The sequence below is a fragment of the Ambystoma mexicanum genome, chromosome 7q (genome assembly GCF_040938575.1).
Source record: "Ambystoma mexicanum isolate Mex_15411 chromosome 7q, UKY_AmexF1_1, whole genome shotgun sequence".
Classification (NCBI taxonomy): Eukaryota; Metazoa; Chordata; class Amphibia; order Caudata; family Ambystomatidae; genus Ambystoma; species Ambystoma mexicanum.
The window spans coordinates 1068788543-1068860631 of NC_090941.1; positions in this window are offsets into that span (position 1 = coordinate 1068788543).

A 72089-nucleotide genomic window follows, 5' to 3' on the forward strand; every position below is an offset into this window, starting at 1 on the left:
GTTGATTGACTGGTGGGTCAGACACACCTCAATGTGTTTTGGTTCTTGCGCATCGGCTGACGAGCTGTCCTGCACCCCCTGCTTCCTTCCTGGTCCGGTCTTTCATGACAGCGTCTTCCATGAGGGCCTGCTGCTCCCCTCTGGTCCACCTTCAGGCCCTGTTCTTCCATGAGGGCTTGCTACTCCCTCTCAAGTCCACCTCCAGGCCCGGTTCTTCCATGAGGGTAACTGCTCCCCCTCTGGTCCACTTCTCACAGCCCAGTGTCGGTAGCGGTTGCCTGCCTGTTGCACAGCGTAGTTTGTGTCTCATCGCCTGTTGTTGTTGCTGGTTAAGCCTCTCTTTGTGGGGTCTTCTAGGCCCCTCATGTGGTTCACACAGCACACAGAGACAGGGAGATCTCTAACCGCTCTTTATTCCCTCTACAGAGTTCTGCCACTCAGGCTCTACAAGCCCCTCCTCTTCCTCCCTCCTCCTCTGGTCCTTGGCAGCTCTCTTTTTCCTTTAAGGTGGTTCTCCCCTTAAGGTGGGCTGGCCTACTGTCCCAACAGACACTGCGCTTAATAATGAAACCACTGCTGTCTACAGTTGAGTCTGGGAAATGGAAAGGAGAGAGAGCAGAACTAACATTAAACCACAGTTCTCCTTACCTATGCTCATCCATCCATTTGTAATTTTTCGTGAAGAAATCATTTTTTGAAATCGAAGATTTCTGTGGTATAAATCTGGCATGCATCTCTCACTCTCTCCAGGTCATTCTGAGCCAAGGTCTTTCCCCTGTAGGAGTTCCTCTGTCTAAAGTTATTTTCAAGTATTTTAATTATTTTGCATAGCAAAGGCTGCTATTTACACATGTTTCATCTGCTAGAGTGGGCCCAAATCTCCACAGGCTAAAAAATAGGCAACGTTGATGTCTTCCAAAATGTTCCTACACGATAAATTAGAGCAAGAGAGGGTCATCCAAGTAATTGCTTTAAACACTCTCCCAAAATTTATATTTTTATCTACGTTGAAAGTCTAGCCAGAATCTGAGTGTTTTTTCTTTGTTCAGTCTTCCATGTGTGCGACACACGAGGATCCCCTAACTACAGCTGTCAAAATACGGAAGAGATGAAAAAGTTATAACTGATACCTAAATCTTGAATGGTGTGTGAAAGAACTTAATTAAGGATAGAAACTCAAAAGAATTACAGTAAAGTAGAAACACATATTAGAAAGAATCTGGCCGTTAGCCATAGATTTAATTAGCCGATGAGTAAGTTTGGAAGATACGTAAGACCCTATTAGTATTAATGAGGACTGAGATACCAGAATTTTCTGAGCAGAGAAAATTGTATAACCTCTATATGAATATTGGGATGCGTAACTACTTCATTTATTAAAGGAGACTAGGAAGAAAGTTGCACTGCACAGTGATTAGTATAAAAAAAAACTTGGTGTGGTGAACCACCTGTTGCAAGAAGTAGCTATTTATTTGTTATTAGCTTTTAGTTTCAATTGAGACTTTTTAACTATCACATATAGTACATATTTGAAATAAATTTATAATAAATAGCACAAGATAGCAGGAGAGAGAAAAGGAAGTAAACAAGGACATAAGAGCTGAAAAGAGTCTAAACAAAACAAAAAATACAAAATATAAATTAAGCAGAAAAAGAATGAAGCAGTGAATCAAGATAACATTTTAACTTGAATTTTTTCAGTACTAAGTCAATTCCTTAAAAAAAAAAATAGTCTTCCTTTTTCTCTTCCAGTTTTCCAAAAATTATTTGGACCAGTTCCAGCAGAAGTAGCTATTTGAGACAGTAGTACATGTATTGAATGCTTGGCTAGCAGGATTCTTTCTAAGCCTGTGCAAATGTTTTCCGACGTTAGATTGACTGGATACAATAATAAACATTGTATTGAAAACATGGATAACATAAAAATATATGATTATATATAAGATTGATTATTGAAGGAACTGGCCGAGACAATATTCAGAATGTATTTATGTTTTAGTTAGGGCGCGGCATACGTTGATAGTGCCACTATCTGAAAAGCACACGTAACAATTCTATATTAATAATTATCTATTAATATCTGAACAAATGGTCTAGAAGTAGTGTGGAATTGCTTTGAACCGATTCTCCACTGCATCAGAATCTATGCTAGTGCCATCTGAAGGATAAAGAAATCATCCAGAGATATTATAACCCATCCACGTCAAAAATTGAACATTGGGTTTGGGGACTCCTCAACCTATGCTGACATCAAGACACAGAGATCCAGATTTACCTAAAGAACAGCTTTGTCAGTAATATTCATTAACTAAAGCACTGTCTCTCCCTTGTCCGTGACTAGATGTCCGGGATCTACCTGAAGTTCAACCTAACGAAGACCAAATTCATTCTTTTGGGAAATCCCACCAAGCATGCCCAAGTCCAGAATTGTCTGACGGAAATGAAGATTGTCGTATGCATGCCTCAACTCCCAACCTGTGCAAAATCTCTTGGCTTCATCATTGTATGCAACCTCTCATTCAAAACACAGATCACCAAGAAGAACAAAATTACTTGGCACATGTTTGCGCTCCTGTGCAAAATCCAGCCGTTCATCCTCACCCTGAGTTTCAGATGTGTCAAAGCCCTGGCCTTGGACATCTCCCACGTGGACAATAGTAACAGTCTACTTGCAGGAATAAATATGAGCCAGCATGCAACACGTCTCATCACAGCACTAAGAACATGTGACAGCATCACCCCAATCCGTGAAGAGCTGCACTGGCTACCCTTTCAATAATGTATTACGTTGAAGGCAGCCCAGCTCACCCTTAGAGCTGTCACGGACAACAAATAAACTCTACCTGCCAAGACAGCCCCCATCTTCAGAGGTCATTGCTCCAGCAGCAGTTACAGCTGGAAACAAAGAACTGTAGGAGGGACAAAAGAAACTAGGAGGCAGGACATCTTTTGCTATGCACCCTGTCTCTGGAATAAGATATTAATGCAAGGTCAAGCTATCACCTGCACTTCTTATTTTTTTTCTTTTTTTTTTATTTCATTTAGTTTATACAAAATTTTGAACTATAAACAACTCATCACATTTACTTATTCTACTTCTGTCCTTAAAGAGTTTTCTCTTTTTTCACTTGTTTATCACTACATCAAAAAACACTTTACTCGATGAGGACGCGATTTGTATCGCTTAAGTCTTGTAAACTGTACATCAGATCTCCGTCCCTACATCCGGAGAATCCTCTCTATTAATGTAGGCTGAAGTCGACTCGAGTTGAATTTGCAGTTGATCCAGAAATCTCATCATTGCAATCATCAGCATTTTGTTTTCACCGATGTGCATTTGTTTCCACCATTCTTCAGAATTGTAAGTCTGGAATTGTTTCATCACCCTCCCTAGGCAGTTCTCGCGTTGATATCTTAATTCGGTGCAGCACAGAACGATATGTTTTATATTTTCTTCTCCCTTTGCACAGAATCTACACATTACATTTCCTGATGGAATCAGCCGTCGATTTCTCAAAATTTCCTTTGTTTCAAAGATGTTCAAGCGGAACTTTAGGTAAAGTCTTATTAAGAGTTTACAGGGTGAAATAATCAAATATTTCGAAAGCGTATTGCGTTTGTTTGCTTCTGTGGGGAAGTTTTGCATGGATTTTTGGGATGATCTTCTCTCTCCAATTTCGATGCAGTCAAGATCTAGTAGTTTTCTTTTCACTAACTCTGGGTTGTACCATAATGGTTAGTTAGATTTAAGATCTCCTTGCATTGTTGTTTCCATTCACCTAAAGCAGATTTTCTTTGCAGCTTCCTTTCCATCAGGATTTTAAGGGGTGGCAGATTTGCCTCTTCATATGTCTTTCTGAACAGCGCTAATTTGTTCCATGTGATTCTCGCGTTCAGAGTGGAAATCCCCACTTCGTATAGAACACAAGCAGTCAGCGTGCTTTGGGGAATCTGAAGAATTCTCTTCCAAAACAAACCTTCACAACGTGACCATATCTTGTGGTCACAACCAAACATATTCTCTGCTCTCTGCTCCATAGGTTAGAATTGGAGTGACTTTGCTGTGGTAAGATTTTCTTCTGGAGTTGATGATTGTACCTAAGTATCTTGTATATGGCACTTTATTTAGTTTCTTCCTCCCCAGCGACCAACTTGATCTGAACTTGTTTGACTTCCTTCCTCTATTGCTTTCCAGAACTAGGATTTCCAATTTAGCCACATTAATCTCCAATCCGACGTCTTCTGTGTAGTTCCTTAAGACTGTCAGTTTTCGTTGTAGGCTGATAGGTGTGCGATCTAAGATAACCATATCATCTGCATACAAGATATGATGTAACTGAACTCCATTCACAAGCGGTGGAAATGATGTCACGTTTGCAAGAGCTGTTCCTACTTCCGATATATAGAAGTTGAACAGGGTGGCTCCCAATGGTCACCCCTGTTTCACACCTCTTTCAGTTGGTGTTGGATTTGATACATTTCCGTCACTGTCTAGACGTACTTGGATGTAGGTATCAGAGTAAAGTTCTTTAATGGCGTGGATTAGACTTTCGTTGCACCCCTTTTCCTTGAGTTTATACCAAAGCGTTTCTCTGTCAACTCCATCAAATGCATTTGCCATATCAATAAATGCTAAATAGATTTTTTGACCTGCTCTGATAGCTTCAATTTTCAACAAATTCAAGATGAGGAGATTTACGCTGTAACCTACTCCTACTCCGGACTGGCGTTCATCGTAGATCTCCTCCTTTCGGATCCATGCTGCGAGTTGTGCCAGTAGCTGGGTTGCAAACTCTTTCCCCACTACGTCGAGTAAGGCTATTGGGCGGTAATTTGCAGGATCAGTACGGATTCCCTTCTTGAATATTGGCACAATAATCCCTGATTTCCAGGTCGAGGGGATCCGTCCTTTTTTTATTATTGATTGGAACAGGATGTTGCAGAATTCCGACCACTCTTCAATGTTCTCTTTTAGGTCAGAGTTGGAAGAGCCATCAGACCCTGCTGCTCTGGAGGCACTACTTTTTAAGATTGATGATCGAATATCCTCTTGATCTATTTTAATTTCCCATGGATGTCTTGGCTGAAGATTTGTGATACATGGGTTTTTTCTTTTTTTAAATAGTTTTGTGTAGTGACTTTCCCAGTCATTTTCTGTTACCATATTTGATAATATAGCCTTTTCAGAGTTCATAGATTCATTTATTATGGCCCAGAATCCTCTAGTGTTTCTTTGATTTAAGGCCTTCAGCATTATCTCAGCATCTCTTTGTTCCATCATCGCTCTGTGCTTTTTTTGACAAACATTTGCCATCCAACGCTTGGGACGCACAAATTCCTCTTAGAGTCTTCCTTAACTCTCTCTTTCTTCTTACCACCTCAGGGTCGTACTGGTGTTTTTGGTAACTATGTCTCTTTAGATAATTCCTCTTTTTGTTTTTGTAAATTTCTAGGAATTGCTGATATTCAATTGGATCCGTCCTACCCTTCTCCTGATTCAATTTCAATAGTTCTGATACTGCCATAATGTCGGCGTTCCTTAGTCGTAATCTATTCCAACCAGGTACCACCGAAATTTCTTGTCTCCACTGGTTACGCTGCGCAGGTTTGTCCTTGTTCCATTCTATAGACACAATGTTATGATCGCTTTGGTTGGACTTGGTTACTCTGAATGATTCTATTTTTGCGATAATCCATCCGAGACGAAGATATAATCTAGTATGGATTTTTGGCAACCTCTTTCCCATGTAGGCTTCGCAGGGATGTCTCCTCTTGTTGCTCCATTCAGCATTGTTAAGTTTCTGCGTGCCATTTTTTCGAACCAACATTCGCTTTTGTATCTCTCTTGATGGTTTGTCGATGCTTTAGATTGTTCAAGTTCAATTCGTTTCATATTGAAATCTCCACACAGTATAATCAACGCCTTCGGGTCATCTGTTAGTATATTGTCGATAGCCTCTAGGAGGTCATCCTCAAAGTTTTGATGAGTTTTTGGTGTTGTGTTCCAGTACACGTTTAGTAAGTGGAGAATTTGAGCGTTCATCGCCGTTTGATTCACTGGTTCGATACAAGCCTCCTGGAGAAAGGGGGATAAGTTCTGTACTGACTTGATTCTCAGGCCGCAATTTCTTTTAATGAGAATCAATTGGCCCGACATCGGGCGCCCTTTTATTTTGCTTATAGCTGGATTTATTGCAACTTCAAAACCCTCAACACATGGCATTCCTGTGAGCCATGTTTCTTGCATACATATCAGATCCACCTTTGCTAATATTTCTGGCGTTGCTCTCAAAATATGGGAGAAGCCTCTCGTATTCCAAGAGGCTATCACCAATTTTATCGTTTTATCATGGCGTTAGCGCTTCATTGGTGCATTTAGCGACTTCGCTAACCATGCCCAATTTTTACTCTCATCCATGCAGGATTTCGGTCCCACGTTCTTTGTACCCTTTGGATTCACATACAGGAGGTTCTCCACTGTTATTTTAATTTTCTTTTGTCTTATCTTGTTTGAGCAAGATCTTTCCACATCACAGTCCTCTAGGTTTAGTTTGTCATTTTTCAGAGACTCTGATCTTGGTCTCATTTTTGGTGACTCATTCAACAGGACTTTTCATGTTTGTTTACCACCAAGGCATTGTCGACCTCATACACTTGATATCCAGCGTCCAGCAGCTGTGTCTCACACGTCATGACCAGTTCTACATCTTTCTTGTCATTGATGTGTAACAGCACAAATTTCTGATTCATGTCGGCTATAATTTCGACCCGATCAATTTGAGGGCTCTTTATCGGTTTTATCACCAGGATTTTTTGAAATAGCTGTAGTATGGTGTATCTGTTTAGAGGGGCATAGCTTTTTTTGTGTTCAATTTTTTCCACCAATACTCTATAAGATTGTGGCCTTGCCAGTGTGTTGATGTTAGTATTCGGGGGGATAGGCTGCTGGTGGTCGGGCACTTTTAACTTTTCGCTGAGTGCCCCTTCTGGTTTTTTTTAAGTGCACGGTTTCTCTTTCTGAGTTTCAACACCAGAATTACTTTTCGGCAATTCATCCCTTGGTGTATTCTGCAGTTCAGCACTGTTATTGAACTTAATTTTAGATTTCTGCATGCTAATCACACGTTTCTCTTCTAGAGTGTAGAAGGTTTGAGGTTCTTCCGCCTTTTCGTTTATGTTCTTATTTGAGACTGGTCTTTTTTTGGTGTTTCAGGCCATAAAAACACTCTTTTACCTGTCGATTTCTCCTCTCTCCCTTTCTCGCGTTCTTGCGTAGGTAATCGAGGGAGATTTGTGACTACTTCGGGTTCGCCCTGTTCAGTGTTCCCATCAATTTTCTGATTTGCATCTGCCACATTTCCTTCCCCAAGTTCGTCATTGATGGGTGTACTGTAAGTTGACATATTCAGTAACTCCTCTGACTCATCGCCCTCGACTTCAATCACCAAGGGAGCAATATTATCCCTTGGCATTTTGTTGGCCTCGTATTGAATTTCAGGTTGATCCTTTCTAACCCAGTCCGTAGGATCCTCGCTACTTTTTTCTTTATTGTTGCTGATTGCTCTGTATTGTTTACTGTGATGTTCAGCGCTTTAATGTTCCTAAAGAAATTCGCTGAACTTCGAGGATTCTTATTCTTTTGAACTTGTTGGTTTTCGATTTTTTTTTACATTTACTCTGTTTCAGTTCGTCAGTCATCGTTTTGTTGGTTTTGCTAGCTCTTGCTTGTGATTTCGGGTTTTCAAATATATCAAACCACTCCCCATCATCTTTCATTGTCGCAGGAGATACAGATTTGTTTTCCGGTGTTGTTATTTGAGCATCATTGATTTCCTGTGCAGGAATAGGGTCAGTTGTCAGATGTGCACTTCCTTCTTCTTTTTCTTCTTCGATTTGAGGATTATCTGGTAAATCCACTTTTGCTGGGACCGTCTTCGTTGTGATAGATTTGGGCGTCCATGATTTCTTGGATATATCCACATCAGATGTCTCTTTCACTGAACTATCAATGTCCTCTGGGGTAATTACAAGATCCTTTTCGTAGCAGCAATTCTGATGTAAGTTCGATTTATGAGCCTCTGCCCTTTTCGCAGGCTGTTGTTTGTTTCTTCTGGATCTTTCTGGGTTTTCAGCTGGATCTAAGTCAATCACGGTATCCATAGGAGGTCGGATTTTGCGAGAAGTACATTTATGGTCCAAATCACTCTTGCCCTCACATTCTTTTTGTAACAACATAAGAGCTTGTCTCGTGACTTCTGCTAGGAGTCTCTTATCTTCAGAACTATTTTTTAGGGACTCCTTCAAAGCTGTTAGCAAAATGTTGTTACCTCTTCTTGTCATCGAGACCTGTGATGTCACTTCCTTCAGGTCAACCTCTAATTTCACCATTTTAGACTTGAGTAGGGCAATCAGAGTAGTTTGGTCTCGGAAGTTCTCGTTTAAGTTCTCGTATAACTTCATCAGAGGAGCCACAGCTATCGTAGTCGCTGACATCAAGATAGGACTTAACTTTGTGATTATCGACTCTAAGAGAGCCGAGATGTCTTCAGTGTTGCTTAGCTCTCTCGGAATTGCAGATTAGGCCGTCTGTCGGCTCTCTTTTTTTGTAGTTGGTGTGCGGTCATCGTCCTCTGACTCAGGGGATGACGATCGAAGTATACACTTAGGCTTTAGTGTATCATCTGCTTTTTTTCTTCCCTTTTTGCTTCTTTTCACCCAGCCCTTAAAGCGTTTGTTCGAACTTTCAGTTTCAGACTCAGAACTTGCTGCTCGTCTAATCCTCTTTTGTGACACCACAATCTCCTCATTTCTAGTCTCAAAGGATGGGGTGTTAGATTCCAGATTCATCACTTCGCAAATACTTCTATTCTTAGGGTATAACCACTCAGCTTGGGGCATTGTTCTTCCGCAAGCGCTTGATTGAGAGGCTCTTTGTGGTTGCATTAATTTAGAGTTCATCTCTGCCAGGTCTTTTAGTACTTGATCGGCGATCTCTAGTAAGTCTCTTCGACATGCTGGTTTGGTGGCATTTTGAGTGGCAATTCTTTCTTTCCATCCTTTCCATCCTTCAGAACGCGCCCAGACCTCCACTATTTCTTCCATTGTGCAGGTAGAACTGGATCTCTCATTCACTGTCGGCTGGGAGGGGCTTACCTCCAGAGCCTGTGTCGCATTGAGGGTTTGGACAACTGATTTTATGTTCGTATTCACCGTTTTCTTTTATTGTGGCTCTGGCTTGTGCATCACCGCAACTCTTAGCCATGCCAGTAATTTTAATGAAGGGCCAGACTGTATTCGTTTTTCCATATTCGATGCTTGGGGTAAGGGTTCACTGTTTGGATTCACGCTCCTTGGGAGTGGAACCTGCACCATTTGCAGATCTCTGGGTGGGTCCTCATCCTCTATGTTCTTTGTTGCCAATTGATGGTTACTCTCCCTTGCATCTCTAGTTGCATCATCCATATCTACATTCGGCACCCCTTTCCTGCGTTTTGACATTTTTTCCTTCTGCTTCTCATTGTCTATTTGCCTCCTTTGGATTTTTGGAAGTGCATGGAGTTGTTCTGGTTCCAGCTTGTTATTCTCATGCTCCTTCGATGATTCTGTGGGGATTTTGGACATTTGTTCGTACCAGGTGGGGGGCGTTAGAGAGGTCGGGGAGGTCAGCGCGCTTTCAGCCTGGGCGCGATGAATCAGCGCTGAACACACTTCTTCAGCTAAATCGCTAGTCAGATCCCTAGCCCCACTAGCCCCGCCAGAGTTGTTCCTCACCACTGCCTCAGCTTCCATTTCAGGTGTGGGTGTATATTCTGCTGAGGCCAGCTTTTTTCCACCTCCTACCCTCACATCCTCCCCTTCCTCTTCCTCCTCCTCCTCCTCCATTTCCTTGTCCTCTTCCTCTCGTTCACTCTCACTCATAATGTCTCGGGCCTCGCCTGCCTCACTGTCCACTTTTGCTGTTCGCGCTGGTAGAACACACTCCCCCTGCGAGTTCCGAGTCCCGAAGGAAGCCAAGCGCTCAGAAAGAAGGCGTGGTAAGATAGGAGGGGCGGCATGTAACGCTTATGTTCTCAGTTCATCTTGTGGCTTTTGTTTGGTAGCATTTGAAATGTGCTTATTGTGCGCTGCATTTACTGCGTTTGTAGCGTACAGCCCTCATTTCGCTTGCGCGCGGGTGTTAGCTGTGCTACCAGTCCTCATGTTCTAGCCGCGCTCAATGTTCAGAACTTAGTGCAAACTTAACGCGCGCAGGTGACTCTTATCGTGCTCTCACGGGAGGAACCCAGGTTGTAGAGTGTAAGACAAGGCATGACTTGCAAAACTCCCCGGACAGGTCTCCAACAGGTCTCCGAGGGCCACGGACCGCCCAGGGCCCCACAGGGAACACAGGAAACACACTCCTGCACACTCCGCTATGCTACGCGTAGCAAGGGGGTTTTTGAAGATAGGCTCCACCTCCTAGTAACAGCAATGGCAAACAGACTTGCCAGTAACAGGAAACACACTCCTGCACTTCAGGAAGGACCCAAAGACCCTCCTCTTCAAAGAACATCTCACCAATCACTATATGATTGACTCAACAATACTTCTGCCCTCCTTAGCTCTTCACCCTCTCTCGTGCTCATCAAGAAAACCTCTGTTACCCCCACTCTACCTGCAACACATGTTCACTATTTACACCATCCACTCTGTTTCTTTCAAACTAGGTTTTTATTCATAAATCTTATAAATGCATAGATACAAGAAAAAACGTTATGTAGAGCATAATACAGATGATTCAGTGAGTAAACACACCCTAGTCCACCATTTCATCAGGATTCACAGCACCTTAGGCAGTCACTCCAGGCTGACCTGAAATAAGCACATCCTCTTTCAAAACTACAGAGTGACACTTTTCATAGTGGTACGTTTACTCTTCTCATCTAGCTAGTCCTGCACCCTTAAGACCTTTTCCAATGGTACACTACTAGATTCTCACCCACGGACACTTGATGTTGATGGAGTTGTTGATATTAACAGATTGAATCAATCTTACTCCAGGCGGAATTGAGGGATGTTCCCTCTCAAATACCATACCCCCTACCCCATCCTCTCAGAGGGAAGAGCTTTGGGTGGTTACAAAAATAAAACATGTTTAGGAGGCAAATATACCTGTGTTGAGCAAAACATCTCTCAGAAATGAGGGCTGGAATAAGGAAGAGTAGGATTCACAATTTTTTAAAACATTTCTTGTATATAATAGATTTTTACAAGTTCTTTTGCGGGTAGATGTAGAAGGGACGGTATGAAGGACGCCTTTGTGTGACGTCTTTAGTATGTAGTGGTTAGCCTGGGGAGGGTCAACTGTAGATGGTTGAGTCGTTGTTCACTGGCCTGGATTTTTGTCTGCAAGTGTCACGTTAGTGAACCTGTTGTCATTTTCAGTCCAGCTTCTAGGATCTTGACAATCACTATGCTCCGTCTCGTTTTCTCCCCGGCTATTAGGCGATACCACCATATGTCTTCTTCCCTTTCACTTGTTTTTGGGCAGTTCATTAGTAGATGTATTGTAGATTCTTGCTCTGACTCCTCTTCACACAACCTGCATTTGTCCGAGGGTGCGATTGCCCTGATGGAGCGGATTTATTGCGTCGGTACTAGGTTTAGGAATATTCTCATGAACATTTCCTGAAATGCATAATCTGGAAATTTTGAGCAATATGCCAGGGTTGTTTTTAGTTTGTTCGTGGTCGGTGGTAAGTGTGTTAATAGTCTGTTTGCTGTTGCCTTCTCGCATGTTGTGATCCAATCTTGGTACTCCATTTTTGTTTGACTCTTTGTGGATTGCGGATCAGGTCTTCTCGTGTGCAGGCTAAGTCTTTTAGTCTGTTGTGCAAATTGCGTTCTCAAAGGTTCAGTGCTTTACAGCGACCTTTTTTGATTCCATCTCCGATGATCTGGTATATTGGTAGACTGTCTGGTGTTAGAATTTTTCTGAGGAGTTGCATTTGGCTTTGCTCAACTGACGCTGCTAGAGAGAGAAGGCCCAGTTCACGCCTGATGGCTGCCATCGAGGTTGACTTGGGAAGTCCCAGGACTGATTTCCATACATGGCCTTCCAACTTTAGCCAAAGTGTAGCTGGGATGTTCAGAGTTGCGTCCATTCCATAAACCAGTGAAGGTACTACTTTCGATCTGTAGAATTGTATTGCCAGTGCTAAAGAACATTTTCCAAATTTTTTGTCTATTTGTCTATCAGTCGGGTTTGGGTTGTTAAAGTTTTTGCTTTGTCCCACAGGGCCTGCTGCATCGTTCTTTTGTTTCCTGAAGTGTCCACCATTATTCCCAGGTATTTGAAGTGTGGAAATACTTCTATTTTTGTGCTTTCGAGAGTCCAGTGCCATTTTTCCATTTTCTTTTTTGTGTTATTTTCCAGGATCAGTATTTTCGTCTTGGCTATGTTGATTTCCAAGTTGTTCTCTTCAATGTATTTGGCCAGGTTGGTTAGCTGGTGCTGGAGGCCAATTTGGGTTTGGTCCAATAGGATCAGGTCATCTGCGTAAAGAATTCGGGATATTGGACAATGGCTGATTTTTTAAGGAAATGATCTCACGGTCTCTTCAGTGTCTTTGAAGTCCCCAAAGAAGGCGATGAATAGTGCCGGGGCCCCGCGGACAGCATTGTTTCACTCCTCGTTCCGATTTGATCTCCTCTGATATTAGTCTCAGTTGTTTCAGATCAATGTTTGTGAGGCCATCGGAGCCAGATGCTCTCGATGATTTGAGTTTAAGGATTGCTGTTCTAATGTCTTCTGTGTCCGTTAAGTTGGCCCACCTGGTTTCGGCCAGGTGTTCGGGCGTCGATGGTTTTGGTGACAGAAGAGCGAATAGGTAGGTAAAATAGATTATCCAGTCAGTTTCAGGTACTGAATTGATGAGGTGGTTGTTTATTTGCAGATCATTGGTCTTTATCACGGCCCAGAAGTCTCAGGAGTTTTTGGAGGTTAGCACCTTTAGCATTTTCTCTGCGTCGTTTTGTTATAAGTTTTTACCCATGCCTTGTAGTTCCTTGTAGCTTCCCTGAGTGTGGTTTTGGCTTTGTTCGAGTATGTACGTCTGGTTATTCGCTTTAATTTTCATAGTTTTCTTCTTTTAGATACCAGCGTTTTGTCGTACTCGTGTGTGTCCTTCTTATCGTTGTTTTTCTTTCTCGTTTTTCTTGTTTTGTAGCGAAGCAGCAAAGACAGGTAATTTGGTCTAGCCACAGCTGTTCTGGTTGTGCTGATTGGAGATGGTACGATATATTTGTTTGTTATGTGTCTTATATCTGCCGCTGTTATTTTAACGCATGACTGCTGTGTGGTTGACTTGATGTTTGGTTCATACACTTGTTTTTGCTAGCAGGTGGTAGTCCACGACATGCCTAGTAAGTTATGGTCACTTTCTTTTGCTCTTATGACTTCAAAGAGATCAATGTATGGGAGCAGGGCATGAGCCACGAAGATGTAATCAAGAGAGGCTGCTGAGTTGGGCCGTTCCCATGTTGGAAGGGATGGCTGATGACCTCGAAGTAGTGCAACGTTGTGGAAGTTTTTTGATTTCATGAGGTTCATTCAGGCCTCGCCTCCTTCAGGAGCTGCTGAGTTCGAATGTTGGTTACAGGCATTGTCGGCAGTGGTTTCACAGTTTGCGTTTAGGTCCCTGCAGATGACGATGTATGTAGTCTCTATCTCAGTTTTGAATTTTTCTATTGTATCGGCAATGGCTTCACAAAAGACAACGTTTTTGGTTCTTTGAGGGTTCCAGTAGGGATTTATGATCGCTAGGTACGTTGTGGTCCAGTTTGCCATGCCTAATTTTTTATGGTTCCATGTGGTTAAAACTGCCAAAATTCCGTAGGCCTCTAGTACTTTTTGTTCGATGGTAATTCCTTACCCGGAGCATATGGCTGTTAAGAGGCCAGAGGATGGACGTCCAAAAAGGTCTTTGACTGCTGGTGATATTTGAATTTCGTAGCCGTCCAAGGCCGACTTCTCCAACAACCAGGTCTCCTGGACACAGATTATGTTGAAGGCTCCGAGGTCCTGTGCTTCTGGGTTTGTTAAGTGGTCGTGGCCCCGCGTGTTCCAGAAGCCCATGCTTACTGTTTTTTCTGGTGGTGCGCTGGGTCGAGAGCAAAGGTAGTTTCTATCTTGGGAGCCCTCTGTTCTTCGTTGCTATTTGGTTGGGTTTTAGAGCATCTCTCAGCCACTTCCATGGCCCCACTGGGCAACCGTCTTTGTTGTGAGCGTTTTCCGCTTGGTCACGCCGTTTCGCAGGTTTCTGGTGTGTTTGGTTGCTGGTTTCTTCCCGCTTGGACCCAGTTGTTGCGGAAATCCGTACAATTTTTGTTCTTGAATGATCATGGTTCGTGTCTGACCTCAGTCTTACTCTTCTGTTGTGTTCAAGATTGTCATTTCGGTTGTAGTTTGGTCTCTCGTGGTGGCGTCAGTCTGTGCCATGTTAACTTGTTCATGTTGCTTCCCATTTGTTCAGCCGACTGTCCCATCTTTTATTTTTGTATAGACCTTCCGTTCTAGACTTGTATCGATTTTTTGATGTTTCTGTATGCCTTGGCGAGGGGGTTTCTGGGTAGCTGGAGCTGGTTTAGGTAGTTCTGATAGGCGGAAGCCCAATTGTTCAAGGTCAGTGTACACTTCTTGCTTGATTTTGCTCAGCGCTGATGTTTTTATGTGGAAGTACGCTTTGGCCTTCTTATCTCTGTGATATGGTTCGATCAGAGTGAAGTCTTCTGTTTTCAGCGCGCAAAGTTTCTGCACTTTACCTAATATTTTAAGTTCTGATTTTCTATTCAGTATCAGGTAGTTCCGCCCAGCGTCTAGTTGCTCAATCTTGAAAGTACGGGTTTGGGTCGGCTGCGATGGATGTGTGGGGGTCACGGATTGTGATTGTTGTTCATCTGGTTAGTTTTTTGTGTGTCTCTCTGACGTCCCGTGTGCTAAGCCACATTGTTTGGGTGTGTCAGTTTTCTCAGTATCTTTGGTGGTGGGTGTCGACTTGGCTCTTTCTCTTTGTACGTCCCAGTTATGATCAGAATTTATTGGCATGGTGTTTGGTGGTCTGGTCGGCGTGCTACATGAGGGAACGTTCTTATTTTGATCAGGCTTAATGGTAGGAATGTCTACATTTGATACCGATCCTGGGTTGCCTGTTGAATCGAACGATGATTCTGGGTCTTCGTCTTGGTCGAGGTGGAGCTTTAAGTTCATCAGTGAGGAGCTGGCCATGAAGTCTTTTGGAGTTGTTGGTGATTTGGCAAGGTCAATCACATCTGGGTCTACCTGTAAGGAGTCCTTTGGAGTGCTGAATGGGAGCGGAGTCTTTGTTGTTTGCTGTTTGCTTTGTGCTTGTGTCGACGATTTAGCAAATTTGAAAATAGCTGGTGTTTTAGAGACTAGTTTCTTTTGGAGTCCTTGTTTGGTGCTTACAGCATCATGTTCCACGATAGCTCCTACTCTCGCTATGGACAGTGGGGCTGCGGTCTCCGTCTCTTTTGGAGGCACCTGAATGATGTTTGTCTTCAGCACTGTGTATGGAGACAGGTTTACTTCTGGCGAGGTTTGCGTCCCTTTGGTTGACTTTGTTTGTTGCGGTGATGTTGCGATGGACACAGTTTGTGGATTGGTTTTGTCTTTGAGAGCCGCAAGTCTTGCCTCCCAACAGCGTTCTTGGTCAGTGTTTTTTTGGTTCAAGTGCTGTTATGAATCCTTCGACAAAAATAAGCTAAGAGTGCATCATGGCTGTTACCGTTATGGAGTCCATCATGGAGTCATTTATCGCCTCATAAAACTTGCCAAAGGGAGCTAGGGTGATGGTGACAGCTGACATGATAGTCAGTAAGTCTGTTTTTTTGATGGGGAGTCTTTATGTGCCATTGTGAAGATTTCGCTAGATCTTCTGTTTTTGACCGGAGTGGTATCCTCTTTCCGATTTTCGCTGTGGGATGGCAGTTGGTCGCAGATGATTTCTGGGCCCTTTGTTTTTTCTGCGAGCAATGAGGGCTGAGGCTGTCAAGCTGGTGGTGGTGTGTTGTCTTGTGGGATGGTTGCACTTTGTTTGTGTCTCTGGTGTCGAGGTTGATTGGTCAGTCGGCTGGTCACGTGATACTGCTGTCTGTTCTGGTCTCAGACCGTCGTCAGCTTGTGAAGGAGCCAATTTGGTCAATTTTTGTTGAGGGTTTTCTTCTGCAGGAATGGTTGGTCTGGACGGTAGTTCAATCAGGTTGCAGATAGCCTGTTCTTTGGGAAAGTGGTAGTCTCCAGTTTGAGATTCTGGTAAAGGAGGTTCCGGTACCACTGAAACAAGGTGTTGCACGTTATTGGCACTGCTTTCCTTCATTTTATGTTGTTTTGATGCTTGAGGAATTTTTAGTACGGCGTATAAGATTTCGGCATCTGATAGTTCTGCATCAGCTTCAAGTTTTCTTTTGAATTGCTTCATGAAGAAGTCTTTTAGGGCAGTTGACATTAGAGGGTTGGGGAATGGCCTTTTCCCTGGGTCTGCTTTTTGGGTTGAGCCCGCTGTTTTCTTTGTGGTGCCTTTGTGTTTGTATTCTCCGTTATTTCTTTCCCCCTTTTTTTGTAGAGTACTCTCTTCTTGTATATGGCCATTGCCTTTTCTCTTTTTTGGGAGTATGGGTCCACATATGGTGAGTTAATTTGCGGTGTTGGGGATGTGGGCTCCCTGTTGTCTCTTACCGGTGCCGCCTCTTTGTTTTGAAGCACAAGCGGAGATGTCATTTCTGGTGCAGAGTTTCTGAGTGGGGTGCCCACTTGAGGTGTAAGTTCTGTTTGTGGAATTTCGTTGTTGAGGCACAGATCAGAAGGGAATGGTTCGTCGTGTAACTGGGCATGTATGAGAACCGGTACTGCGCGTGCTTCCATGTCTATGGTAGAGGAGGCGGGCGCTATTTTCTCTTTGGTTTGAGTTTTAAGGAGTGCGTTTGTTTCACTTTTCCTTGCCGGTGTTTGTAATGCATGTGCCTCGAATTGGCTGTTGTTAGGTTTGCAGGAATGGTCGTAGTGATCCGTTGCGTCTATAATCAGGTTTGAAGATGTTTCGGCGAGGTTTCTGGTGCTGGTCCTTGGATCGGGCGGCAAACTGCCGACCGGGCGCGTGCATCCTCCGATGCCCACTGCCATAGCGCCACTCGCCGCAGCGGCGGTTTGCCGGCGGGGGGGAACCAACTTTCTGGCTTCATGATCTGACAAATGTGGAGCTGTTGTTAGGACCGGCCGAGACTGGCCTAGGTTCGTGGGTCCTGCGGGTTTGTTTTGCCCTTTGGGCTCCTTATACGGGGATGCAGGTGCCTGAGTGACTTGTGGCACCCCTCGTGAGGGGGAGAACACAGAACTTGTGTCCTGGGCGGGTTCAGAATCGGAATCAGGGTTTGGCTCACTGTTTGTCGAGTGAGAGAAGAAGTCTTCAGTATGCTGAGTGGGTGATGCAGGCGAGGGAAGAGCGGGCACGTTTTCCTTTCTGGGGGCCAGTCCTCCTCGCAGCTTGCTGGTCCTGTCGGAACGGGAGAGCTGGCTTCTTAGCACGCGTCCAGAAGGGCTTTTGGGCGCGTCTGCAGGCAAGGTGTTTTCGGCAGGCTTGTCTCTCTTCCGAGACTGCATAGGCTCACCGGCGTGTTCCAATGTTTCCATGGCTTCCATGGATTCACTATTACATTATTAGCAGTAAGTAATCGGGGCATTCAACTAATTGCAGCACTCGACTTTAGAGTGGGCAGGATCTCCCAAATCTAAGAGTCTTAAAGATCACAACAATAAAGCAACAACAACAATGGGATAGACAATTTGGGAGGGGGGGCAGAGTAGTATGAAGGACATATTTCAGAATTTGAGTGGGGAATTGCCAGCTCACCCCTGTAAAGTGTCACTTTCAAGACATCCTCAGCTCTCTCCTCAGTCATCAATCCCAGTCCCCAGTCATCATTCCTTCACTTCAGAGCTCATTCGATCTCCCCAGTCATCAGTCACAGTCCATAGTCATCAGTCCTATGCCTAGTCACTGCTCCTATTCCTTGCCATCAGTCATACCCTTAGTAATTAGAACTACTCTACAGTCATATTTCCTTGCCCTCGATCAGAATTCTTAATGTCCAATCATTAGCCCTAGTCCTCAGTCATCAGTCTCAGTCCACAAACTACATACCTAGTTCACAGTCATCAGTCCTAGTCCCAAGTCACCAGCTCTACATCCCAGTCATCATTACAAGCCCTCAGGCATCAGTCTAATCTCCAGTCATCTGTCCCAGTCCTCTGTTATCAGTCCTAATCGCCAGTCATCAATCCCAGTCTTCACTCATCAGCCCTACCCCTCAGTCATCAGACCTATTCTGAAATTATAATTCCTAGCCCTCAGCAGTCCTAGTCCTCAGACATCAGTCCTAAGTCTAATTCACAATTCCTTTTCTCTAGACCTAGATCCTTCTCCTCAGCACTCAAGCTTTTTCCTAAGTCACCATCTTAGAATGTATTAATCCATCCTACTCTTCAGGTAGCATTCCTAGCCTCAGTTATCAGTCACAAGTCCTGGTCCTCAGAACGTATTCCTTCTCCTCAGTGCTCATTCCTACTCCTTAATCCTCCTCCCCATTCATATACCATATGCTCCAGTCCTTCCTAGTCCTCTGCAGATCTCATTCCTACACCTCGGAGATCATTCGGTATCAGGTAATATTATCCCCACCAATATTATCGCCATATATGTGGTCATGGGGTAAGGCCATAGGCAATATTATTAGTGGGGATACCTTATGGGGTTATTAGGACTGGGGGTTACTAGGATGCCTGCCGCTCCATTAAAAACATCACAGGGTTTGTGGGTATCCGGTTACTAGGATGCCTGCCGCTCCATTAAAAACATCACAGGGTTTGTGGGTATCCTCCGCAGGTTTCATTGCTTAATATCGCTGCAAAAATATGGCGATATTTTTGTATGCCGATATTTTTGCCGGGATATTAAAACATGGAAACGATCATTCCTAGTCAAAATTCATCATTCAAGAGACCTCAGTCCCAGTCCTCAATCATCAATCGCATCTCTACATTGCCAGTCCCAGTCCCTAGTCATCTATCCTAGTACTCAGCCATCAGTCCTACTCCTCAGGCATCAGTCCTAACCTCCTATCATCATTCCTTGTTGTCAGTCATTGTCCTCAGTTAAGATTCCTTCTCCTCAGACCATATTCCGTCCCCCTTAGGCCTCATTCCTAGTCTTCAGTCATGAGTACCAGTCCTCAATTATCAGCCTAATACACAGTAATCAGTCCTCCTCCTCATCCTTTATTACCCCTTCCTCCTGTACCTCCTACTTCTTCTCATCCTTTTCTGATTCTACACCCCCTTCACTCTGATTAGTTCAAGTTGACTTATGAACACATATTTTATATGCATTGTTAGAAAACATATGTGAGGAGAGAAGAGCTTGAGGCACACAACTATGAACGTGATTATCTGGCAACAACCTTGGCTGGAGCACAGCAAATAACAAGGGGGGTCCTGGGAGACTCTCTGCCAGACATGAGTCCTGGTTACAAGAGCCTTACCCAGAGTCTTTAGCTCACTATCTTTCACAGAGAAGAAATATCCCAAACATATCAGTCTTTGTCCTGCCCTGGGGCAGTCCAGCACCGAAATGATAGGCAATTCTCCTCTGAACAAGAGTACCAGAGCAGAGGGAGGGTGGTTAACAGCAGGCCTACCAGCTACACAGCAGACACCAATAGATTGCAATTACTAGTCTCCAACTCACAGGCTTTCAAGTTTTGCATTGGCTATACCAGACTGGAGGGTCAGTTGTTCACACCTAACAGGGGAATACCTCGCTCACCTGCTATCTGTTTTCACTTGGTCTTTTCTGTTCCTGCCTTCACTTTCGATTTCAAATAAGTTATACATTAGCTCTGCATGCAACAGTATGCAGAAGTATAGGTCCCTTGTCATTTCATCGCGGGATGTTTTTCCGCTGGGTTTTTTACCGCTGATTTTATTATGAAAAATCTCATTGAATTTTTATTTTTTTTATTTTTGGGGGTTCCCCCCGAACCCCATCACCTTTAATTTGTTATATATTCCCCAAAACCCACACCCAATTTATATATTTTTCTAACCGCCCAAACAAATTCCACGAGTTTCTTTCAGCAAAAAAATTCATGGTAAAAAACCCTGCGAAAAAACATCCCGCGATGAAAAGACGTCGTACCATTGACGACTAGGACAGATGATTGAGGACTAGGAATGATGATTGGAGACTTGTAATTGGGAATGAATGTGAGGACTGAGGAGAAGGAATGAGGTCTAAGGAGAAGGAACAATGACTGATGACTAGGATTGACAGATAAATGAGCAGAAATTATGACTGGAGCGTAGGACAATTAATTGACTGAGAGCTAGGGCTGGTGATGTGAGTACTTGAAATTATAACTGGGGAGTGGGATTGATGACTGAGGAAGAGGAATGATGACCGGGATTTAGGACTGATGACTATGGACTAGGACTGATGACTATGACCTATGATTGAGGACCATAAATGATGCCTTTGGATTGGGACCGATGACTGAGGAGTAGGAATCATGACTGGGAAGTAGGCATGATGACTGAGGACCATAAATGGTGATTGAGGACTAGGCATGAGGAATAAGGAGAAGGAGTGAGATCTGAGGAGATAGAATGATGGTGAGCACTAGACCTGCGCACTGAGGAGTAGGAATGATGACTGGAGAGCATGACTGATCATTGAGGGCTATGATTCATGATTGAGAGCTAGGACCGATGACTGAGGACTGAGAATGATAACCGAGGATTAATGAGTAGGACTGATGGCAGAGGATGTGGAATGATGACTGGTGAGTTGGCATGATGCCTGCAAATCTTGACTGATGACTCTGGATTAGTAATGAAGAGGTCTGGGATTGGTGCCTGAGCACTAGGACCAAGTACAGAGCTCTAGCGATGATGATTGATGAGTATAATTTCTGAAAGATTATTAGGGTATTTATTGAGTGCAAACCTAACTTCAGGAAGCATCAGAGCACTTTACAACCATAGGGGGAAAAGACCATTCAAGAAAGCAGAGACACAGGGAGCTCAGAGCTAACATCAGGGAGGGGGAGCGTGGGCAATTTGGAACCAAGGGATCTACAAACAACCTGGTGAGGAAACAGTGGGGAGCAGGTCATCCACTCTCATGTAGGGTGGGGAGTTGAGTGTGTGTTAAGCTAGGTGTTTGGGTGGAGCCATTCCTTGATGAGGAGGCACTTGAGCTCCTTACTGAAATGTAAAAGTAAGGGGGTGAGTCTGATGTCTTGAATCTTGGGTCTCAGACTGAGCTTTGGGGCATAGAAAGAGAATCTTTCTGTTTCTTTCCGTCTTGCACCGGCGGAGTTCAAGTCTGCACATGTCCTTACTTCTGGTGCATCGTATGCCTCTGGAGATGCTGAGTGTCTCAATGAGGTAGCTTGTGGATTTCAAGGTGGCAGCCTTGTAGATAAGTAAGTATACAATGGGACTATAGGTGGGTAGATAACCTGTACCAACACCCTAATATTTTCATACAAAAGGTATACAGGTATATTAAATTGATAGTTAAGTCAATTATGTAATTAAGTACAACCTAACTTGCCCTCCAACTGTACTAACTGTACCCTAGTGTGTTGTAACCTGCCCCTAGATGCCGGTGTGGCTTACCCTACCACTACTATAGATGACAAACCAAATTAGAGTCCAAAAAACAATGTGAGGCTAAAAGCACATATCGGGACACTTTGCGCTGTGCCCACAGTTAGTAAGGTGGGAGGGCAATTTAGGTTGTACCTAATTACATAATTGACTACACTATCAATTTACTATACCTGTAAGCCTTGTAGATAATGCAGCAGGGTTTGAAAATAATACAGGCTTGCAGCCGGAGCCAGTGCAGTTCAATGAGTCCTTTGAAGAGTCGTGCTGCAGCATGCAGGATACATCTCAGGGATGCCAGGGTGCTCGCCGGATGACTGAGGACTAACAATGAGTACTGATTAATAGATTGGATGTCTGAGGACAAGATGAGCACTGTGATTGATGTCTGAGGACTAGAATTGATGGCTGTGGTCTATAACAGATGACTGCGGACTAGGGAGGATAATAGAGGACAAGGAAAGTTGACTGGAGAGTAGGAGTGATGTATGTGAAGTATGAATAATGGCAGACCAAGAATGAAGATTGAGAACTGATGATTAAGATAAGAACAGGGACTAGGACTGGTGACTGAAGACATGGAATGCTGGCTGAGAACTTCAAAGGATTGCTAAGAGCTAAGACTGGTGACTGAGGACTAGGAATGATGACTGAGGACTGAGTGGAAGGGCTGACAAGGAAGAAATATGTATTATTATTGATAAATGAAATGACTGTGGGCTTGGAAGGATGACTGATATGTAGGAATGATGACTGGGGACCACCAATAAAGACTGGGGACTAGGAATGATGGACTGGGGAGTAGGACCGATGGCTGTGACTAAGACTGTGGACAAGAACTGATGATAGATGACTAGGACTCATGATTGAGGACTAGTAATGATAACTGAGGCCTGAGTAGTAGGACTGATGACCAAGAGTTAGGAATGATAACTGATGATTAGGACTGCTGACTGAGGACTATGATATGATGATATATTTTATTTTATTTATAGCATGCCTATACACATGTGTTTCAAGGCGTAACGAGGCAGGGAGGGGAACAAGGGAGGACAAGACAATGATCTTACTAGGCCCATTGCCATTGAGTTTCCGCAAGTGCATGGGAGAGGAAAGGGGGAAAGTGCTGGGGGAAGGGGAGAGAGAGCAAGTGCAGGACATAGGATCTATACATCGAACAACAAGAAGTGTTGCCAGCACTTGGCAGTGCAAGGTTAATTGCAGAACTGCAAGTAACTGATAATGCAGGTTTGGGATAGGGGGACTGTATGGTTACAGATACAGTCCCAAGTGCATGGTTGCCAGGAGGCAGTGCAGTTGTGCAAATGGGAAGTCAATGACCTGGGCCCGTGGCTCAGAGGGTATCCAGGTAACCAGTGCAGTTACACACAGGAGATAAGCAGGGAAGAGGGAGAGGGAAGGCAGAAGAAAAGAGGAAAGCCTTGAGCTGCTTCCCAAACCAGAGGTGGTTGTGTTCAAGATTCAGAGAGGTAGGGATGCTGTTCCAGAGGGATGCACCAGCCGACGAGAAAGATCTGCCCCGGCTTGATTCTTGGAAAAGACGCTGACCCTCTAAGAGTTGGAGATGGAGGAGTGAAGAGCTTGAGTAGGAAGTGTTAGGCAGAATCCTGTGCAGTGCCCTTAGGGCTCACTACACACAATTAAGACTACAGGTGGCAATACAAGTTTTACCTTTGGTACAAGCCTGTACTACTATGTTAAAGTGGTAGCAGTAGCGGAGCAGCCAGGCTTATCTCAAGAGTATATGAGCAGTAGCAGAGATTACAGAAAGGGACCACAATTACTGTGACTCAAGCAAACACTGACTTATGGTTTCAGGTAGAAAAATATAAGTACATTTATTATTAAACCATTTGTTATAAACACAACACTTCTATTAAATGTAAAACCACACGTAAATTATACTATCACTAACCATTTCACTTTGTACAGTATGACTCAAGGTAAGTACCCTGTGTTTGAATGGGCCGGTGTTACGAAACTAGACTGTTACCATGAATACGATTGCGATCACTTTTTGACAGTTCGGTCTACTAAATAAATGCATATCCGTGACAAGAAATGCTACCGGGGCAAAAACACACTTAGCACCTGAGATACCCAGAGGGAGGTGGAGGCAAAAATCATAGGCAGTATTATAGTTAGGCAGACAGAATCGAAGAACACTCATAGACAGAAATTGAAGAGTCAAAGGGCCGGAGCCAGGGTCAATTGACAACGGGTGCCTGTTGTTGAGGATCACACACTCGGACAGTTCACGATTCAACGTAGCCAAGAGTACTTTGGTATTGTCAATGTTCGGAAGCAAAAGTTATAAGAAGGAGGGAAGACAAGGGCAAGCCTTGGATATGAAGAAAAGGGATTCACCCTAATTCCTCAAGCAGAACACAGTACCTTATTCAATGGAGAAGCTGGTGCCCTGGCAGTTGTTCCTGTTGGTTTCCCGCAGACCCACGTTCCTGGAGCTTAGATGTGAAGGAGGACGTCTGAAGGGGTCTGCACTACACAGGGATGAAGCCAGCAGCAGCGACGATGAATAAAAGGTGCGCTCCTTAAAAACAAGAGAAGCGCTTCAGGTGGCTATCCGGACCACTACAGCAGTGTGCAGCGATTTGGACCAAGGAAGAGGATCCTTTGGCTGTAGAAGATGAGCTGGTTATCCCCACCAAGCTCAAGGGAAGAAGAATGCATACTGGATCTTCTTTGGTCGTCGACGGGTAGACAGCTCAGGACTACAGCAGGGCTTCACCAGGACGGGGTAGTTGCAGCAGCCGACTTCTTCTCCGCTTCTCTTCGGTTCCTTGTAGTTCCAGTGGCGACTCTCTGACTTCTAGCCCAAGAGACCTGCCTTTTATGCGAAAAACCCCCATTCACACAGCCTGGCTGTCAATCACGCAGCAGGGGGGTTGTCAAGCCCGGACAATCACCTCAGCCAATCATGGCAAAGTGTTACTTGGGTTTCCTAGGATACCCTGTGCAGGGGGTGATTACACCACTCCCTCACATTCAGCCCACCTAGACACCCAGGCGCCTGCAGGAGGACTTCTGAGCAGAATCTGAGCAGAAGCCTGCCAAAAGACGGTGAACAAAGGAGGCAAACCTGGTTTGCCACGCAAAGTAAGACACAAGAAGGACTTTAACAAAAAGAAATGGCGACTAAACCCGACCGGAGCCAAAAGACAAAGTATTTGGTCAAACAGGTTTAAGTTCGAGGCTAATATAATAGCCTAAAACAATATCACGTTTATCTAATATAATTGCGGTAGAAAAGTTAGGGTAGATACCACTACCACCAGCCAAGTCTCAATGTTAAAAGAGTGAAACAATGCTCTAGGAGGTACAGATACAAAGGGATATGAAGTAACCCTTTCCAGCACTCCATGGAAGATGGGGTGTACTGGATCTGTGGTAATTTGACTAAGTAAAGTCAATGGCAACTTTACCCTTTTCTGGGGGACTGTAGTCAGCCCCAGAAATGGAGTCGGTGGGAAGTCTAAAAGACAACCCTGTGTCACTGCACTGAGGGTGCTGTGTAACACACAAAAGAAGGGGGCTACTGAAGTGGTGTACTCCAGAATCCACAATCATAAAACAGGTAAAATACACATGGTAAAACATGGGTAAGAGTGGGGGAAAAGCTCACACTCTTACCAAGTGAAAGAAATTAAACTCCAGAAGTCCAGCAAAGCTGCTGGGGCACTCACTAGGTGAGGGAAATTAGCCTTAAAGGAGAATTCTCCCTAACAGGAAGATGCTTCAGAAGAGAATGCTGGAGATATTTTGGCCCAGGCCCCAGACGGCCTTGTGGACAATGCAAAGGGTTTTGAACTTGATCCTTGCAGCCACTGGGAGCCAGTGCAGAGATTCCAGTGCTGTAGAGATACGATCTCTGGGCTTGAAGCCAAGGACAAGACTTGCAGGACGGAGAGTAGAGGTGGGCAGATTTAAAAGGAGGCTGTTACAGTAGTCAAGCCTACAAAAAACTAACACTTTGGAAAAAAGTGAGCTTCTGGGGTAAGCAGAGGAAACGGAAGAATGCATCATAGGAGGTGCAATTGGTAGTTTGACTTCTTAGAGACTTCAGAGATGTGAGGAGAGAAGGAGATAGTGAAGTCGAAGATAATCCCAGAGGTTCTTAGCCTCCGAGGCGAGAGCAGGAGGAGGGCCAAGGGAGGCTGGCCAGAGAGTGAGGGGAGAAAGGGGAGCAGGTGTGCCGATGAGGAGGATATCCTTCTTGCTGGCATTCAGGCAGAGATCATTGGCGGTGCACCACTCTTGGATTGCAGACAGACAATCGGGGATCAGAGAAGGAGAGGAGGTGGCAGTGGGGAGTCTAAAAGCGAGCTTCATGTCATCAGCATAGCACTGGAAATTGGAGCAGAGAACAGCAATGCGATGTGCGAGAGATGCCAGGTATTGCTTGAACAACCAGGGAGAAAGATTAGACCCCTGGGGAACACTACAGGTAGAGAGAGATAGAGGAGAGGAAGGGCCCAAGAGGAAAGAAGTAAGCCAAGCCAGAGCCTGATCAGTGATGCCCAGCTTATCATGGAGACGTTTGAGCAGGATGGCATGGTTGACCATGTCAAAGCAGAGGAGAGATCAAGTAGGATAAGGACAGATGGAAGATTAGAGTCAAGGTTGGAGAGCAGGTCCTCACAGATGTTCAGGAGAGCAGTTTCTATGCTTCTGGCTGCTCTGAAGCCAGACTGTAGGTTATGGAGACAACCAACAGCTCAGTGTGAAGATTAAGCTGGGAGAAGACCAGCTTTTCCAGGAGTTTGCCCAGGAAAGCGGTGATAGAGAACGGGCGATAATTAGCCGGAAGGGAGGGGTCCGATGAGGGCTTTTTGAGAAGAGGTTGCACTAGAGAGTGCTTCAGGGGGAGGAGAAGGTTCTAGGGGTGAAAGAGTGGCTGCAGATGTCAGTCAAGGCTGGAGTGAGGCTGTCAGTGTGGTCCTTGATGGTTTGGGAAGCACAGGGAAGAACCTGTTTAGATGAGGTTTTCATATATTATGCTTGTCTAGAAACCTTGTCAGGGGAAAAGAGAGGAAAGGAAGAGAAGGGAGGTGGGGTGGCCGCTTGGGGGACAGAGGAAGAGGAGAAACTGGCAGGAGGAGTAGGAGAAGCGGAGAGGATGGACAGGATGTCGTGGGTTTTAGAGATGAAGTGAGAAGCCAGGGTCGTACAGAACGCCTGAGAAGGAACAGGAGAGGCAGTGACAGCAGCAGGATTGGCCAGCTCCTTGCAGGTTTTAAAGATTTCAGCCGAGTTGTTAGATGCTGCAGGAACCCAGGCTTGTATGTGTGCTCTCTTCTTAGTGAGGACAGAGAGTTGATGTGTATTAGACAATTGATGGGGATTAGAAATGATAACTGGCCAGCAGGACTGATGACTGAGGACTAGGAGAGATTACTGGGGTGTGGGACTGATGACTGGGGACTAAGACAGATAACTGAGGATTAGGAATGATGACTGACGAGTAGGGCTGATGAATGAGGGGTGGGAATGATGGCTGCAGACTAAAGATGATGCATGAAAACTGAGGACTGAGGACGGGACAAGGACTGATGACTGAAGACTGGTAATGACATCTGAGGACCAGGAATGATGGCTGGTGAATAAATACCATGCATGACGACTGAAGACTGAGTAGAAGGACTGATAAAGGAGGAATAGGAATGATGATTGATGAGCGCGAAATATTATATCCGGGGTCAGGTTACAGAAACGTTGCACCGGTGCAAGTGCCAAGTTTGCACGGTATTAGCACTAGGGCAAAGTTTGACCTATTTTTAAAAACACGTGGACATATTAGAATACTATTTTACCATGACAAATGCAGTTTGACATGGTATAAGCACCAGGCAAAAAAATTGCCATAGTGCAAAAAAGATGCATTTACGATGTGTTTTTTCACCAGGGCAAAGTTTGCCCTAATGCTAATGCCATTCCGAATTAGCACTAGGGCAAACTTTGCCCTGGTGCAATAATGGAGTGAAAATGTATCTTTTTTGTCCAAGGGCAATTTTTGCCCTGGTGCTTATACCATGACAAACTGCACTTGTCATGGTGCAATAGTTTTCTAATATGTACACGTGTTTTTAAAAGAAGGGCAAACTTTGCCCTAGTGCTAATATTGTGCAATTTTACACGTGCACCGGTGCACAGTTTCTATAATCTGGCCCCTGTGTTGTTACCCTTAGCACTCTACTCGTACTCTACTACGTGGGATACCAATCACACTCATTGTAGGTTTTGACGCATTTATCTCATGCTGCCATGTTAAAATACTGCATGAAGGAAATAAAGCATCATTATTGGCTTAAATACCTCCTTAAAGTTGAGGGGTATTTCCCCATAATTTGCCCTCCACAAGAAGTAGCTAGATCATCCCTTTCACTTTTAGGATAGAAAGATGCAGGAGTGCAGGCGATTCACAATGCACAGGAGGGTCTTTACTGAGCCTTTTGTGCATTTGGTCTCCCTATGTGACTGTGCTATGAACTATGAAAGTATTTTTAAAAATGTATGCGTTGCTGCAGAAATAATGCTTTCTTGGCATGTCTTATTCATAATCAATGCAAAATACTCAGGATACCACATGCAGTAACGTTAAGAATTGCATGCGCTGCTATAGACGGGAATATCGCAATAACCCTAATTACCGCATTGACCATACCACAACAAATATTCCCACACTTGCAACTTGAATCTGGCAGTAGGGTCATTATCTGTGACGAGTTGCACAATCCCATTAGCAGCTGTTCGATTTTGGGCACCAGATCTCACCTCCTTCTGATGGCGATTCATTATTGGCACCTGGTCATCATTTGGACATTGGTGCAGCTCACATAAGGGGCAGCACAGACACCTTAAAATGGGGAGCATTGTGGCAGAACGTGAGCTGGACACCGAACAGGACTCAAGGTGCAAGTATGACCCCTCCTAGATGTCAAGAGGGAGGCTCTGGCGGTTCTTTGATGTCAAGAGCCTCTCCACGGCAGAGACGAGAGGTTGTGCCAGGGCCCTGAGCAGATGGGCTTCAAAGCCAGCGTGCTTCTCCCCCTCCCCCAGCAACACCATTAGACAAGGCGCAGTGACATCACCCGGTAAAGGACAGCTGAGTGAGCGCATGCGTCATCAGCCACGCGAACAGTCATACGATGTTTTAAATCAAGGTGTTAGCCGCAGCTTTTCAATACCATGGGCCAGATTACAGGAACTGTGTACCAGTGCAAGTGCAACATGTGCACGGTATTAGCACTAGGGCAAAGTTTGCCCTATTTTTTTAAAATACTGGGATACATTAAAACACCATTGCACCTCGACAAGTGCAGTTTTGCATATTAAAAGCACCAGAGAAAAAATGTCCCTAGTGGGAAAAAATATACATTTTTGATGGATTTTTGCATCAGGGAAAAGTTTGCCCTAGTGCTATACCATTCCGTATTAGCACTCGGGCAACTTTGCCCTGGTGCAAAAATATAGTGAAAATGTATCTTTTTATCAATAGGGCCAGTTTTGCTCTGGTGCTTTTAATATGCCAAAGTGCACTTGACGAAGTGCAATGGTTGTTTTAATGTGGCACAGTGTTATTAAAAATAGGGCAAACTTTTCCCTAGTGCACTACTTTGCACTTGCACCAGTGCAACGTTTCTGTAATCTGGCCCCTGGAGTCAGCGCAGTGTAGTAATTATATTTCTGCAATTAGCGCGTGGTCGTCAAACGTGCATTTCTACGCAAATCACCTTATCTTTATGTTCCAAAAATTGTAAGTATGTTTTAGTATTTTTTTTTTTTTTAAAGCAACAGCTAGGCAGTGCACCATTCAATTACAGGCTCGTATCCTGTTTTTTTGTTTTCAATCTTATGATAAACAGTTCGGTGGCCAACATGTTATGCTGGAGATATGCTTGCTACATGCTTGCTTGTGTGCTGTTTGTATGTGCTGGTTTTTAGGCAGCTCAAACCGACAGGATACAGAAAGAGGATGAAGTAATATGGCTGCACTGAAAAGGATACACTATGAAGGGCTCCTTGGATAGTCCATGGAGAGGAGCGATACCAAGGATTATAAGCAGAGGATGGAGATTCATGAGACAAAGATTAGGCACACCTTTAGTTGTCATACCTGTACACAGTTCCTGGAGACAATTTTATGCAATTAAATTAAGAAGGATCTCTCCCAGAGCATAAACATGTCGAGCAAAATGATCTGGAAAACGGGTTCACACAAGGCACACAGAGGTAATCATAAGGAATATGCAGTTATACAAACATTACATGCAACTAATAAAGGAGCATGTTTTGGGTATTTCTCATCTGAAAGATATCTATTTGTGGCATTGTTATAAGCTTTTTTGCGTGGCTTGCATGATAGGCGTGGTCTGGTACTTGATGGAGTGGCCTATAGAAGAGCATGTAAACATGCACAAGGGTGGTCTGGCCATATTGCAACACAGTCTGCTTGGTACATTCCTTGAAGTATAACAAATCAAAGCTCAGTGTCATTATTTATCGGTCCCTTAACTGAGGCCATTGACAAAAGGTTAGGTGTTGATGTAGTTTAGCAGGTTCATTACCATCCAAGTACATGGGTCGGGCAAGACAACCCTTCAAATCCATACGCTGCAGAGCCATGCATAAAGTGGGAGATTACTTTCATAGTGAATAACGCCAAGATGTCCAATAGTTAAACTCACATTTTTTAACAATTAATTGACGATTTCCCAGAACCCCACGTAATATTCATTTAGGCGGTCTTTCTTTGCCCGAGGCTGCTCACAGTGCCTTTCATCAGCTGTTCGCCTTCCTTTTGCTAGCCAACTTTTTACAAAGGACAATTGCTTAAAAGCTTTCGCTGGAGGGCCATTAAGCTTCAGCCATAAACACAAAGAAGTAGTGGCCACATGGAGGGATGCTCGGCTTGTAGAAGCTATTAAAATCCAGGCACAGAAGACCCTTTCACAATCTGCATTACTTTCAGGCAACGTTTCCATGCAAGCAACTAAAGTTCTAAATGTTCTAAGGCACCTTTGCCACCAAATTCCTTAAAATACCAGAGGCGTGAATGGTGTCACTGATGGGGAGCTGAAACTTGGAACACAGTTTTTTTTTTTTCACTGTACAGAACAATATCTTCACCATCAGGTACATTCTTTGCATCTAGCATGCTAAAACTGTCTACAAGTTCTGTATCAGAGTCTGGCACACACCTTTTGGCAATGTTAACTGAAAGACTTTTATAAAATGTCCTTTCATTCAGTGTGTGACAAATCATCTTCTGGGGTACCAGTGGTCCATGGTTAAAACATCAATCAGCCCCATACCTATAACACACCAGAAGGGATCCAAACATACTGGCAAAACAAGCAAATTATAAACCTCCTTGTCCAATTTTGGTAACGTGGATGGAATGGCAGGCTTATCTCCTAAAGGTTGTGGATCGTTGGTTAGTTGCAACACAGCGAAAATAAAAATGTTATCAAATGATAAAGGAGTGTCCAGTCAAGGTTGTATTAAAAATATGTATTTTATTAATCACAACCGACAGTCTAACAACACTACGAAATACAGCCCACCCTGTATAGAAATGCGGAGGACAGACAGTTTCAAAGAAGGAAAATGGATGCACTCTGCATATAGACAGGAGGGTAGCTAGTATGGTTAATAACCACAAATAAGTTTTCTTTGCTTCAGCACAAAGGGGGCAATGAGTCTTAAAATGTCTCTATGGGCCATCTGGGGAGTTTCAAAGGGGGCAGAACCACAATGTACCTTGTGCTGTAGATGTTCTTGGTGTTCAACAGGGTCAAGTCAGCTTGAGGGTTCTTGTAGGCTTCTGTGACAGAGTTTGAGATTGGAGTCAGCTGCGGGTATCATGCAGCAAGATGGTTCAGAGAGCAAAGCTAGTTGAATGGCTGCGCGCTGGCCTACACAGCGGCTCAGGGTCTTGAATTGTTTTCTCAGTGCTGATCAGTGGTTCTGAAGCACTGGTTGAGACCGCTCGTGTGTCTTTAAGCAACAGCGGCTTGACAACAGTCAGTGTTGCCGTCAGTTGCGGATCAAGGACCTCAACTGTCACGACAATGTCCTTTGAGGCAGACATTGGTAGATGCTCATTGAGGCACTTCTCCCGTCTTCCTCAATGGGCTTGTGTCGTCCTTTAAGGTCAGACGGCCCAAAGCTTGGGAGTGTGTTGCAGGCAGCTGCCTTTTCCTTGGTTTTGGGTTCAGAGACCTTCTGGCACTCCGTACCCAGGGAGCTTGCTGCAGAGTCTAGCAGGGCACACTGTGTGCTGGCTGGGTACCCGTTCTGCAGCAGCTGGAGGGTCCTCTGATTTCTGTATCTCCCTCTGTTCCCTGGGAGATGTTTAGGGGAGGGAGCTTGCTTCCCTCTTTGGATATCCTGGCCTTCCTTCACTGGTGGAAGATGTAAGGCAGATTGTACCTTCAGACAGGGTACAAAGATGAGTTTTTCGTTCTGCTCCTTGTGAATCCTTCTGATGATCTGCCAAAAGAGGGGCTCGACCCTCTTTTCAAAGCCAATTGGGCCACAGTGACTGATGTGGGCTAAGCCTTCCTGAATGAATCAATCCTGTGGTCCCACCAACAATCTCCTGTATGTGTGAGGTCATAACTAGAGTGTTTTGCAACAGGAAAGGTAAAGTGGTGAAAACAGGAACAAGGTGTGTCCCATAACTAAAATGGCTGTATCTTTCTTTCAACAGAAAAAGGTCTCCTTTGAAGCTCTGGCAAGACCAGAGTCTCTGGCTCCTGCAAACCAGATTCTCGTATTGTATGGATGGGTTCCCCTAGCGGGGTAGCCTACTGTAAACAACAGATCCAAACATGACAGTTCACTGTCCTTGATATTGGGAGGTGGGAGCTGGCTTCAGGTTGACACAGTTGCATATTAAAAGGTTGTTGGGTTTCCTGCTTCCTTTGTTATGTCATTTTGCACTCCTCGGCTGTCGCATTCCAACTAAATATGTCATGGGCGGACAGTGCCTGTAGGCAGTGTTCTACACACAAACCATTCTTCCAGATCCCATTAAAGCTGCCCTGAGTGCAGGCTGACCTTAAGAGCCATGCCCAGACAGAACAGGATACCTCTGGCTGGCCACTGCTCTGTAGATCAGCAGGGTCGAGTGAACATTGTATAGCCGAATCTGTGCCAAAGAGAAAGATAACGCCAAACATTTAAAGAGAGAGAGTACGTGGGGTGGGATATGGCAAGAGAAAAATAGAGGCAAAGGGAGAGAGGAAGGTGCGTAGGAACAGATTCACAAGTCTGTTTAAAAAGGGCAGAACAACATGTATCTGTTGCAATTTCAGCTGGTCAAGGTGAACGCTTAAGATAGAATTTTGCCTCTACCAGTTAAAACTGCAACAGCAAAGACAGTGGCAGGCTGGAAGTCACTTACCTTGCTGCGGTTGTGTGTTCTCGTAGTCATTGTGTCGTCATGATATTCGTTTCAGAGGCTCAGACACCAGTGCAGGCAGCAGGTGAGTGAGGCAGACTAAAATGGCATGCTCTCTTATCAGGGCTGGCCTGACTGCCTGGGACTGCAACTTCCTCTTGTGACCCCTTGCAAGGTTTGCAGTTTGGGAACGCAGTTTGGGGACGCTTTGGCGGGCAGTTCCTGAAGTACCAGCACCACCATGTTCAAAGACAGCTGTGGCAGCTATAACTGACAGGAGGTCCAGCCACATCGTGCTGCAAACTGCAACTTCCTGTCAGTCACAGCTGTCTTTGAACATGACGGCACCAGCAGCTAATGTCCGGTCGTGGCTGCGGCACTGTGGGATAATGTCCTGCCATGGTGTGGTGGCCCTGGCAGAACCCCGTCTCAACCCCACTTTTTGGAGACTGCCAGAGCTCGGTCTCAGCTGGCTCTGGCCCACTTGGATACAATTTTAATCACAACGATCAACATATTTTATTTCTGTAAATGTATGTTCACTTTCAACTCGAATTGAACAGCCTTAATCGAGAAATATTTGTGCAAATAAGATGGTGCAGAATTGTTACACTAAATGCAACAAGACATTGGAAAAAAAATCTTAGGATTGACAAATTATATAAATGTTATTGGAAGGCAGAGGAAGCTGTTGCAGCTTTCCTGCAAATGCCTGGTAAATGTAACTACCCCAAACCGCCTTTTACACAGGCATGCCTACTGCAGCTAAAATAGAAAACCGACAAACAATGGGTATAGAAACTTGAATTATCTGTGAGCTGTGTCTTATTAAAATGCACTGAGTAATGTACCTTACTTTTTTATGAATTTTCTTAATCCTACCGGTTGAAATTAGATGTGAAGCTTGATTACATAATGACTGTGAATTTTATGATTATATGTAAGACATGTCATGATGATTCATGCACTTTAAGTGACAACTCAAATAAAAAATCCTATGTGACAAAATGTGTTTTCATTGCCAAAGGATATATGAGATAATTGCATAACTGGATCAAATATTAGATTTTAATTTCCTGTAACAACAGTATGTTGAGCAACAAGTCACAAGCAGAGACCACAGAGGTAGCCTGCATTCCTGAAGAAACACCAGCACAGAGAAAACTGCAGCGCCCCCCACCACCACAGAGAGAATTGCAGTGCCCCCTCCCCCACCACCACAGAGAGAATTGCAGCGCCCCCCACCTCCTCTACGCCACACATCGCCTGCCACCTGCCTAGGCCCTGTGCCTTTCAGCGTGGGTGGTAGTTGCATTTCACCCCAGGCAGTAGTTCACTTTATCGCATGTGGTAAAATACAAAACAAAACTGGTCACTGTGAATTGGGTCCTTCTCAGGGGCTGTTTATATGAATGACAATATTCAGTTTACATGATAAGAGTGTTCTGAGATACCACCAAAGGGGCAAAGCATGGTACTGTAAATAAAATACCACAGGAGCATGACATTATGAGTTAGAGCTTAAAAAGTCTGGTCTTTTACCATTTACGATCCCAGTATACAGTAAATAAGGCAATTCTGCATTAAGGGCTCACCACTATACCAGGAATTACCCCAATAAGCTCACCAAAAATACTTGAAAATGCCTCCTACAGATTAATGTTGCGGGAGCCGGTAAAACTGGGCTTGGCCTTGTATAAAATAGCATAACCATGTTGTGCGCTTATTGTCCCTATCTAGAGCTGTGAGGAAAGTGGTAGCAACTGTGCTGAGTGCTCATTGGATTTTGATAGTGTTATTGGCACTAGTCACACTATGCCTGAGATAGAATCTGGGTTTTCTGAACGGTCAGCTTATCTCAAAACAAAAGCCTTTGCTTTTGCAACCTGGTGGTCTTAAAATCTAATAACATGGAAAGACAGGATTAGTACTGAAGTTGAAACAAAGACCACTTAAAATATTTTTGGTGGAGGAATCATTGTGCAAATGTGTCCGCTTAGACTGTTTTAAGCTCCATAGCATATGGAAAGGAAATAATATATCATTAGGTTGTGTGCTAAGTTGTGGTTTTCACTACACAAGTTTATAAAGCTGTGAGGAAATGACTTTGAGGTCATTAACAAGTTGCAGTGTAATTTAGAGTGTGAACGCGTTGAACAGATGAAGGAAGAGTTAAACCATAGAGAGCTAGACACAAAACATCATGCCAAATGTAGCGACCTTGATGCACTGTTGGCTCAGAGAGATAAACAGTTTGCTGAAAGTGAGCAAGCCTTCGTTCATTTAAAAACTGTGTTAGATAATGTACGGCAGGATAGAGATGTCACAATTTCAGAAATGCAAACACTTAGGAAGGATAAAAGTGAAAAATATAAGGAATTTCCGTGGCCCAGAAAAAAATATTATTTAAAGTATTAGATGAGAATGAAGAAAAACACAAAGCATTTGACCATTACCAGGCAACAATCAATGAGTTGCAAGGAATAATCATTAAGGTAAGGAACAAGAACTGTGCCCTTTGCCATGAAGCACAACAGCTCCACGTGCAGTGCAAAGAAATGAAACAGCAAATTTCTCATTTTAAATCTGAAGGAAAGCAGCAGTGCACCACGTTCACTGAAGCTGAATTCAAACACAGCCCTAGCCAGTGAAATTCGCCAGCATCTGTCCATGTGACAAGGCTTGACTAAAGTCGAATATTTGATGCTGAATTACCCACAATTGCTCACACACATCCTCATCCACAAGAGAGCAAGAGCAAGGGACAAAATGATACATCCCAAAATGCACCATGTAGCCTCTTAAAAATTATGAAATGCATCAAAGCCTTGATTAAACCATTAAAAAAAGGTCATAGCTGGATTGAAGAACATCTTGAGGTGGTATATGATATATTTAAAACACTTCAAATTCCTAAGGAACAATATGGGGGGTACTTTCACCTAATTTTAGATGTAGTTTCTGCCAGTGTTATCCGTGGCCTAAATGAACAGGAAAACATGTCATGGGTAGATTTTGAGAAAGAAATTAGATGCCTATTCTCACCCTATCAGTCTATACAGCAAGCTAAGAAAGCTGCATATAGCATGTCTGCACAACCAAATGAATCCCCTCACCAATTCTTTCAAAACTTAAAAAGGGAATTATCACGTTTTGATATGACCTTTAACCCTAATTCAGTAGAATTCAAAACTGCACATTTCTATGGGCGTAAAAATGGTCTCTCAACTGATCCGTGAATTTGATAGGGGGAAAACCATTAGAATCGTTCATTGAACAGCCAACTAAACTATATGAGGTAATACTTAATGAGAAAGGAGAGGGAACTAAATGTAAAGAAACCAAATCAAAGACTAAAGAGTCCACACCAGGAATTCTAGAAGTAAATTCAGTAAAGATGCCACTAGAATCAGTCCAAACTCAGGCAAGGAATGGCATGCAACACAGTCAAAGGGGTGTGGCTCCACAGAGAACACCACCCCAGGCTCCTATGTTCCTATACATAGATCCCAGTGACAGAAGTTCTAACATTAGTCCTAGGTCTCTTCGTTATGCTGCTAGGGTGGGATTTTGCCACGATATGCTAGGACAAAACCCCAACCAGAATCAGGTATACAACACTCCATACCAGACAGTGGGGGCCCAGAGTAGATTTGTCCCTAACACAATGCTGCATGGCCATCAGGAAAGACCGATTCCCACCACATGAAAGACAAAATGTGAATTATACACCTCACCAATATAGTCGGTCCCCACCACAGGTTGACCATGTCAGAGGATGGTCACACCCCGTTCCCCACCTCCTATGTCAAGAGAATTCAGGGGAAACACAAACCGAAGTTAATCTCCTGATAGGTACCGGAACATGCCTAATCGGGGTGAATTCAACCATTACTGGCCCAGACCACAAAGGGATACATTCAGAGACATAGACACTTTTCAGTGCTTAGAGGCCCAGGTTAAAATGTTGTCTTAGCAAATAGGGAAACTAGGTGCAGTTCAAAAACAACAACCAGACGGTCATAGGAGTGACCTTGATCGTAGTGACAACAAGTGACTAGTTAATGATTTTTGTCATGATGTGATTGCAGATGCCCATGAATCATCTATGATTGAGAACAGTGGGTTGTCTAACGAGCTGAAACCAAGAAAACAAATGAATGAAAGTGAGACAGGGAACCGTAAAATACACAAACAGAGTGCGGTTTAACTTAGATTTGAACCAGACCATTCAGGTGTGTGAAAATGATGAGCAGCAAATAAGAATTAAACAGGAAACACCAAAAGTGCAGCGACCTAGATGATAATTCAAAGAGAATATGCAATATGAAAATGAAACACAAAATGAAGAGACAGGATCAACAGATAGTTTATCCTTACTTGATAACGAAAATACAGTTTATTCCCACACGGAAATGCGAATTTACCAGAAGGCAGATGCAGGTCAGTCACCTAAGGAGTATTTCGAACCACATGTTTTACAACAGACAGAAATTACAGGTAATGTGCAAAATGCAGGTAAGTGTCAAACACCAAAAACCTATGTTCTGCCACCTGACACTTGTAAAAATGCAGTCAGTAGGTTCCAGAGTGAAGGTAAATGGAAGGAACCCGGACAATGAGGAAAGAACAATTAAGAAATGGGGAGTGAACACTAGTAGTCCCAAGCCAGAGGGGCAGTTAGTGGCTGCACTTCAAATGGGTTCAGAAACCAGGAGAATAGACAAAGAAATTCAGAAAGAAATGGACAAAGAGGGGGTAAAATGCCATTTCATATGCCCCTTTGCCTAGCAAAAAGCCAGACTGGCCTGAGGAAAGTAAATCCTCTAGAAATTCACACTTTACATGCATACTAGAATATTTTAGGTTACATATTATGCTCCTATCACTGTTGAAAAGAAATATAATACATTTGCAATGATTGACACATGTGCCCAAGCAACAATAATGTCAAGGGAATTGATGCAAATCATCAATGAGGGCAGATCCCCACAAAACTGTTAAGGTGAGGCAGAGTGAAGGCCCTGTGCACAAGTTCAATGGGGAGGACATACCTATTGAAGGTGTTACTGAGGTTGACATAAAATAGGGAACCATAGGATGAGACAGGAAGTGTTGGCCACACCCATTAATTAAATACCCTTCCTTATAGGGACAAATTGCCTGAGGAGGCTGTCACCCCTCATTGATGGGGTAAATGGGGTGTTGTGGTCCTTGGCCAAATAAACACTGAAACCTAACAAAATAATGACCCTGTGCAACTGTGTAAAAGAAAGCCACACTATTGCTAAATCAGAAAGTGCTGTGGAAGTATATCTTCAGAATGTCTGTGTGCCTAGCGTCACTGTCAGGTTGAAATGCAAGGAGAAAAAGAGAAACACTATTTAGAGATTGATTTGGATCCTAAGAAAAATGGCAAACAGTGATGAAAACACATTGCACTTTTATCTAGATGAGGACAACTGCAAACCAAATATTACTCCAGAGTCAGATCAGGAAAAATACATTTCAGAAATAAACATGGAAGAAGGGCAGCCATTGATTCCTATCCATGTAAATGGGAATCCTGAAATGATTGCAGCCAACTTGGTGCAAGAGCAGGAAAGAAGATTTATTAATGTAAAGGACAGAACAGGGCAACAGATGAAAGGGCCTGATGCATGTGTGTGCCTACATGAACCAACAAAACAGCATCGGATAGAATTAGAATAAATGCCTTTGGTAGAGTTTGGGGATGGCTTAATTCGAATAATGGTGGACAACAATGGGTGTCAGGACATTAATTTAGAAGAAAATACAGCATTAGGGATGGCAGTGCAATAATCCTACTATACTATTTTTTATTGTATACAGTTTGTAACAAACTTTTAAAATACAGCTACAATCCTCACAAAATTCATTATCACAACACATATTCTCTTATCATAAAGGATATCATATCGCCTTATTCATCTAATTTTACATTTTACAAATCAACCAATGAGATCATTTTGCAAATCCATCTAATTCAAGATTTTGACTCTATATCATTTTGTGTCAGCAGATCATTAATCTGTGCTAAAATCGTACTATACTGCTGATCTAGGTAACCCAGTGATTGGGAATATTACAGAAAGATATGGGACTTAACATGGTGAATTACCTGAATCATTGGATTCTTACCCAACTGGAATTTTCAGAATTCAGTCTGTGTACCTTTATGCACCAAATTAAGTTTATGCTGTCATCAGGATAATTGTGTTGTATTTGAATTTGGTGAACCCAACAGATAAAAGCAACGTATTGAAGTGGAGGTCAATACTCCAAACAAAATTTTTGAGGGTCGCGGCTCTCCAAAGAGACACTGATACTCAATTAGAGGAACGTACAGAGTTTCCTCATTTGGAGGATTTCCCAGAATGTTCTAAAATGGTATAAGAGCAGATTTAAGCAGCAGATGCTTGCACAAGTGAAGAAGAGAAGGATCAATTGAGGACAATATTTATGGAATTCAAACAGGTTTTTGCCAAAGACACCTATGACTGTGGGCTGACTGACTAACATGTTGCCACGCTACCAGAAGGACATGGTAGGGAGCCAGTATGTATGTGACAAGTCTGGAGTAACTGGCTGAAATAATTAAACAATTTGAATCTAATTTGAATGCGAGGAATCTGCGTCAATGCGACACTATGAATGCCTTGCCCAAGACTCGTAGGGAAGGGGCGTTCCGTCTTCCGCAGAAACCTAAAAAGTGAGAGTAACATGTGGAATGGGGAACAACAAGCGAAAATGTGGGCATTACGAGGGAAGTACCAGAGTAAAATCCTGCGCAAATCCGTAAACACGTACGCCATGCGAAAGCCAGAGTAAGCGTCACCCCGCACTACAAAATATGCATAAAATGTCAGTACGAACAACAAATGCACGTATACAGCTACCATAAATGTTCCAATTCTCGCAGCAGTGATGGGGACACTGCAGGAGGAGTAGGATGGCCAGGGCTTGCATTTTTCTACCCAGAACCAGCCTTTTGGGATGCCTGATGACCAGGTCAATGCCAGGTATGGTTTCCACCTCATATCATATTAGACCTGCTCACTGAGTGGTAAGATGACCTTACATCACCCACCCTGTGCTCCCAAGCACTGATCTCCATGTAAAAGGTGCTCAATGTATTGCATTTCAGCAGACCTCTGCCATAGTTGGGGGCATTTCGCAGCCCGCACAGTCACGCAGCCTACACCCAGTGTTGGCAATAATGACTGCATGCCCCACAGTGTGCAGGCACATATATATGCCCAGAACATCTGCAGAAAGGCAGGCCCTGGTCCAGGACTTTTATGGGGTGGCACACTTCCCTAAAGTTCTTGGTGCCATTGATTGAACTCATGTGGTTCTACGTCCACATAGGACCACAAAACACATATATCTCAATCGCAAGCACTGGCATTCCATCAATGTGCAGGTTGTATGTGATGTCAAGGGTATCATTACTTCTGTATATGCAAACTATCCAGGGTCCACACATGATAGTTTCATATTTAGAATGTCACGCCTACACTGAGCCCTGGAAGCTGGGAGGCATGGCGACACATGGCTCATTGGTGAATATACATGCCTGTGCACATGCATGAATGTCACACACAGGCAAATACACACCAATGACAAACATTTTCACCTCTACAGGGGACTGTACCTACCCTCTGGGCACCTACATAATGACACCAATACGAAACCCTGCAACACCACCCCAAGTAAGATACAACACAGTCCATATTGCTACTCGGGCCATAGTTGAGCGCACATTTGCAGGGCTCAAGTCACGGTTCCGCATCCTTGCCCACTCTCGTGGTGTGCTGCTATATGCACCACCACTAGTGTGCAGGATCATTGTGGCAGCATGTGTCCTGCACAATGTTGAAACACAGTGTTGCGTACCAGTGGACATAGTGGTGCCCCCACGATCCCCAACCACAAGCTTGTCACTTGTGCATGGTAGGGGAAAGGGCACGTGGCAAGGCTTTCCGTACCCAGCTTGTGGCTACATTTGTCACCTAAAATCCAACCCCTGTGGAATGCACACAGCCCTGGCACATTCCAGGTGTCATTCATTGTCATTCAATGATGACAAAGGGCCAATCATTTGGGCCCACCAAATCACCCTGAGAATGTGTCCTTGGAAGTGCTACATTGTGCGCATCCCTTAGAACCTAAACTAATTCAATATGGTTTGTACAAAAGAAACACATAGAAGAGGAAGTATGGCACTAAAACCATGCCAAAGTACACATCTAATACTGTTGTGTCACATAAACACTCCCATACGTCATGTAAAATTATCACCACACCGTGCCATGGTATGTAATGCCAAACGAGATAGATAAGTGGCCAATACTTAACACTACTCTCTCAAAGCACTCAACGATGTATGGAACAAGTAGAAAAATAACACCCACCCATACATATCCATAATAATGTTGACAGAAACAGTAATTGCCCAGAATACTTTACTATAAACACCGGACCTAACAGTGAATCTGTCGGACAGTGATTCATAATTTTTTCACGAGTGCCTCAATGTGCCATCATGCAGGGAGCAAAGACAGGGTGGAACAGACAGACACCATACCTGCATGGTGCAATAAGAAGGAGCAAGTGCACAGATGTTTAGAGGGGTGTTGCATTCTGATGGTCACACCAAGTTCAGGGGTGGGTCAAGTGCAACCAGTTCAGTGGATGCCCGGGAAAGGGCAGAGAGATGCAACTATCTCGGGTCATTCCCCAAGTGCACTGATGATGACACTACTGAAGGTCACGGTGGCAAGAGACGCCCAAAAATATGTGAGGGTGAGAGGGGCGTGTGAGACATTGAGGTAGATCAAACAGACAGACTTCAAGCACAAAAGGAATGGAGAGAGTGAGAGAGCAGAGGGAATGCTTAGCAGGGAAGAGGGAGAGAGAAGGAAGAGTAGACGATAAAACACATGGGTAGTAAATGGAGATCAAGGAAATGAGTGCCCAAACAGAGGGCAGCCGGATGTGTATCCTAGAGCTTGGCCCCTGCTGATGATAAAGATCCCCTTCAAAACATATACATCAATAGCTGGCTCAGTGGTTTACCTGTTCAGTGGTTTTTAACCACTTTGAGAGTTCACAGCCATCTGCGTTTTGCTCACTGTACCTTTTACAGATGGGAAATAACAATTTGCATATCAGTCTTTTTCCCCACATGGGGAGTCCAGCACCGAAATGTTGTGTCAATTCCCGTCTGAGCAAGAGTACCAACAGCAACCCCATACACGTGTTTCAGCCTTGTTGGGCCTCATCTGTGAGGTGGAGCTGTACTTCTCTGAGCACAGTGAGCAGGGAGTCCAGTCTGGTTGCCAGAAGGTAACTTATGGTGATCAACCCCAAGTTCCTTCCAAAAATACAAAAAAGGTAGCAGGAGCCGCTCTCTCGAAAGAACACGGCATTATAACCTGGTCAGTGGTTTTTAACCACTTTAAGAGTTTGCAGCCACCTGCATTTTGTTCACTTTACCTTTCACAGATGGGAAATATCCATTTGCATATCAGTCTTTTTCCCGCCCACATGGGGAGTCCAGCACCGAAATGCTATGGCAATTCCCTTCTGAACAAGAGTACCAACAGAAACCCCACACACGTGTTTCAGCCTTGTTGGGTCTCATCAGGGGGGTGGAGCTGTGCCCATGTGGGCGGGACAAAGACTGATAGGCAAATGATTATTTCCCATTGTGAAAGGTACAGTGAGCAAAAAGCGATGACTGTGAACTCTCCAAATGGGACAAAAACGCTGAACAGGTTATCATGCCATGTTCTTTCAGGAGAGGGGCACTTGCTACCTTTTTTGAATGCCATGATGAAATGGCTGTGGCGGGACAGCAATGAGAAGGGACACTAGGAGATAGGGAGTAAGAAGGCCTCACAAATCCCAGTGCACAATGCATACTTCCTATGACTCCCCATTGTCTCATATGGCTAGACAGTGGAGGACAATCAGTGGCAGGCAGAGTGGTGCCAGGCAGATCACGAGTTCGGCGGTAATGTAATTCCCCATTCCCCATTGAGCCCATTCGGGAATGCCCCATTCCCCATTCAGCTCAATGGGGAAAATTTGCGCTCTTACCACCGGCGGATTTCCCGCCAGCGGTAATAGCGCAAATTTTCGGCGGATTTCCGCCGAAGTCCTGATTTGGCAGACCCTTAAATCCGGCGGTAATAGCGCGACCGCCGGATTTAAGGGTTACCACCAAAGTCATGATGAGACCCCCAGTGTGGATTAGAAGCATGGAGTTTGTGCAATAGTCAGTCCCAGTACTGTACCCTGGAGAGTACCACAGCACGTGTAAGATTGCACCCCTTGCTGATGAATGCCACCCTCCAACATTGTGGATTGAATCAAAGGCAAGTAAATGCAGAGTGAACACACACAGTGCCCTGTACCCATGTAAACACTACCAAAGTGCCAGAAAATGACATGCACAAACCTATACGTGGAACTCACCTGCCTTGCATACGATGCACACCTTCAGGAGAGGCATTACCTGAATGGGGGGCTATGCAGAGTAACAGCACAAAGTACATGTGCATACATGCTCAAAATCGGCAACAGTAAAAAAATATGCACAAAACACAAAGTGCAGGAGCAACACAGGGTGACACAGGGTGAATGGCCATTGATCATGATTTGCACAGGAGTACAGTGTACCACACCAGAGAGAGGGAGAGAGAGAGTGACACCAAGAGTGAATAACAAGGAAAAGACAGATGAAGGAGTCCATGGCCTGGTTTACCAATGTACAATGACATGCTGCACAGCGCAGTGGGTGCGCCCATTGATGAAACCATAACGGTTGCTTACACAGTGACATTGACAGTGACATGTGCTATAATCGAATTAGCACAACACTATGTGAGCATGCAAAGGACATGTAAGACAACCAACACATGCAGAAAAGATGCCCGACTATGAAGCATGCACCACTTGCAAGACAGTGCAAATGCTTACCATAAAACTCTGTATGTTGTAAATCCCACATGACCTTCACCAGTAATTGTGTATCCTAATTTGTCAAAGGAAGGACAGTGTTTGGTGGAGGGCATGAGGGGTGTGGACTTCAAATGGTGCAGGATGTCTCATTCGGGATAGCAGTCACTGCCACATCATGGATAACTGGGTGAAAATGGGAGAACATATTAAAACACCCATTGTGCACTTTCATTGACACAACACACACGTGCCATGGAACAACAAACCTATAATCACCTGCACATGCCACCCTGGGCTCCCCAACACAACCATGCTAGTTAACCTCACTAGGCATGCATGCACATACACTACTGCATAAGTATAGTCCCTGCGGAGTTAATTGCACACCTCAAGGGCAATCAATACAAACACCAACAAGACCATGACAAGGAAATGGGAAAACAAAATATGACCTGCCAAAATTTGGGCAGGGGTGTGGGAAATAAAAAAGAATAAAAAATGTCCATCCAGGAGGGTGGAGGGGCAGGGTACACATCAACACCCAATTGGGTGGATGTTGAAAACAAAAAAAATCCCTCCATGTGTTCATGGGCCGCATGGCTATCATGGATTGGGAGGGTAGTCGCTCCTGTTGCCACCTTCCTGTGTAGCATCCAAAGGTGGTAGTGTTAAGGGAGGTTGACCATGTATAGCCCTGGCCTGGTCCTTCATGGCAGCGGGTAGGCAAGACTGAGATGACTGCATCTGCAACATGAAGCCTTTGAGGTCAGCATGCAACACCCCACGGGATACACAGAGTTCCTCCTAGATGGTATGAATCAACAGTTGCATCTGCTGTTCATACTGTGTACTGTGGGCTGCCGGTAGCACTTCCAGTGTAGCTCTGAGGGCCAGAAACTCTTGCCTCAGGGCTTCCCTGTGGGCCCGACCCTCTGCAAGCACAGATGCCTGCAGAGACCTCAGTTTGGCACGTCAGCTCCTGTTGTTGGCCTCCATGTGCAGCCTGTGTGATTGGCATGTGGACCGCAATGCCTGCAGCTGGTGCTCTACCTGTGTTGCTTGCAGGATCATGGAATTGGCCATCCTATCCATGCCCTGAGACAACTTCTCATAGGAAGCACCCTGTTGTTGTGCAACAGTATACACAGACTGTTCCCACACTGTATCGCCAGGCATCACACGTCCACTGTGTGTGCGGGACCCACGTCCGCCTGACCCAAGGGAGCTTGGCCCTTGATGTCATGCCACTGTCTGTGGCTGCAGGACTGCATCCCTCCCTTGCTCAGCTGTCCCAGGACCAGGATCCAACACTGTGGAGCATGACCCTTCAGCCATAACTACCACAGATGGACGTGACAACACTGACTGGCCTTGTGAGGGGACGTGACCCCCTGCAGACGCATTGGACTACAACAGCTCCAACACTTGATGCACTCACCTGCAACAGCATAGAGGAATTGACACCCGGTTCACCACCGGAGCTACTGTTTTCATTGGAGTCCGACTCATACTGAGCAATCGCCAGGATGATCTGTAGCACCAGGGGATTTTCATGGGCTGCCACAACACGTCCTCCATTGGTGCTTTGTGGCGGCTCAGGATCCCCTTCGTCCTGAACCTCCTCCCCTCCTTCCAGTGGCTCATCACCTTCACATGGACATGAAAAGACATGAATAATCATGTAAATAGCAGCACTTACATACAAAGTTGTCACAATGTTACCATGGCATAATTGGTATTCACAAACAATGTAACAAAAGCATGTACATCATTTTGTATGCAGATTAGCCACTACATCCCATGTCCTTGCCCATGTAAGCACTGCACACGTTGCAAACACACATGTATCAGTGTATGGAAATCATGTCATATGGATTACCAACCAGTCCACTGATACATGGTAACTCAGACTCAAAAAGGGGACGTGCAACATGACATCAGGGGACATGACAACATGTCCACACATGATCACAGGCAAGTCTACTACAATTACATCCAAGACCAATTTACCACAGACACAGGTAGGGCTCACAATATGGAAATTCCCTGAAATGGAAATGTGATGTCAAGGTGTGTGATCTGGATAGAGTGATGACATGTGCTGGGAAATAGGTGGTGACACACAAGATGGACAGGGCCATTTACTCATGTTGGGATGTTGAGTGTGGCAGGTCAACATGGATGGCTCCTGCCAAATATCCGACAATGGTGTCAGTGCCATCGCTGCGGCTTAGCACAGTGTAGTGAAATGCTATGTCACTCATGTCTCAATGTTCCGCCCACTGCCAGTGTGCTTGGAAGGTATGGGTAGCATGAACACACTGATGGACATGTGTGGATGGACTTTACACAACATGCACTGTATGATGTCTAGCATGTGCTTCACACACAAGCACTTTACTGGCCTAGTTGAGTCACTAACAACACTGATGTGAATACCCAGATGACACGTTGTGTTGGCATGCCAGAAATGTCTTTTAGCAAGTGATGGTTCATGATGACTACTGTCCCAAAGCCATGTACAACCGATATGCAGCACATTGGTTGTATGCACTCTGCAGGACACTAAGCATGTGGCAGTACACCATGACATGTTTCACCCATGGCTATCAAACAAATGCAGGCAGAAGTGCTACACAATCATACCAATTCATTCAATCTACATACACATATTCAGGATGCACATGCTTCATCACTCACCGGACGTTTCCTCGTAATCTGGCAGGCCACCAAAGCCTTGCACCTGCTCCACATGAATCAACTCACTCATGGCCTCTTCATGTGCTATGAGGTCCTCCTCTTGTGGTGACCCACCTCTAGTCACCAGAGTAGAGGCGAAGTTGGCACCCAGCGTGTGTTTTGTCCGACGGTGGCGGTCATTCCACCGCTTCACAACCTCATGAGCTGTGCACCTCTCATTGCCCAAGGTGTTTATGCTATATGTGACTCACTGCCAGTGGACCATACGCTGAGCAGGCGTATGTGTGCTCCCTGCCTGCATGGGCATGTCACGGTGGTGTACGCGCACGTAGCCCACCAGGATCTGGATTTCTTCATCATTGAAGCTCATCTTCCTCAATGTGGCGGTCTCCGTTGCTGCGCATTGGGATTAATCCGGTTCCGCAACTGTAGGCTTTGCCTTCTTGGAAGGTCGTGCAAACCCTGTGTGGCTGGGACCACTCAGGACAGTAGGGGCTGGACCACTAGTGGCCTGGGACATGGCATAACCCACTGATGCTGGGACAGTAGTTGCCCCTGCAGCTTCATGACCGTGGCTGGTGGTAAGATCAGATGACCCTGAAAGTCCTGGACCCTGGCCGTTGGGGACATGGGTTTTGTGTGAACGTCCCTTTCCCTTGGATGCACAGACATCTGACTCTGCATCTCTCTGTACCTAGGCTGTGACCACTATAGCCATGGCTGCTGGTCCCTGAGCCTGGGTATTGGGGACTGCAGCTGCCCCTGCAGCTTCAGGACCCTGGCTGGTGGGGAGAGCAGATGACCCTGCAGCTCCTGGACCCTGGGTGTTGGGGACATGTGTTTTGTGTGAACGTCCCTTTCCCTTGGATGGACAGATATCTGCTCCTGCATCTCTCTGTACCTAGGCTGTGACCATTACAGCCATGGCTGTAGGTCCCTGAGCCTGGGTGTTGGGGACTGCATCTGCCCTTGCAGCTTCATGACCCTGGCTGGTGGGGAGAACAGATGACCCTGCAGCTCCCTGACCCTGGGTGCTGGGGACAGCAACATCACCAGTGTTAGGGAGAATTCTACAGAATGGCTATATTTCCCGTATCTACGAAGCCCCTCAGCAGCTTTGCTGGATTTCTAGGATTTCTTTTTTTTTTACCTGGTAAGAGTGTGAGCCTTTTTCCCACTCTTACATGTGCTTTGCTGTGTGTTCAACATGTTTGTGTTCATAGACTGTGGAGCTTCACCTACTCCGTAGGCATCATCTTTTTATTGTGTGTTACACAGCACCTTTAGTGCAGTGACACAGGGTTGTCTTTTTCAGACTTCCCACTTTAAACTCCATATTCTGGGACTGACTAGTGTATCTCAGAACATGTAAAGTTGCCATTGACTTTATTAGTCTTTTTAAATTCACAGACCCAGTACAAACTATCTTACATAGAGTACTGGAAAGGGTTAATCGTTATCCCTTTTTTTCTGTCTCTCATGGAACATTATTTCGCTCACCTTTCTTTCAGATTTGGCTGGTGGCAGCGGTATCTACCATATATTTCCTACCGCAGTTTATTTAAATAACCTTGTTACTGTTTTAGGCTATCTTGGTAGCCTCAAACTTAAATTTGATGGACCCCATTTACTTTTTTTTGGTTCCGGCTGGGTTTATTCGCCATTTCTTTTTGTAAAGGTCTTTCTCGTGTTTTACTCTGCGTGCCAAACCAGGTTTGGTTCCTTTGTTCGCTGTCATTTGGGAGGCTTCTGCACAGAAGCCCTCCTTAGGCACCTGAGAGTCTGGGGGGACAGGATGTGAGGGGTTTTAGGCCCCCTGCACAGGGTTCCATTGGAAAGCCAAGACACACTCTGGTTTGATTGGCTAGGTGGCTGTCCTGCTAGGACAGCCACCCTGCTGTGTGATAGACAGCCAGGCTTTGTGAATGGGGGAAAACTGCATAAAAAGCAGGTCTCTGGAACTAGGAAGGCAGAGTCACCACTGGATCGAGAGAACCGAAGATAAGCTGAATGAAGAGGACCACGACTATGACTGAACCTCCTGGTGAAGCCCTGCTGCGGGTCCAAATCACCAAACTTCGACGACAGAGAAGGTCTACATGGAATCTTCTTCCCTTTGTGAAAACAAAATCAAAATATCGAGGCTGAGTACCCCAAAAGGAAATACACCGAACACGGGTTACAAAGGAACATACAAAGTACTTTATTTTATACTGAATTCAGTTACTAAGAACAGAACAAATATCAGATAGCTATCGGCCCTCAGTGCAACACAACGAAATCCAGCGTGGTTTAGTGTGTTCAGTGAGAGACGCTGTACATTAGAATGCATTGGTTTTTATACTCTTTGTGAGCACAATGTCCAGCCCCACTTTGGGTTAATATTCCACTAATACATCACCGGTCTAGGGTTCAAGCCAAGTCTTGCACATCCGCATATAACTGGTTTGCTTTTAATACATATATCAACAAGACTATACGACAACTGTGTATTCTGGGATTTTCCATGTAGGTCTTCTCAAACATTAATACAATGGGCCTCATTACACGGAAGGCGGTGAGCCATGGCGCTATTAGCGCCATGGCTCATGCCGGTAAAATACCGGCACCGCCTTGGCGGAAAGGGGATTTACCGCCCCATTCCAAGGTTGGTGGGGCGGTAAATCCCCCTTCCGCCATTGCCCTTCCCCATTCCCATTTCTGCCCCATAGGGCTCTATGGGAATGGGGAAGGCGCTAATTACGGCACCGCAATTTTGCGGTGCCGTAATTAGCTCTGAGGTCCCTTAGCGGGTTGGTTTTTAACGCCTGCAAAAAGCAGGCGTTAAAGCACCAACCCGCTAAGGGACCTCGTAGTAAGGCGGTAATGGTTAACGGTCACCGTTACCATTAACGGTGGCCGTTAACCATTACCGCCTTCCGTGTAATGAGGCCCATTGCTTTCCGCCGTGCTCCATGGTGCATATTGCGCCACGATTTCCGCCAGGGTCGTAATGAGGGCCAATGTAGTTAAACAAGTGTTCTACGTTCAGCATTTGAATTCATTGTTCTTAACGTATGCTCGTGGATTAGTTTCATTGCACAAGTAATACTTTACACACAGGTCAACGAAGGGCATGGTCTCAGTTCACGACCTCAACAAGTGGCCTGGAGGCAAGTTACATATTAGCTACATACAGAGGTCAAGACGGCCATGTTGTATTTTGGAATGACATCGTCCACCATTTTAACTCACAGGGTGACTTTACAAAGCGAACCTAAAATGGCAGATTGACCTAAAATGGCGGCTTACATTGATTCTAAGGTCAGGACCTTGCACCATGGATTTCTTCGCAAGCGATTAATAAGCAGCTTGGAGTAGGCCAATATCCATATATTTACTGCGATAGGAGGCATGATATAATTTCTCTTTCGACAAACCCTCCTTTTGGCCTATGCCAAGTGCTAAAACTACTTTGGATCTTCTTGCAAATAACTCCATGCACCCTGAATCACTGTCGGAAATATCGATTGCCATTAGGTCATTCGCTAGCATTTCTTTCAACACATAGGGCCTCATTACAACCTTGGTGCTAAGTGCATCAACTTTACCACCATGGTGTAAACTCCGTTTACACCATGGTGGATGGCGGATTTACCGCCCCATTCCAAGGTGAGTGGGGCGGTAAATCCCCATTTCCCATTTTCCCTTCCCCATTCCCATTTTTGCCCCATAGGGCATAATGGGAGTGGGGAAGGCGCTAATTACGCCGCCGTAAATTACGGCGGCGTAAATAGCACCATGGCAGGTTAGCGCCATGGATTTTAACACCTGCTAAAAGCAGGCGTTAAAATCAGAATCAGGCGTTAAGGGTTAACGGTGGCGTTAACCCTTAACGCCTGAGTTGTAATGAGGCCCATATTCTTTGGAAGTTTTATCTGGGGCATACACTTTATGTCCTATCATACCTACCGCTTGTGCGCAACATCCCCCTAGCATCGAACATATACTAGGTAGACACTGAATACAGCAACAAAGAAACAACAGGATTCCCAAAATAATCAGCAAGACCGAAAGTACCTTCCAACCCCATGATCGCAAGAAGTCCCAGAACCAAGCACTAAGATCCCAGTTTCCCTCGGGAACATGCACTTCTGAACTAAGGACGTGCAGATTCTGTATTGTCTTGAAGATGGTTCGGGAGGAATCTGGAACGAAAACATAGCAAGCGGACCCCACTAATTTACACACTCCACCACGTTCAGCCAGAATGACATCTAATGCCATCCGGTTTTGAAGTGCTACTAGTCTTATCGCCTTTTGTTCTAATGTCATATTATAGAGTATGTCTGTGGTCCGGTTGATCTTTCTCTTCAGTACTCTCGCTAGTCTTCTGATATCTTCTGAATTCGCTATCTGTCCCCAAAATGGCACAACTGATTTTGCTGTATTCCCCAAGATTTGTGCTGGGGTGCCACCATTCTTCTTTTGTACTAGCTATAAACACCCCAGGTAAGAGGATCCCTAAATAACAGGTTCCCTGCCAATCCCTGGGCAACCATGGGAATACTACATTACCGCAGATAAAGTAGACAGGTTCGCCAACATACAAAGGTCTGTTTTCCCCAGTCAAATTTGCAACGTTGGCACAACCTAAAAAATCTCCCATTGACTGCGTACCATTCCTCTGTATGAAAAAAGAAACTGAATTGGGGCTATGATTAACAGTGTAAGAAGGAGGCATGGCATCCTTACTGCCTATCGGAGCCATTTTAAAGGAAATCAAAGATTGGAAAGGACAAGACAGTCTATCAGAAGGCCTAATAGAAGCAATGTTAGGTTTACTCCTGTTTGCGAAAAGCAAGCATCCGAAGGGAGTCAAAACACATTTCTCAAAACTATTCATATTGGTGCCATCAAAGTTACCTGAGATGCTATCATTCCTAAGGCCAAAGAACAGTACTCTAAGAGAAGCATAACAAGCAATTGTCAAAGGTAAAGGATGAATATACCAACCTAGCCTCTTATCCCTGTGTTGCGGTAAATGTGAGCAGACCCAACAGTTGGACTTATTAAAAATGGCATGCGTAGCATTCATGATAAGTAGCAGAGTAGTATTGTGGTACCTTTGACTATGCTGACAGTCCCTAGGGGACAGAGTATGCAAATGTACAAAGGGAGTAGGAACAGTAGGTATACTTTCAGTAAGTAACAGAAATTCTAAAGAATGAGTTTCCTCAAGGTACCACAACCCTAAGGCAGTGACTATTAAAAACCCAAATATCATTATAAAAACACAGAAATACGTTTTTGGGGCCCAGGCATTTTGTCCATTGTCCCGGTTGGTCACCCCCTCATTTACAAGTCCCATACGAGCGGTAGCGGTAGCAGGCATTGTAGTCTTCACACGGATACCCCCAATGTTCGTTGCTGGTGACCTCCCGGCCGCGCGACTTCTTAGTCCTTCCACAACCCTAGCCAACTGAATCCCATTTCTCAAATCTGAGCAAAACAAGCCTTCAATGATCCTTTTCTTCTTCGAATGCACAGCCGAATCGTGCCGTAAGTCTATTTTCTTGGACACAGATTGTACCTTACTTTTCCCGGTACTGATTGAGCCGGAAACAATGTGTCATCACTTCCCGTTGGAAGCAACGCATCAGAGACAAGTGAAGATGCCGAATTTGAAACATCTGTTTCCGGATATAAAACTTTTGGAGAGTGTGGAGACAAAATGGCGGCTTCCCCAAGCCTCACGGGCTCAGAGAGATTCTCCGACACACTCTCGGCGCTATTTACTGCTTTGGGATCATTGGTTGCAGCATTAGCGAGGTGTTCTGTTTCTTCTGTAATGTGTGGCACTGGGTGAGGAAGTTTCATGACGTGGGATGCGTGGATCCAGTTCTTTTTTCCAGAGACCCGCACCGATGTTTGGGTGACCAACAGGACCTGGAATGGGACACGCCAGCGAGGAACAAGGCAGGAAGAGCGCTCAAATGCCTTAATGAGCACCCAACTTCCAGGCCCTATACTGTTATACTGTAGCCCTGGCCCTCGTATTGCACAGGTAAAGCTTCTCGTACCTGGTGATAAATCAAATACAGGTTTTTAGTCAACTGACTGCAATAATCTGAAAGTAATACATTTTCAACATTTCTCAATGAATTGCATTTAGGAAGGATCCAGATATTGGCAGGTCTCCCCATTACCACCTCAAATGGAGAAAGCCCAGTCTTAGTTTGAGGGGTTGTACGCATGGATAATAACATGATCGGTAAGGCGTCCGGCCATTTTAGTTTGGTGCCGGCACATGTCTTAGCGAGCTTGTTCTTGATGATAACGCTGTGTGTTTCTACTAGTCCGGCGCTATGAGCATGTCTGGCCAAATCGAACCGTTTGTCAATTTGTAATGCTGCACATATCTGCAGAATTACAGCAGCGACAAAATGTGGACCATTGTCCAACCAGATAACTCTTGGTAGCCCAAACCGTGGGAAGTATTCCCTTAACATGGTTTTTGCAGTAGTCATGGCTGTAGTATCTTTAAAGGGGAAAGCCTCAACCCATTTACTAAAAGCACAGATGACAACCAGCACATATTTTTTATTGTCACATCGTTCCAATTCAATAAAGTCAAAGTGGATAACTTCAAAGGGGACAGAGAGTGGCCCAAAACTTCCCCTTGGAGTTACTGTCCCCTTTCCCACATTGTGTTGTAGGCAAATCATGCAATCCTGGATGTAGCGCTGAGCAATTTTCGAAATGTTGTCATTTGCCCAAACTTTCTCTAACATTTTTGTCATTTTCTGGGCACATACATTCGTAGGACCATGGGCCATGATGACCATCATCATTATATACGCGTCAGGGAATAGCCATTTCCCTTCCGCTATGTCCACCCAACACAGGTCATCATCAAGTTTCCCCATCCGTTCAGCCCACCTCTTGGATTCTTCTAACGTGGCATCAGCTTGGATATCCCGTACAGACCCAACACCCTCATCTATTGCATAAGCAATTACAGTCTCCCTTGAAATATACATCTCCGTAAGGGGATTGGTAGCAGTTTGTCTAGCTATCTGATCAGCAAAAGCATTCCCTTTCCCTATGTCATCTGTAATCTTTCAATGTGCTGCACATTTCATAACTGCTAACTGAGTAGGGAGCGCAAGCGCTGAGAGTAGTTGTATTATTTGGGAGCCATGTTGGATTTTAGTGCCGTGTGAAGTAAGGAACCCTCTCAACGACCAAAGTCTCCCAAAGTTGTGAACCAACCCAAAGGCATACTGACTGTCAGTATATATATTTACTGCAAGTCCTTCGGAAAGTTCACAAGCTCGGGTCAATGCTATAATCTCTGCGGCATGTGCAGAATTATGCGTGATTCTCTTAGTTTTCACAACCGTGCTTAATGTGGTGATTGCATAAGCACCTGTGGATGTACTACCCGGAAGTTTGAAGCAAGATCCATCACAGAACAGCTCTCCTTGCGGATTATCCAAAGGAGTGTCTTTCAAATCATTCTACCCTTTGTCTCTTGTTCGGTAGTATACAGACAGTCATGTGACTCTTCATCGCTGCAAGTAGTTTCTTGCGGGAAAGGTAGGAGTTCAGCCGGATTAAGAACACAACACCTCTTAATTTGAATGTGAGGAGCAAAGACGATCAATTCATATCTTGTAAACTGTGCAGAAGTTAGATCATGGCCTAGGACCATTCCCTCACTCTGTTTTACAGACGCAGCAGCAGCAGCGACAGCTCGCAAACATCTTGGCAAAGCCCATGCTACAGGATCAAGGGCGGAAGAAAAGTAACCACACGGCCTATTCTTCCCTCCATGTTCCTGCGTTAATACAGCCAAAGCACATCCATCACATTCATGCACAAACAACACAAAGGCCTTTTTCATAGTTTGATGTGCCCAAAACTGGTGCAGAGCATAATGCAGTCTTAATCAAGTCAAACGATTGCTGGTGTTCCGCGTTCCATGGCAATTACGAAGAAATGCCCTTCTTTGTCAAAGCCAACATCGGTGTGATCACTAGTGAAAAATTTGGGATCTACAACCTACAGTAAGAAACCATACCTATCAATGCTCTAAGGTCCTTCTGTGTATTTGGGACAGACATGATGTCAGAAATGTGTTTTATTCATTCAGGTGTCAATCTTCTTCCCTCCTTTGACAGGAAATAGCCTAAATAAGTGACCTCCTGGCAACAATATTAACATCTTTTAAGCAAAGCTTTGTGACCATGCTTAGCTAGATGGATAAGCAATAACACAGTGCCCTCCTTACAGGCGCTCTCAGAGTCAGCAGCATAGAGCAAGTCATCAACATACTGAAGCAAGTACAAGTAGAGAGCAATTCATGGGTATCAAGTTGTTCTTTCAAAGCCCTACTATAGATGCTAGGACTCTCTGTGTACACTTGAGGTGCACGAGTAAATGTGACGGAGCGTCCCCCTAAGGTGAACGTGAACAAGTATCTACTATCCTTGTGTATAGGAATACTAAAGAAAGCATTCTTTAGATCCACAACACTAAAATAAGTAGCTGTAGCTGGAATCATGATTAAGATTGTCGTCACATCAGGCACAATTGGAAATTGTGGAGCAACGACTTTATTAATGGCACGTAAATCAATTATGAAACCGAATGGAATTGCATTATCACCTTTCTTGTTCACGGGTAAAATCGGACTATTACAAAAACTTCCTGAAATTTCTTCAATCACCCAGTGATGCACAAAATCGGAAACAATGCATTTCAAAGCTCGCTCGCCCTCAACTGAAATCTTATACTGGGGAATGCGTGGCAGCTCAATTCCGTGTTTCAAAACTATCTTAACAGGTTCAATCTGTAAAACACTGACATCATTGTCTTCAACAGCCCCTAAGCTCTCTCGTACATTAATGAATTCTGGCGGCAAAGGCCTAGTCAAGAATTGCGAGACAGAAAATTGCTGTGGTGAAATCATCAAGCGCACTCCATCAGAAGAACAATAAATCACTGCATTTAATTCTTTTAACAGATTCAACCCCAGAAAGTTCTCTCCACAATTCGAAGTCAACAGAAATGGACAATGGTCCATAAAGAGACCCAAAGAAATGGGTACCGGCAAAGAAACCGAACAAACAACTGGTGTGCCAGAAAACCCTCCAGAAACATTGGTTTGCCCTGACAGTGGAATGTTTGGAACCCGTGAATGATCAATAGAACACTTCTGTGCTCCAGTGACTATCAAAAACGTATGTTTCCTATATCCCACCACCATTTCAACGTATGGACCTTTCTGATTGACGGGAATAGGTGTAGGTTCTAAACCCTGCTTCGGGCAATCCTAGTGAAACAGAATGTCATCAAAAGGAAGCTCTTCAGATAAATATGCAGCGGAAGGATGATCAAATATGTTCCTGGTGTCCACACTCGAAGTCTGATTATCCTGTGAAAAAGGTTGATGAGGTTCCTGTGTAAACTGATCTCTACCAGAGCCCCCTACACCCAGGTGACCTCTGGATCTTCTACCCATATTCCGGAATGTGTTATTCGACTTTTGTCGAAGGACGGGGCATTGTGCACACCAATGACCCTCTTGACGACAATAGGCGCACTGGTTAATGTTCACAGGACCCAAGGGCACATTCCCTTGTGGGACATACTGACCTCTAATCTGAGATCTACCCCCTCTGGGGCCTCTAACAATTTGCTGTAATAGCACTTTAGTCTTCAAATCACCTTTCGTTTTTCAACTCTATCTTTTTCATTATTGATACGATTCTCGTAGTACTGAGCCATGTGCAGTACTTCTGATTGCGATTTTGCCTGCCACGCGCTCTCAGAAGACATAATTTGTGACTGACTGGATGTGAGGCAGCAATCCACGCACAAATTTGTCCACAAATAACCTTTTCCCAGACTCTGTGCCTAGGTCTTGTCCACTGAAATCCGAGAATACCTGTTTGAACCGATTAAAGAACTCGGTAGCACCCTCAGACTTTCCTTGGACACAGGCCGTAAGTTTGTCCCAAATAATTCTTTTCTCTGGAATTATGGTTTTTAATTTTGCAATAATTCTATCGGGCAATGTTAGTATTACCTGAGGCGGTCTTTCACCAGCTGGCCTTTCTCCATCGAGTCTAGTTATATTCACCCATGTATCTCCCAACCCTGGTACGTCGTCTATAGTTCTAACTTGTTTCCACAAATCTACGGGCAGGAGTACAGGGAATAACAAATCAATATCACCTAAGGTGAACACTGAGGATTGCAAGACGGACTCTTTATAGAATCCTGTCAGATTTTTACTAATATCAAGAATAGATTGTCTAATAGTATTCACTTCCTGTCTTGAGAACGGGACGTGAACGAACTGCGATACATAATGTGCAGGAATGTCCACAGTGACTATACCCTGTGCAGCATCGGCCGCAATCTCAACCTTTGGGACAAACGTCAGAGGAACCTCTCTCAAAGGCAACTGAGAAGTAGGTGGCTCTGAACGCTTACTAAGCAACGAGCGCTAAAGCAGTCGAAGAAGTGTCAAGTGAAAAAGATCTCTTGTAAATACTCAATAACTCTGTGGGACAACTAATCTTTCTTTTTACACAATCATCCTGTAGGTACTCTATCATTTCCTGTATCACTTTCCTCTGCATTTCTGGAGTATACTGACTATATGTGTCATATACTTCAACTGGAGTTATCGACATATCCGAAATCCATCTAATTGCGTCCTTTGTATAAATGTGTGCTTCCTCAGATATCGATTTACGACAAGTATGGAACCGTTTCTGTACATACATACTTCCCCCATCATCATCCTCATTCTGCAACTTTTCTAACTCCTTTCTCTACCCAAATAACCTCTCGAAATGCTCATTTACTTTCTCCACAATGTCTCTAGAAAACGCTAAAGTATTTAGATCCCTTAACCCTTGCGGGAAATCTGTATTATTTAGTTTTCCCCACATTACACATAAATGAATCCCTAAACCTTCAATAATAACAATTTTCTCAGGAGAATTATCCATATTACAAAGTGTGGCAAAAACATTAGCTTGATCATCCCCTCCATGCAATGCTTAGCCTATGAAATCAAATCATGTTTCTTCTCTGGTGCTACAGTATTGCGAGTGACAACCTTTGACCCTGCACCTCGATCGACTACAAGCGGCTCAGGACCATTGGAAGAGAGGGAGCAGGCAAATTCAATGGAGGTACTGTAACTGGTGCGATAAGAAGAGGTGGAGGAGCCGGAGGAAGGGGAACATTAGGAGGATCAGGAACAACGGGAACAATAGAAGGTAGAGCAGGAATAGCAGGAGGAAGAGGCAAAGCAGCAGGAAGAGGAACATGCGGAGGTGGCGCAGAGGCACCAAGGCTTCGTTCATTTAACAATTTGTCTATAAATTCATCGGAAGCATGGAGGTCTTTGGAAGGATAGATTTTTTGAATTCCAAGTGAGAAAGCCCTATCCACATTCCTAGTCGATTCAGAATGTTTATCTTGGTCATACAATAATGCCTTTTCGGCGTTCGTCTTATGACGGCGTGCATGTTTTTCTCCACTTTTAAGTTGCTGCAACGTTTCTTTTTTCCAATTCTGCAAAACATCAAATGCTGCAGGTCTACCCTTTTTCTTTAATAGAATTGACTCTAAATACTCAATACAAGGGATTTCAAAACTACCATTGATTGGCCACTGAAGTTCGGAGGCATGTCTGGTTTGTCTGTGCCAAGTATCATTAAATACTATACTTCTAATGCCATGCTTACAGTACATAGTACATGCCGGGGACCCCGCATGTGGTGCGGGCCGGCTAAATTCCAAAGATTGTCTATCGCTGCGGTGGAACAATGCCATGAAGCAGGTAGACAATTTCCCAGGCATATCAAATTATTGGTGTTACCTGGTCAATAATTGTTTCTACAGATACAATGCGCCAAATTCAAATAATCAGGATTGAATTAAGAGTCGGGTCACGACTCACCTGAACAAACCTAAGGAGGTCCGATCGGATTTCAAAGAATCTTTCCTAACTAATCTTACCTCGTGTATGATGATTTTGGCAAATCTGCCCGCCTCGATAAGTGGACCCTCGTCAAGATGCCGTCTCAGAACACAAGCTAATCGTCCAGGGATCGGGTTGTGCAGCACTGCTGACGTGTCGTGTCTCAATCAGTGAGGCCCCTTTTTGTAACACTGTCCGATTCCAGTCCGACAGCAAGCGTCAACCTTCAACAATCCGGCATCAATCTTGAGGGTCCCTATTCGGGCACCAACTGTGAAAACAAAATCAAAATATCGAGGCTGAGTACCCCAAAAGGAAATACATGAACACGGGTTACAAAGGAACATACAAAGTACTTTATTTTATACTGAATCCAATTACTAATAACAGAACAAAAATCAGATAGCTATCGGCCCTCAGTGCAACACAACGAACTCCAGCGTGGTTCAGTGTGTTCAGTGAGAGACGCTGTACATTAGAATGCAATGGTTTTTATACTATTTGTGATCACGATGTCCAGCCCCACTTCGGGTTAATATTCCACTAATACATCACCGATCTAGGGTTCATGCCAATTCTCGCACATCCGCATATAACTGGTTTGCTGTCAATAAATATATCAACAAGCCCATACAACAACTGTGTATTCTGGTATTTTCCATGTAGGTCTTCTCAAACATTAATACAATGGGCCTCATTACGACCCTGGCGGAGTGGGTTTACGCCAGCGTTATTCGCGGCGGACCCGTCCGCCCTACTACGAGTTCCCGTAGCGCCATGGAGCGTTTTCCGCCTGGTTTTTCCGGGCGGAGAAATCCATGGCGCTACGGGACCTTGTTGTTAATTACGCCACCGTATTTTACGGTGGCGCAATTAACGCCTTCCCCACTCCCATTATACCCTATGGGGCAAAAATGGGAATGGGGAAGGGTAAAATGGGGAATGGGGATTTACCGCCCCGCCAAGGTCGGAATGGGGCGGTAAATCCGCCAACCCCCATGGCGCTATCGGCAGCTTTCCGCCGTGCTCCATGGTGCATATTGCGCCACGATTTCCGCCAGGGTCGTAATGAGGGCCAATGTAGTTAAACAAGTGTTCTACGTTCAGTATTTGAATACATTGTTCTTAATGTATGCTCGTGGATTAGTTTCATTGCACGAGTAATCCTTTACACACAGGTCACCGAAGGACAAGGTCTCAGGTCACGACCTCAACAAGTGGCCTGGAGGCAAGTTACATATTAGCTACATACAGAGGTCAAGACGGCCATGTTGTATTTTGGAATGACATCGTCCACCATTTTAACTCACAGGGTGACTTGACAAAGCGACCTAAAATGGCGGATTGATCTAAAATGGTGGCTTACATTGATTCTAAGGTCAGGACCTTGCACCATGGATTTCTTCGCAAGCGATTTATAAGCAGCTTGGCATAGGCCAATATACATATATTTATTGCGATAGGAGGCACAATATAATTTCTCTTTCGACACCTTGAGCTGGTGGGACCAACCAGTTTGCCAAACACCAAGCAAGGCCTCCCTCTCCTGGTTGAATTTGCTGTGCATTGCTGCAGTAAACCGGATAGCCAGGAGGCTCTGACCCTGTTTGGGTTTTAAGGAGCACACCTTTTATTCGTTGCTTTGCTCTGCTGCTGGTTTCTTCCCTGGGTAGTGCAAGACCCTCCAGTCTTCCTACTTTGAGTCCAACAGTCGCTTCAGGGACCGTGAGCCTGCAAGACCTGCCAGGAACTTTTGCCTCAGCTACAGCCTTCCTCTCCATTTAAGGTACTGTTCTAACCCAGTTGTTTGTTCCGTCCGAACGCGGTGAAAGTGTTTGAAATCTTTTGCCAATCTGAGGGCTTGTCCTTCTCTACTCTTTTAAATAACTTTTCCTTCGACCAACTTTGATTCAAACTCTTGGCAAAGACTTAACCACAATCTATTCTGAACTGTGTGATTGTCTGCAAACACTCTGAACCATTAACATTGGCCCAGGCCTCTTGATTTGACTCCTAGTTGTAGTAAGCGTTTTCTAGATTGCCCTGCCTACTTACGTGTTGGTGCTGTTTGATTTTGTGTAACCTGGTCTTTCCTTCCCTTTTAAATTGCTGGAGTGCCATTTTGCTCACACTTCATTTTGAGCTTAACTTGTCCAGAATTCATTGGGTGTTGTGTAGTATATTAAGAGTGTGATTTTATAACTGATGGGTAAATAAATGTATATTCTTTTACTCAGAAACCTTGAGTCAGTGTTTGTTTGAACTATAGTAATTGCTGTCCTATGTGTAACTTCTGATACTGCTCACTTTACTCTTGAGATAAGTCTGGCTGCTCAGCCATCACTACCTCTTTACTGTGTAGTATAGGCTTGTACCAAAGGTGAATTTGTACTTACACTTGTAGCCTTAATTGTGTGTGGTGTTCCCAAAAGGTACTGCATATGATTCTGTCTAACAACAAGCAGCTCCTTGAACCTGTTGGTGGGGGGGGGGCATGGCTCTCCCTGCATGTCCCCGACCCTTGCCACCTCGTCCACCTCATCCATCTCGGCCACCTCGACCACATCTCCCACATTTCCCTCTCGTGGCCTTCCTGCTCATGTCAGAGATGTATTTGTACAATGTGAGGCACAGCAAGCAATTGCCCTGGGCAATTGGATTGGGGGGGGGGCAGGGTGCGTGATGTAAAACATACTAGTATGGTCCAGCAAGACTCAATTTTAACCCTGGTGAAAAAAAGAATGGGACGCCTAACACACAGGCACCCCAAATATCAAAAATGCATGTGAGCGACCCCTCGGTGGGTCACATGAAAAATTCAAAGTGTTATGTGGTACGCTGTGGCACCCAGCATGCATACGCGAAGTCCAGGTAAGCTACTGTGATGTTGAGAATGGGGGTACACGATACACATGGCCAGCCAGGGAATTGATAATTCATACGTGACTCACTGTTAGCCTCAGAAAATAGAGAAAAGAACACATGCGTGTGCACAGAGTCAAATCCCCACCCAAACAAGAAGCTTGCACGGTCACAGAAGTGAACAGATTGCGTGCCAGCCCAAATATCTCCAAAGTCCACACGTCCGTACACTCCAATGTGCATGTACGGTTTGATGCTAGCCTACGCACTACTTAATCATGAATGTGAACACCAATGCCCAGCGCATGTCATGTAACTTACGTGATGAGGCCATTTCCTCTGATTTCACGGTTATGCGCTGATATCACATGCGCAACGTACTCGTCACTCTGTTTCAGGCTGCGCACGGGAGAGACACGGAAGACTCACGCTCCTGCCTATGAGTCATTTTACCTGCCTCCTACTGCCCTGAGCTGCCTCCTATGAGCCGTCTTCTGCTGCCTGCCCACTGTGTGCCGGCTGTCCACCTGCCCTGCAATGTGAGTGCCTGCTGTCCTGCCATTGACAGTGCTCCTGTCCTTGTCCCTGTGGCCACCTAGGCTGATTCAGGAGGCTCCCAACGTTTCAGAACATCACCACCACACCACGGCCCAACCACAGGACCACCTTGCCTACCCACACCTGCCTCTGGGGTTGCCATGTCTCAGCAAACGTCTTCAGAGGCAAGTAGCAACTCCACAGCAGCGAGGCAGAGGGCTGTCAACTTTACTGCCAGGGAAGTTGACATCCTGGTGGAGCATGTCCTGGGGCATTATGATGCCCTCTTCAACGTCCCAACGCAAGTCGGAAAGGGGGTACGGAAGCTGGACCAGAGGGACCAGATCTTGGGTGCAATAAAGGCAGAGGGGGTGGCATCCCATGACTACCACCATGTGCACAAGCGCTAGGAGGACCTGAAATCCAGGACCCACACCAAGGCCCAGCACTTCTTCCAGGCTGATGACAAAAAAGCGGGGTGCCAGGGCTGGTGGAACACTACCGTCATGCGGGACCTGGAGAAGTTATACCCGGTGCTGCATGCCCAGGTCTGCGATTTGTATCACTGTCTGGAGTCATCAGGTGAGTGTTGCTGGTCTCCACAGTGAATGTGCATGTTGATGTATGGTGGAGTGTGCACCTTGGTCTTACAGCAAGTATGCCTCTTGTAGAGATGTCTGTGTGGATGTCCCAGACAGTGCTCCACGTGTGTTCTATGAGCCATGCATAATTTCAACGGTAATACTTTTGCAATATATGTTGTACTGCAGCATATGGTTTCTTACATGTGTCTGAGACGTGCGAGAGGTGTGGCACATGGGATGTGTTGTCAACATCATAAACAGGCATGGAGTTCATGTGTATCTGTCTCAGATGTGACTGTGTGAAGCGCTTTGAAACACATTGGGCCTCATTATGAACTTGGAGGTAGCCATGCCGTTTTTAGCAGCATGGCTACCCCCAAACCGGGAACCGGGGCCGGGTCCCAGAAATAGGGAATTACCGGGCCATGCCAACTTTTGCGGGCCCGGTTATTCTCATTTCCAGGCCCCGGACCCGGTACATCCCCATTCCCATTTGAGCCCGCAAAGGGCTCAATGGGAATGGGGAGGATGCTAACAACGGGCCCGTTAATGATGGGCATCCTGGTCTGCTAGCGGGTCCCGCTAAGGATGTCTGGTCTGAGCAGACGTCCTTAGCGGCACCCGCCAGCAGACCTCGTAATGAGGCAGTAGAGGGATAACGGCGCCCGCAGCTCTATCGGCACCATTATCACTCTACCGCGCTCATTGAGAGAGAGAGAGAGAGAGAGAGAAAGAGAGAGAGAGAGAGAGAGATAATGAGGCCCATTGTGTATAGGCGCTATATAAATAAATTATCATATCATATCATGTATGTATCTGGTGCATTTCAATGTGTGCCCTAGTCTTGTTGCCTGATTGATGTTGAGGGGACTCTGATGTGATAACTCAGTGCACTGCTTGCGGACTGTCAGGTGATGTGTGTACATGCAGTGTATGGCCCATGACACATGTGTGTATAGTATGCATAATTTCTAGGTGGTGACAGTGCCATATCCACGGATGTGATTGTCTGTTGTAAAGGACAGACATGTATGTGGATGTATGTACATTTCATGTACCTTTGTGTTGCGGAGGCTGATGATGGTTGTGACATTTAGCAGTGTACTTAATGTGCATATGTTTTGTGCCAAACACATATCGGTACAGTACCCTGATGTTTGTGTTTTATGTCTCCTTATCCACAGCTGTGTTGGGAGAAGAGGGCAGAGAAAGTGATGTGGAGCGAGGTAGCAGGGATTCCTCCATCAGGCAGAGACTCAAGGCCCAGTCACGTCCCCTGGAAACAACATCATCAGGGAGCGAGGAGGCTGGTGCCGCATCTCAAACATCGGCCACGTTCGCTAAGGGTGACTCCAAGTGGGCAAAGGATGATGTGGACTCCTCGGCAGCAGGGGGGACAGGTTAGCACACACATGGGCCATCCATTGTGGAAGACGCTGGGAGGCATCCAGGTTGGCGAAGGGTGGAAGAGGAGGAGGGGTCCATATTAGCCCAGTCCATGGTGCCCGGTGGGGGTGGTAAGGTGGGTCTGACTGCTGCAGTCCTGGCCCATGGGCATGAGGCTGTGCAGGTTACCGTGGAGGTATCTGTGCAAGTTCCTGTCCCTGTGTCTTAGCCTGCAGCAGTCTGCACCTGCTGGCATGCCCCTGGCCAGACCCATCTGCAGGTGTCAGTTGTTTCCACCCAGACCGACACCCCATTGCCTGCGGATGTTGCCATTCAGGACAAAGTGGTACCCCTACTAGTCGTATTGGGCAGAGTGACGGCATCATTTGTGATGATGTGTGTGCTTGCACTCGTGAGGTGGCACATCATCACAATGACATCTGGTATCTCCTGAACTGCCTAGTAGCATTCCTGGTCTCGAATGTGCTGTGTGGGCTGGCAACTGATGCAACCCCCTCCTTGTCTTGCTCCTCTGTGTGCCAGTCATCCTCCTGGGTGCATTCCGGTCCGTATACCACCAGGGCCCTCTGTGCACCAGTCCCACCCATGGCAGCCCGTCTGGTGGAGAGAACATCCCTGCCTGAGTTGGGAGTCCAAAGTGGATTAGCCAAGGTTGTCACCATGCCGATCGAGGGAATGACAGGAGCAATGGCAATGAAGGGAGAGCAGGCATCCAGGAGCACGGCACATGCCGACGTGCCCCGGCTGATGTCATCAGCCCAGAGGGTATCCTTACAAAGCAGACACCTGGCAATTTGGCAACAGCAGGTTCAAAGTAGTATTTACCAGGCGTTAAGGACAGGACCCGCAAAAGGATACCGGGATCAATAACGGTACCGCAATTTGCGGTACCGTTATTGCCGCCTTCCCCCTGCCCATTGAGCCCTATGGGGGCTCAAATGGGAATGGGGAATGGCTCTGGTGAATGGGGAATTACCGGTCCCGCCGACCTCGGAATGGAGCGGTAATTGCTCCATCCACCAGACCGGAGTCGGAACGATTTTGGAGGCAGCCATGGCGCTAATAGCGCCATGGCTACCTCCAACCTCGTAATGAGGCCCATGGACATTTTTTATTTTGTTTTTATACATGTACATCTTTTGATATTATGATTTATGATTTCATTTACAGTATGCAGGGTTGGAATACAACTGTTTTATATATTATTTTATACTCTCACAGTCATTGTCGTTCACATTTATTTTTCCAGTGTACCTGTTTGGTAGTGATTTTAGTAGCTCTCATCCTACCCATAGTTAGTCATGTGTGTGGTTTCATACTTGCATGTGTTATGTTCATGGTTTGTTTGCGGGTGAGTTTACACATCGGGCGGGCCGGAGGTGGTGTGTGGAGTAGTATTTTGTGTGTGCACGGGCAAATGGCATTTCCTTTCACATGTGCAGCATCATTGTGTATTTGCCCTCACTGTGTTTGTGAGTGAGGTGGGTTGGGTGACTGTGGGAGTGTTGCATGTTCAGGACACTTGCACGTGATTTGCCTGATGCTCTGTGACACACAGGTGGCGTTTTTCCAATTCAACAGCATGTGTTTTTAGAGTTATCATCATCTCTGGTGTTGGTCAACCTCTTGCACTGGGATACACTATTGCCATTTCATGGTATTTACACATTGGCTGGCCATTGCAGCTGACTCAGTGTCTGATTGTCATGTCCTTCACACATAGGCATACCAGTGAAGTATTTATTAGGGATTCTCTTTAGGGAGGGCATGCATTTTCTCTGGGGTGCGGGCGGGGATCACAGGGTGTTTTTGAGTGATTACGCTGGGGTGTGGCCGGTGATTGTGAGGTATTTGTGTGTACGATATGGCTGGAGGGGGGTAGGCCTTGCGTGGGAGGGCATGCATTTTCTCTGGGGTGCGGCCGGCAATCGCAGTGTGTTTTCATGCGTCTATACAGATGTGCGTACAGGGATTGCGGGGTGTTTTTGCACGATTACGCTGGGGTGAGGATGGAGTTGCAAGCTGTTTTCACGTGATTACGCTGGGGTGCAGACATGTATCGCAGGGTGTTTTCACGTGATTACGCTGCTGTGCGTACGGGGATATCGGGGTGTTTTCGCATGATTACGATGGGGTGAGGACGGGGGTTGCAAGCTGTTTTCACGCAATTATACTGTGGTGCCTAAATGGATCACAGAGTGTTTCTGCATGATTTTGTTGGGGAGGGCTACATGCTGGGCCAGGGATGGCGCAGAGGCTTGCACCGTGTTAGGCATTTCACTTGCTTTTTACTGTGTGTGGGGGTGTGTTGGGGGCGTTACTCGTGCAGCTTCCTGTTACTTGTGCCATGGCTACTGATGCCTCTAGGACTTCATGAATATGTGTGCCGCGCAAACATTTTTGGCGCACGCTCGTTCTCGGCACACGCGCTTGCCACTTTTCAGCGTCCGATTCTATGAGTACCTTAAAAAGTTGATGTCTCCAAACACACCTAGCATTACACGTATAATTGAAATACACTTTTAAAATTAACAAGTTATATGTGTTATTATACATAATAAATAGGACCACGTAATAAAGAATCAGACCAATTTATGAATTGTAAGTGTAAAAACAATTTAATGCAATAGAAAAAATAAACATATAGATTCAAATACCCAAAATTCCAGACACTCAGATATTAGGGATGTGTCACAATAACAATTATAGGGGGGCAGGGCACTGTGAAAAAGCGCAGGCTGATAAAAACAATTGTAAATATATTTAATTGCCATAGGAGTGCGTCAATTGTGCACAATACCCAGATGTGTAACGGCGATAGACGGTGGGATGTTACACGGATCTGCCTGTACAAAGGATTGCATCAGATCTTTCAAACTGTCAACATTTATTTTGTTTGTGTTGTTAACATTTCCCATTATATCTTTTACTTTCATGTTGACGGTTCCCAGAGATGTGTGATAGGCGTATGTTTTGGGACCTGTGGATATAAACTCCACAATGTATCCTTAGGAGCTAACTCAGGAGTTAGATCCCCTAGATAATTGCTTTTGTGAAGGCTGCAATTAATAGGTTTGTGTTGTCTGAAGTTGTTGGATATTCCACAGTGTAACGCCAGCACAGAGAAAGCCGTTTCATGTCATGTCGTAAGAATTATCAAATACATAGGCGTGAAGCACATAAGGGTCTGTAATGATGGTTGTATTGGGCAAATTAACTATTTGTGAAAACTTACCCCACAATGAATTAAGGCATAATTCTGAGCTGGGTTGTCCTCAATGTGTTCCATATGCAAGCGTATGACTTGATGTTTATAATAATCATCAATATAGGCCTGTTTAGCGGCATTGTCCACACATCCAGCAGGAAAGCCAGAGGCTTCCTGTTTCTGTTGTAGGAACATGCAAAGATATTCACAGCAGAGCTCAAGGGTGACTGTTTTAAAATGCCATATTTCTATGCGCCCCAGGCGATATCCCTGTTTTAGAGTTGCTTGCATCTTGATTGTACACCAAGCACCGATAAGGCGGTTCTTCTCATCCGTGTGGGTACAACAGGACTGTTTTGTCTGAATGCATGTGCAGCAAAGTGAAAACATTAATTTACCGTAGCATCCATAGGGTAACACAGGTATATAAAGACCCTGGGGTGGATAGACCTCACATCTGGTTAGACTGAAATATTGGTCTATATCGCCAAAGTTGTTACAGATGATCTTGGGAAGCCCCACAGGGTAGGGTTTGTCAATATTTACAGAGAGATATAGGGCCTTATTACGACCCTGGCATTAAGGGTTTAACGGCGCCGTAAAAGGTGTCGGCGCCGTTAAACCCTTAACGCCTGATTACGAGGTCCCCTTGTGGGACCTGACCTTAACGGCTGATTTTTCCAGCCGTTAAAGTAGGGACCCGCAAAGGGACTTTTGTGCTAATAACGGTACCGCAATTTGCGGTACCGTTATTAGCGCCTTCCCCATTCCCATTGAGCCCTATGGGGCAAGAATGGGAATGGGGAAGGGCCCTGGCGGCATGGGGAATTACCGCCCCACCAACCTCGGAATGGGGTGGTAATTCCCCATTCCGCCATGGCGGACACCGGCATGGACCATGGTGCTAATAGCACCATGGACCTCCGCCTGGGTCGTAATGAGGCCCATAGACTGGTAAAATCTAGGTAGTGGATTTTCTCACCCTCTGAGATGCTGTGGTGGAACTTTAAAGCATTTGCGTGGCCACCGTATAGCACATTTCAGGGGTTTAGGGGTTTGGCCAGATACAACTCTTTAAGAAAACGGCACACATCAGAATTATTTTGCATCATCACGTGCCATTTGTGTTCCCAGATAGTGATGATGCGAACACCCAGACTCGCTAGAAATGTTTGTTTCAACAGAGTGCATTTACTAAACTGTTCAAAGGTTTATGAGCACTGCCAGAATGTGGCCTGGCAAATAGCGCAACGATTTTCAATGGCGCAAAACACAAAATCTCAGTCTTACTCTGCAGAAGCCTACGTACATTTTACAAAAACTGAAAAATGCAATGTGACCCCCCTGTAAACAAGGATCTGTTTAAACCCTCAGCCTCCATTCTTATTTGAAGTAAATCATTGGGACCACCAGTTTTCAATATTTGACAGACCAGTGATTCCACAGCCTCTGTTATGACTGTATTCCCCTGCCGTAGAGCGCATAAGTAGTACAAGTTCACAGATCTAAATTCCTCATAAAGTGTGCACCCTTTCCAAATAAACTTGTGCATCCGGTGTCTGAGGCATTGATATTTGTGGTGTGCTAGTTTGATCACGTCTGGATATAACCAATCAGGGCTTTTTCAAGGTTTTAAATAGTCATCGTCTCTGAGCACAAGAACTGGACCATTTTAAGTATCGCCATCTGCTTTTAGGGTTCTTTTGAAAGAGATGTCTGCCACCACTCTGAACAATCGGTTTGTCTGTAACAATGACTCTGACACTGTCAGCGTTTTCAATTGAATGCAGTCTTCCAGAGCAGAGGGTTGTATGGACTTGTTCTTGAGTGTTATTTGTTTTTTAATAGGGGTGCTTTGCAGGGAGTAGTTAGTTGCCAGTCATAACCTTTTATGTGCGTCTGATATGTTTGATATTTGGGATATTTCTGGAGTGGGCATTGTCAGGGGTCTGTTTATTCTAGGCATTGCAAGCGTTTGTGTAATATGGGTTAAAGATTCAGCTGAGATAACTTCAATGGTTAATGTACTGCGTTCAACAGTCAGGCTCTTGTCTAGCGTTGTAGAGGGGTGCACCTTTGTGAATGTTTTACAGGGTGTACCAAAAGACCTTTCTATGACTAATGTGGTGTGTTGAACAACTGGCCATTGCTTAGCATGATATTGGCCTGCAACCCTGTGACTGTGCCACAAGTCTGTGCCACTAAGGCACTAGTATCACCCTCAGATGCTTCAGCGGTGTCAAAACAGCATCTTCTACATTTTCGAAAGCTCTCTGAACAATAGATTGTACAATCTGCTACTTTTTACAGAAGGGTTTTAAACTTTTGACAAGCAATTTCTTATAATTCTTTTTAAGTGGGCTTTTTTTCTCTTGTTCTTTTGAATAACATTTACACGTATACATGTAACTGCATCTGAAACATTCATGATCCCAACATTGCCCCCAAACCCCACACAATGATCACCTTCATTTTGAGTGTATGTATCACTATTCAGAATTAAAATGGGCTCATGGAGAAATATTTCAACATGTGTATTCGTGTTAGAATATGATGTTGATGGAAGCTCAGGGGGAGCATCGATCTGTGGTTGAACATTTTTCACCTGATTATTTAAAATGTTATATATTCCACTATTGTATACATTTTTCTAAAATTGTTCATGCTCACTTTGTGATTGTCATCAGAAATATAGGAACCATGATATGATATGATAGTTTATTTATAGCACCTATACACAAGGGGCCTCATTACGAGTTTGGAGGTAGCCATTGTGCTATTAGCACCATGGCTGCCTCCAAACCGGGCTCCATTACCGGGTTCCTGCAATGGGGACATACCGGGTCATTCCGATATAGGAGGACCCGGTAATTCCTCCTTGCAGGAACCATTCCCAATTCCCATTTGAGCCCCCATAGGGCTCAATGGGAATGAGGAGGGAGGTAATAACGGGCAGATTACAACTGGCCCATTATTACCTCCCTCTTTCCTTCGCGGGACCCGGAAAGGATGCCTGGTTTTACCAGGTGTCTGATCTGGGTCCTGCAAAGGGAACTTTGTAACAGGCGCTCCTGTAATGAAGGGGGCCGGTCCCGTACCGGCCTCCTTCATTACGGGAGCGCCAGGGTCGTAATGAGCCCCAATGTGTTTCAAAGCACTTCAAGGCAAGGGAGGGAACAAGGCAAAAATACACTGACATTCTTACAGGCCATAAACAGTAAGGATGTGATGAAGGAATGGAAACAGACAGGCGACTACCGTACTAGACCTGATGACATTTCTGGTAGAGCCGGAGAAAAACAAAAGGTGAGGGACAGGGGTGCAGAAATGGATGGGAAGAACAAAACAAACGACTATCTTACTAGGCCTGACGGCATTTCAGATAGTACTGGAGGGGGGGGGAGGCAAGCAAAGGGAAGGGGGAGGAGACAGATGATGTTGCTATCATACTAGTTCCAGGGACAATTCTGATAGAGTAAGTGCATAGAAGAAAGTAAGGAGAGGAGATAGAAAAAGGGAGAGGGGGAGAGAACAGAGAGTAAGCAGTCAAAAAGAGTGGAGAAGCAAGAGGGGAGAGTGAAAATAACTGCAGAGGTCAGTAGTAACACAATATGTTGCAAGCCAGGGTACATGTTGAAGATGGGAACAGCATGATTCAGGGCCTCCATGAGTACAAGATGCAAAGGAAGTCCAGCATGAGAGTTGAGAAAGGGTGACGCTTTGTGAATCAATTAAGTCCATAAAAGTCAAAACCAGCTTTAGCCACAAGACGGTGTTGGTGAAACCAGAATGTATCAGGACAGACTCCTGCAGAAGTAGGCTGCAACCATCACCATCATTATTCACACAACCCTCCTGAACACCAACAGAAGTTCCATCCCCATTCCTGTGTACACTCCCCTCATGAGCGCCAACAGAAGTCACATCCCCATTCCTGTGTACACTCCCCTCCTGAACACCAACAGAAGTTCCATCCCCATTCCTGTGTACACTCCCCTCCTGAACACCAACAGAAGTTCCATCCCCATTCCTGTGTACACTCCCCTCATGAGCACCAACAAACATTTCAGACCCATCAGTGTATTCACCCCCTTCCTGAACATCATCAGAAATAATATTAGAAATATCACCATTATGCCCACGCCCTTCCTGAACATCAGCAGAAACAGTATTAGAAACATGAACATTATGCGCTACCACATCATTATACACACTCCCCAATTGAGCTTCAGCAGAAATATTATCATTGCCAACACAGTAATCATCTCCATTCCAGTATACACAGCCATCTTGAGTATCAAGTGGAGCTATATTAATAACCTCAACATTTTTACTCTCAGCCATATTGCTATGCACACCTGTTTCATTGGTTGTATTAGCAATGTCAGCATCATTTAAGCATCCTTTAAAATGGCCTCCAAGGTATATGATTGTTAGTAAACACAGTGTCTGAAAACTCTGGATCCCCCTGCATAGTGAATATTAGCACTTCCAACACATTTTCTGTGTCATTATAAATAACGGCTGTAGCGCCTTCCTGTTTATATTCCATATTTCACCACCACCCCAGTGTCTTCCTGCAAAAACCTTATACGCCTGCCCAGCTGCACAGTTGAAAGATGCATAAATAAGTTCTCACT